The 72089-nt window shown below is 38.9% G+C and overlaps 1 protein-coding gene across 1 annotated transcript; it reads left to right on the forward strand.

The window, feature by feature from the left end:
• The first annotated feature begins 11484 nt into the window (after positions 1–11484).
• On the forward strand, positions 11485–44832 carry LOC138310164 (basement membrane-specific heparan sulfate proteoglycan core protein-like). Its single transcript, XM_069251287.1, has 19 exons — positions 11485–11539; positions 15993–16268; positions 16763–17059; positions 17205–17504; positions 18059–18355; positions 18503–18805; positions 19486–19782; positions 19920–20219; positions 20893–21235; positions 21336–21634; positions 22045–22344; positions 23122–23424; positions 28417–28719; positions 29914–30216; positions 31532–31834; positions 33009–33117; positions 33700–33770; positions 36329–36661; positions 44642–44832. Exons 1-19 carry the CDS (start codon positions 11485–11487, stop codon positions 44830–44832), a joined length of 4983 nt encoding a protein of 1660 aa, XP_069107388.1.
• Positions 44833–72089: the final 27257 nt, after the last annotated feature.

The following is a 72089-nucleotide window of genomic DNA, read 5'->3' on the forward strand; positions in this document are numbered from 1 at the left end:
ATCTGAACGACTCGCTAACTATGGTTTAAAATGCATATATATCGTAGAGAAAACGTTGATTGTCACAGAAATATCCAGTTATGTTGACATATGTTAATCATGTTTAAATGCTTTCATATACAGTTTTGTTCCTATCTGTACTTTCAGAAACAACAATAACCGTTCCGAAGTTGTCCTACAGCGCTGTTCCAGGTGGTAACATTACATTAGAATGCTCTGTTGTTCCTTCAGATGGAATAACGTATTTAACCTGGTTCCACCGGAATGTCGGGAATGCAGTTTATTACATAGGTTTACAGAACGGCAGCAAGTATTCATACTCGGTCGGTTCTCTGACCATTTCAAGCTTGTCTACAAAAGACACAGGAATTTACTTTATGAAAATGAAAACAGCTACAGGACGAACTCAATTTAGCAGTCCAATTCACCTCACAGTGGCTTTAATCAATGGTGAGTAATTAAATTAAGCAATATTCTCATTATCTGTTAATGCTCAGCGCTAAGCATAAGCAGAAATTACAACTTGTATAGTGTTACATTAACGAATAACAGAAAGGAGAAACCAGCAGCTAAATTCAAAACACAATTTAATTATATACAATATTATACAGAGATGGTTTACAATGTCTAAAGTAATTGGTGGTGGTACAAGAGTAGTACGATGATTTAAAGTGTTACTTATCTGTATGCGAATGTCCTGGTATAATCCTTGATCCTTCCGGGTTTCAAATTAACAATAATCACAAATCCACAAGGAAATTGAATGTCCACCGATGATTTGTAAAGTTCCAGGCAATATGAATAAATCCACACAAAGTGTTGTAATAATCCACAGATAAAGTACAATAGCTCTCCCAATAGAATCTTATATGGCGCTGTACAATTCTTGATATGTCTTATTACAGGTCTCATTACAGTTCTGATTAGCTTTGGGCAGCTGGAGTATATATAGCTTAACCCTAATTCAAGAATATTGGAGAACCTTCTACTTCTAGAAATATCTAACTAAAAGCAGTAAACAAATAAACACACATAACTTTCTGGAAATAGATCATTCTAGATCTCTACTTAAAATCAACATGTTTACAAACATATTTGTTTATACATGATTATATTCTAGAAAGTTCTATAACCTAAATCAATGATATGACCTTTATAGGATGTATTGATAAAAAAAAACTATAGGAGTTATCTCCCTTATCTCATAACTACATGTATTTAGTGTCATACATAACACACCCCTCCTTAAAGAAAAGAAAGTTTTCTTGAAAAGGAAACTTTCTTGACATATCAAGTAATATTTAAATCCTGGATAAAGCATCAGCTAGAATATTGTCTTTCCCTTTGATATGTTTGATGTCAAGATTGTACTCTTGCAAAGTCAAACTCCACCTGAGAATTTCTTTGGTTTTTGTTTTTCATTTTCCCAATGAATGTCAAAGGGGTTGTGGTCGGTGAAGACCAACACAGGCACAACTGTAGTGCAGAGATACACATCAAATTGGTTCAAGGCCAAAATCAACGCTAAACATTCTTTCTCAATGGTGGAATAATTTCCTCTGGTGTTTGTCAAACTTTTTCGAGAAATAACAAATTGGATGGTCAATTTGTTCCGTACCTTCTTGCATCAAAACAGCACCAACACCTACATCACTGGCGTCAACAAACAGTTTAAACTGTTTATTAAAATCTGGAGCAGTCAGAACTGGTGAGTTTGATAGTATGGCTTTCAATTTCTCAAAGGCAGACTTACAGTCGTCTGACCAGACAAATTTGACATTTTTCTTTAACAAAGCAGTAAGTGGAGCTGCTATAACAGAGAAATTTTGACAAAATTTTCTGTAGTATCCAGCCATACCAAGAAACCTCATCAGCTCTCTCTTGCCTCCAGGAGCTGGAAAATCTATAATTGATTCTACTTTGGCCTGAACAGGTTTAACCTGCCCCTGTCCTACAACATGGCCTAAAAATTCAACAGTTGCATGACAAAATTCACATTTCAATAAGTTTACAGTCAATTTCATGGTAGTGAGTCTTTCGAAGAATTCACGAATCCCGCGTAGATGGTCTTCCCACGTGTCGTGGTAGTTGATGACGTCATCAATGTATCCATCACAGCCTTCCAGGTCTGATATCACGCTGTTAAGAAGACGTTGAAATGTTGCCGGGGCATTCTTCATACCAAATGGCATAACTTTGTACTGGTACAAACCTTGCGAGGTTACAAATGCCGACACTTCTTTAGCTCTTTCTGTTAATGGCACCTGCCAATATCCTTTCAACAGGTCAAACTTGCTTACGTACTTGGCTTTGCCAACTTTGTCAATACACGAGTCAATCCTTGGAATTGGATAAGAGTCTGTTTTACTGACAGAGTTTACTTTTCTGAAGTCAGTACAGAACCGGTATGTCTTGTCTGGCTTTGGTACCAGAACACATGGAGAGCTCCATTCACTTTTGCTTGGTTCAATAATATCATTGTCCAACATGTATTGAATTTCTTTCTTTAAGTGTTCTTCTTTCAAAGGATTGACACGGTAAGGATGTTGCTTGACAGGTGGCGCATCGCCTACATCCACGTCGTGATAGATAGCATCTGTTTTGCCTGGTGTGTATCCGGAAACAAATGTTTTATACTCAAGTATCAAATCTTTAAGTTCATTGCGTTCCTTTTCCGATAGATGACATAGTTTCTTGTCCAAGTTCGCGAGCACATCTGAGTTCCGTAACTTAAGACCACAGTCTAAACCTACATCTTGTACACCACCATCTAAGTCTAATTTACAAATATCAGCTGTACTTTCACTTTGTGATGGTACAGAGGCCAAAGTAGCAATAGGTTGAGAGGTCTTGCTCTCTTCTCTATCTACATATTTCTTAAGCATATTAACTGACATAATTGAGTTTTCTTGCGCCCCTGGAGTTTGTACAAGTTAACATCATCGACCTTTTTCTCAACAACATAAGGTCCAAAATATCTAGCTTGCAAAGGCTGACCCGGTATTGGTAATAGGGCCAAAATTTGTCACCTGGATCAAAACTTCTTGCACGGGCATCTTTATCATACCATGTTTTCATTTTGGTTTGAGTAACGGCCAAATTTTCTTTTGCCAGTTCACATGCCCTTGTCAACCTTTGCTTAAAGTTAGACACATACTCTAAGATATTCACTTTAGAATCTTCGTCCAAAATTTTGTCTTTCAAAATTTTCAAAGGACCACGTACAGTATGTCCAAACACAAGTTCAAAGGGACTGAAGCCAAGAGATTCTTGTACAGATTCTCTAACGCCAAAACAACAACATGTGTATACCTTCGTCCCAATCTCTTTTGTTTTCAAAACAATAAGATCTCATCATATTCTTCAATGTCTGATGAAAACGTTCTAAAGCACCCTGAGACTCTGGATGATAAGCACTAGACTTATACTGCTTGATCTGGAGCTGGTACATGACTTGTTGAAAAATACCAGACATGAAATTCGAACCTTGGTCCGATTGGACAGCTTTTGGAAGACCAACCAATGTAAAGAATTTAACCAAAGCCTTGACTATGTTAGGGGCTTTAATATTCCTGAGTGGAATGGCTTCAGGAAAGCGTGTGGAAGCACACATAATAGTTAAAAGATACTCATTCCCAGACTTAGTTTTGGGTAGAGGACCTACACAGTCTATAATGACTCTACTAAATGGTTCCTCAAATGCTGGAATGGGGTGCAAAGGTGCAACAGGGATTTTCTGATTAGGTTTCCCTACCACCTGACAAGTATGACAAGACCTACAAAAATCAGCCACATCCCGTTTCAACTTGGGCCAAAAGAAGTGATCTAAGATCCTGTTATAAGTCTTGGTCACACCTAAATGCCCTGCCATAGGTACGTCATGAGACAAACTTAGAATATCTTGCCTATACCTCGGTGGGACAACTATTTGATTGACAACCTTCCAGTCTTCCTCGGGAGACACATCAGGGGGGCGCCACTTGCGCATCACACACCTGACTGACGGAAGTAACAAACCGGGACTTTCTCAGCCTCTTCCTCACTCAAAGCCCGATTACACAATAAGGAGATTTCAGGATCTTTTTCCTGTTCTACTATAAGCTCCTCTCTAGACAAAGATGATTTACTCATCATGTCAGACAAAGAAGTACCCTTGTTAGGAACAACTCTATCACTATCAAAGTCTACAGGATTGCTCAAAAGATCACACTTGCTCCCGACATCCTCTATATCATGAGCCAAGAAAGTGTCACCTAACCCTGGACTATAATGATCCTCAACTACTGCAACATCAGAAACCTTCTTACTCATTGAACGAGTTACAGCACAAGAAGGGAAAATACCAGGAAATTCCTGTTGAATAGTCTCAGCATCACCTGTTTTATCTGGAATACTGGACACTAAGGGATCTACCCTAACTTTCTCTCCAGCCAAGTCATTGCCTAAAATGAGCGACACGCCCTCTATGGGAAGTTCTGGTCTAACACCAATGGTGACAGGCCCAGTAACCAAGTCTGACTTTAAATAAACAGAATGGAGAGGCACATTAACAAAACCTAACTCTACACCTTGAAGCAAAACACTACTACCACATGAGGTCTCCTCAGACAAAGGCACTACGCCATCTAATATCAAAGAATGAGAAGCCCCAGTATCTCGCAAAATCTTCACAGGTTTCAAGTTGGTAATATCACTAGTAAGTGAAACAAAACCTTCAGAAATGAAGGGAGAGTACTTCTCCAAGACACTATCAGACTCTGAGCTCTTAATCTCAACAGACACTTTAGAATCTTCCACAATATCACTAAGTTTCTGACTAGGCTTTGACATAGCTAACACAGAAGGAACTGACTGTTTACGCCTTTGCTCCTTACGCTGGAGAGAATAACATTCAGACATAACATGTCCTACTTTCTTGCAGTAATTACAAACAGGACCAGAAGGAGACCCCACACCTGCCCTATGATCTGTTTTAGAATCAGACTTAGTCTTATCACCTAATTTAGGTTTGTCGTTAGAAGGGCCACTAAAGGTTGGGTTCCTAGGCTGACCAAATTTACTAGTACCTGTGGTACTGTTTTTGTCTTGAGAACTGTTTTTAACAAATGAGCCTTTGTGGGTGAGAGCGTAATCATCAGCCATTGTAGCTGCTTCACTAAGTGTTTCAACTTTTCTCTCATCTAAATGAGTTTTTATGTTTGTGTGGACACAACGTTTAAACTCCTCTATCAACAATAATTGCCTCAATTTACCGAAATCCTCATCAATTTCTTTAGAATCACACCACCTATTAAATAATTGTTCTTTTTCGCTGGCAAATTCTACATGAGTTTGTTCATCTCTCTTTCTCGAGTTTCGAAATTTCTGGCGGTAAGCCTCAGGAACTAACTCATAAGCTTTCAAAATAGCTTTCTTGACTACTTGGTAATTTGAAATCTCATCTACAGATAAAGAAGAATAAATGTCTCTAGCTTTACCAATCAGGACACTCTGGAGAAGCATTGTAAGCTTATCTTCAGGCCATTTCATACTGTCAGCTATTTTCTCAAAATGTAGAAAATACTTGTCAACTTCTTTCTCTTGAAAAGGAGGAACTAACCTAATATTTCTACTGACATCAAAACTCTGTTTCCTTGTAAACCCCTAAAAGTTAGATTACTTGAACTGTCTTGAGAAGCTAGCTCTAATTCTTTCATTCTAAGTTCTGTTTCAGCTTGAATTTTCTGCTTCTCTAGCTCTAACATCTGATCTCTCTCAATTTCTTTTTCTCTTAACTATCTTTCTTTGTCTATTTCTTTTTCTCTTAACTCCTTTTCTATTTCTCTTTCTCTCATTTCTTTCTCTATTTGTTTCATTTTCATTTCATGTTCAAGTTCCATTTGTCTAATTTGGATTTCTGAAGTGACTGTTTCCTCTATACTATCTAATGCACTAGAGTCAAATTTGCCATTGTCAACAAAATATCTTTAATTACATTCCTAATTTCAGCTTTCTCAAATTAGTTTTGATAGTAAGGCCTAAATGTTTACCCAATAACAGTAAATCCTTCTTACTAACTTGCAAAAGAACTTCCAGGGATGGCGCTTTAACAAACTGTTCTACCTGCATAGTAGTCATATTTATCTAGCTGTTGGTTTCAAATGTAAACTCAAAGTTTGTACACAAATTTTGAAAATTTCTTAATTAATTTTTCAAAGTTAGATTTCACAAATTGAATATCGATCCCGGACGAGCCCCCAATTCTGTTACATTAACGAATAACAGAAAGGAGAAACCAGCAGCTAAATTCAAAACACAATTTAATTATATATACAATATTATACAGAGATGGTTTACAATGTCTAAAGTAATTGGTGGTGGTACAAGAGTAGTACGATGATTTAAAGTGTTACTTATCTGTATGCGAATGTCCTGGTATAATCCTTGATCCTTCCGGGTTTCAAATTAACAATAATCACAAATCCACAAGGAAATTGAATGTCCACCGATGATTTGTAAAGTTCCAGGCAATATGAATAAATCCACACAAAGTGTTGTAATAATCCACAGATAAAGTACAATAGCTCTCCCAATAGAATCTTATATGGCGCTGTACAATTCTTGATATGTCTTATTACAGGTCTCATTACAGTTCTGATTAGCTTTGGGCAGCTGGAGTATATATAGCTTAACCCTAATTCAAGAATATTGGAGAACCTTCTACTTCTAGAAATATCTAACTAAAAGCAGTAAACAAATAAACACACATAACTTTCTGGAAATAGATCATTCTAGATCTCTACTTAAAATCAACATGTTTACAAACATATTTGTTTATACATGATTATATTCTAGAAAGTTCTATAACCTAAATCAATGATATGACCTTTATAGGATGTATTGATAAAAAAAACTATAGGAGTTATCTCCCTTATCTCATAACTACATGTATTTAGTGTCATACATAACAATAGACTTTGGTGTGTCTCGACCAGGGGACAGAACCCAGGGGCAAGCGCTCAACAAATGGCTCGAACTTAGGCGAGGTCACTGTTAACAGCAAGTATACTCACCAAGTAAGGTGTAGAATGTAATAACAATGCTAGGAACGTGTTCTTTTGGTTCAGTGTAGCTCTCTAGACTGCCTTGGTATCGTTTGCCAACCGGAAACGCGGTGACACCCGAGGTGTTACGAGTACTAGGTACCAAATGTTTGATCCCAGCCAACATAAGCCTGTTTCACAACACTCCTCCCCATTTTAAAATCATCCCTGTGCCGAACAAAAATAGTTGGGTCTCCTGGCTAACAATGGTCCAGACGAGTCCAACATATTTACAATATATATACAGCATAACTCTCCGTTCGTAAAATTAACAGTATGACCCTTGAGGATCCATCTGGAGAATATAGGGAGGTCCTCCCTACAGCATGAATCCCTTTGACTGGAAATGATGGAGTACTATAGGAACAAAAGTCCATACAGCTCACACAAAGCAGCAGCGTTCCGAGTTGTGTGTTATGCGATGTCCTTGGTGAGAATGTCGAGCTGTGGTGTCACTAAAGATGCTGTGTCCCCGAGACTGGAGTGCTCACCTTCGCCTTCCTCAGTGGGAAGTAGGGAGAAGCACGCAGCACATCCACCTCCCCCATGAAGCAGTGGAGATGGATGGGCTGTTCTTTGGAACACAAATTACAACATTGTTATGTGGGGCACTGATACACTTACCATGTTTATCATACTGGTTTATCAGTTCATCTATCCGTTCACCGTCCACGGTCACAGTTCAGGGCGTCCCGCGTTAATTGTTACATCTTGAACAATTCTCTATCGTAGATACCATCATCACACCATAACACGAAGCAGTCACTTTTTCCCACGCGTATACAGCACACTCAAATGTAGCTAGTGTCACGTCCACTGCTCCATTACACTGCCCCGCGTCCTTTTTCTCTGCTTCCCGCGTCGCGCTCAGGCTCGCCATACTCTTTCCGGTTTCATCTCGTTTTTCCACCAAGGGCGGTAACTCTCCCCAGTTATCACCTTACAGGAGCTACATCAAGTTTTTAGCAAGATCACAAGTATATAAAAGAAAATGTCTTTCACTAATATGGTGCCCACACACAAAAACATATCATTTTGAATTGTCTCTGGAAGAGCAGTGCCCACAAAATATATTATCTGTAAATCTAATCAAAATTATCTTTTTTGACACAATATACCAAATTTGGTTGAAAACCATGGATTTATCTGTTTTGACGATTTTAAAGTCCCATTATCGAACTCATCAGAGATCTCATTGGTATAAAACAATATACCAAATTTGGTTGAAATGAATTGAAAATGGCCATCTTATAAAGATGACAACATCTTATATAAGATGACGGTTTATTAAAACTAAACCATGTAAAAATCACATGAAAGTTATCAATTAACACATACAAAATAATGGAATGGTCATAACATCATAATAATTAGTACTCCATATTCAATTAACACATACATTGTAACTGGAGACTCTAAAATTGACCATTCCAATAACCATAGCCCTCTTTTCAAATAGAGAACAATAAAAATAAAAAAGCCAAAGATTACAAATTATTTTCCCTATTGTGGGGATTCGTCAGAATTACGCAAAAAAGGTCAGCTTCGTCAGAATTACGCCAAAATGACGTCACCCAATATGACGTAAAAGAAAAGCTTGAATTAAAGGGTGGGAAGTAGGATGGGTTTTAAACTTTCCGAAATTGTAAAAATTAATCGTAAAATGAGGTGAAAATGATGGCGCATGTGAAAATGTTTTGCGGAGATGAAGCTTAATATATCAACCAATCAGTAATATGTAGTATTAATATAACAGCCAATGAGAGAGCGCCTTATATCGGGCCTCTACACGGGGTAACTATTAGAGGCCACATAAAGGGTGTATATATATATACATAAATTATATATATATGTCTTAGAACAGAAAGATACTAACTTTAGTTATCAATAATAATGGTATGTGTCACTGCATAAAATTAGCTTTATGCATAGTTTGCATAAGTTATCGCATGGAAACAGTTTCTCGGACGCCGACATAGTGATACCTAAGTGTCACCCTTGCATTGCAATCGATACAAAAAATAATTGTTAGGTTATATTTATCACAAAACCTTTCATAAGTTAAAAAGTACATTGTTTTCATTCAAATTATTAATAAAAAAAAATATTTTCTTCACACCAATGTTAGTAGATAAAAGTTTTGTTATCAATCCTAATGAAATTATTCAACCATAATAGTTGTAAGGCAACCAAATCTGGGGTTGTGAGGAGTTCCTCTCCACTTAGCTCAGCCCATAAAAAAATCTTTCCAAAAAGTATTTAAAGATCTACTTCTTACCAAAATCCCATCTTTTCTTAGCCTTAGATATTGTCCCCTCCATAAGCTTCAATATCAATCTAAATGAAGTGGCTTCCATGAAGAACAATTTGATGGATCTATTGTTTTTTTATCCAACACATTTTCACGTTAAAGATGTATGGTCTGTGACTTGTATTTTTGGCATAGAAAAAGTATTTAGAATGTTCTACATATTTTTCTCCGCCTCTCTAAGTTTTAAAATTTCGATATTTACCGACTTTTGTAAAGTTTGCATTCGCAAAGTTGTTAAAGAATTAAATTAAAATATTAATTTTTAACGTGTACACGTTTAAAATAGCTCGGAAGTATCCGAACTGTTCCGATCTATTCTATTTTTCCAAATAACCAAAAGATCAAATAGTTCCTTTAATGCAAGAATTTCTTTTTAATTTGCCTCATTATTTCTATTAACATAATTTTTGTATCTACATCATAACTCTGCGGAACATTCCAATCTTCTTCTAAAATAAAAGAAGTATTCTGTCGCCATTAAAGTTAATGTGAAAGATAATGATAAAAAATAATATTGATATCATTTGGGCCATAAAGTGTCTCTAGAATTATGTTTTTATCAGAAGAAGCAAGTACAATGTCGAGAATAAGAATATTTCCAGTTTTTTCTCTGGTAACGGACAGTAATTTATAGTCGAAAGTGTTATTGAAAAGATTACCAACCCCACGACTATTTGAGGAATATGAATTAAACCATGCCTGGTAACCCCATTCATCTTTCCATTTTCTTTCCACTTCTTAAGTTTTCGAAAATGTCTCCTAGCTTCACAGGATCAGGAGATAAACCTCTACAATTAACACTAAATATTTTCAATTCATCCATAAGGAATTTTACACATACATTTATAATCTATATATATATATATAATTGACAGATAAAACGTATATACATAAAAGATACATACTGTAACTACAAAAGTGTAATCCAAGACCTAGCACATACATACAGCTTTGACTTGTACATGTATTTGACAAAACTTGGAAAACAAAATTAATGTAACTGATTTTTTACAATTGAAATATACCCCTTCCGTTTTCCCAGTCATAAAAAGAGCAAAGATTACCAGAGACAAAGAAAGCAATAACAAATTCCTGTCACATATCTTCTTAACATTCCCGGTCGTGAAGACATGACCTAGCTCCCCCACTCCGGCCCACTCCGGCTCAAACCAGAAAAACACAAGAGATCCAAGAGGGATCTTGGCGCCCACCAAATAATGTTCTACGTCTGACAATGGAAAGAGGGATCTTTTCTCTGCTTTTCAAACTTTAACTACATATTTTTTTATAATTGTTTTATTTTTATTTTTTTTTTACTACATATTACTCCATATGAAATTTGAGAAAGATCTTTTCAGTTCTTTCTGGATATATAACACTAACTAATTTAAATTATCAAAATCGAAGATGGCTACCTGTCGGCCATCTTGTAGACCGATCGGTCCTAAAATATAGAATCTCCCTCTTCCTAGAAATAGCAGATTAGTGACCTTGTCCCCTGTATTAGACTCTGATGGCTTGATTCGGCTTGGAGAACGTCTCAAAAAATCAACGCTTGAAACTGGAGAGAAAACACCTATTGTGATTCCCGGAAGACACCATGTGGCAAAATTACTAGCTAGACATTATCATGAGGATATTCAGCATCAAGGTCGACATTTGACAGAGGGCGCGGTCCGCTCTGCAGGTTACTGGGTGACATGGCGGGAAAGCGATTAATCAACTCTATCCTTCATGCATGTGTGAAGTGCAAGACACTCAGATGAACAGTTGAACACCAGAAGATGTCAGATCTGCAATTAGATAGACTCACTGCAAGTCTACCATTCACATATGTTGGAGTCGATACGTTTGGTCCCTGGTCCGTGACGACTCGTCGCACCCGTGGAGAGGCCGCTAATTCTAAACGGTAGGCCATGTTTTCTTGTCTCATCACACGTGGCATTCATATTGAAGGTGTGGAAGAACTCAGCTCATCGTCCTTCATAAATTCTCTGCGTAGGTTTATTTCTCCCAGCGGTCCAGTGAAAGAGTTTAGATCAGACCACAGTATACATTTTGTTGGAGCGGCAAGTGAACTAAGCTTGAAACATGGAGGACCAGGACATTGATGGATTTTCTGCTGAAAAAACAAGGCCGTTTGGAAGTTTAACCCACCCCATGCCTCCAATATGGGTGGTGCGTGGGAATGAATGATAGGTTTAGTAAGGAGGATTCTAGATTCCATGCTTTGTGAAGTCCAAGGGAAGCAACTCACTCACGAGGTCCTATTGCACTCTTATGGCAGAGGTCTGTGCCATAGTTTAATGCGGAGGCCCCTTACTTTCCGTTTCCTGGTGATCCAGATAATTCCCCAATTTTGAACCCAAGCACCCTCCATTACCCAAAGGTTGAATACAGAGGTGGAACTATATGAAGAACTGAATTTAAAGGAGATGTTACAAATCCCAATGGCGGCATACACAAGTTCCCGCTGATCAGTTCTGGAAGAGATGGAAGAACTCAGTACCTACAAATACCTTCAGACAAGAGATTAAGTGGCAGCAGGAACCCCTCCGTCCCAAATTTGGAAGTAGGAGAAATCGTTCTCTTGATGGATGCCAGTGTCCCTCGCCATCAATGGCCAATTAATGTCATCGACAGTTTTTATTCTTACCGGGCATGAAAGACAATTATTTATATAGTTGTAAAATAATGTAGTGAGTTTATAATTAAACTCAGGCGGGGAATGTCCCGTTTTCAGTCATCTGTTTTGTTTTGATATAGGTACTACGGACTTGAGTTTTTTTCAATGTTTTTTAGATAAATGATCTGATGTTCTACTTTCGAGTTTCCCAGAATGCTCTGGGAAGAAAAAAATTGGCGCATGTTCGCAATCAAGGGTGATTTTAGGCCCCCACAGAGTAAGTTTATTCCCCTCCATATGATGTTTTTATGTTGAAAATATATGTATAATTTATCTGTATACATTTTTAGTTAGGATTGTATAAGATGTCGCGTCAGTTTACTAGTTAGTATCGTAAAATAGATCATGATTATGCTAACATGTGGTTATTTACATATCGTATATTCGTGTGGCATTACATGAAGGATATTTCAGTTTATCATATCTACAGCAATAACTAGTTTGAGAGTTAAACTTATAGGTTATATTTTCAGCTTCCTACCTTCCCATGGAAGTTATGTACTTTGTATGAGGAAATAAATTGATTTTTTGGACAGTACACTCTACGTCACCCTGACGCTTCGAAAACACATCACATGTATATACACTATCAACACAAACTTATATGGTATTGTTATATCAGAAGACATCACACGCAGAACCGGGAGCTCCTCGGGAAAAGATTACCAGAGGTGCGCAATGACATACAAAGAACCTCATAAAAACCAGTTGCATATTTATACTGGCACAACATTTTGAAAAAACCACATCGAAGATTTCCAGATTAAAGAAAGTAAAGATAAGATCCTAAATTAAGTCGCCCTTTTACAATCATCGACAGGGCCAGCAGGTACAACTGTTATACTCTACCTGCATAGCACTTTACAATGACCTACAATGTATCACCAATGTGCAGTGACACGCGTACGTTGTGAATGTGAATGTAAACAAACGGGCATATGCCACGGATCACTTTTTGCATCTGCGCCGAGATGCAGTTAATACACTTCTAAGTAATAAAGTTTACTAAAAATCTACCATTATGCATTTACAAATTGTGAAATGAGCAAAGTATGTGTGTTGTGGTTCATTATAACAAAAAATATCTAAATTCTGGTGTTATATTACGCGTATCCTAGAATACAGTCAAAAAAAAAAGCATTATAGGCCTGTTAGGCTAGGAGGGCCCCCACATGCACCCGCTCCCCAAACCTCCTTAGCAATATTTTTTTTTCTGACCCCTTTATGACATTGTATATTCAAATGAACGTAAATTAATAGAGACATCACGGCAGAAAAAAGAAATTTATCACTAATTGTAAGGTACTTGACGATAAAAAAAGTCTGTTTGATTAATCAACGTCCTCTCTACAGCCAGGGTCATGCACCGTCGCCGTCCGTGCGGTGTGCAGCTCTTGTATGAGTGTTGCGTGTTTTTGAAGACTGCGGTATATTCTTGTTGTGTCTTGTTGTATAGTGAGACAAGGTGTGTCCTTGTTATAGTACTTATATCACAAAAGCATGTAGCAGAAGACACCAAGCAACACAAATCAACAAAATTTCAAATCAATCAAACAACTGTTTTTAGAAACACTTTTACTTAAAATTAGAGAGATAACAATAATCATTTTCATCTCACAAGACAAAAAGTATTGAAAAAGAAAAATCGTTAATTATACATAAACATAATTTAAAAAAAGAGAGACAATGGGGAAGTTCATTTCAAAACAAGAGATTATGGATGATTATTTTATGAGAATTTATTCTCCAGTAACAGTTATGTTATTGAATAAACTGTGGTATATTCGTGTTGTGTCTTCGTGTATAGTGGAACTGTTGCCCTTTTAGTGCTATATCACTGAACCATGCCGCCGAAGACACCAAGCAACACACCCCTCCCGGTCACATTCCCACGCACTTATAACACGCAATACACCGCATACATGTGTGTGCGTCTCTTACATGACCCTGGCCTGTTAATAGGACGTGACTTAATCAAACTAACAAACGAACACAATGTTATTGGGATTGATGACCATCCCTAATCAGAGAATTTAAAAAGATTCGTGTTATTTCAATTGAGTGAAACGGCTGATTACTTAAAAGAAAATGAAGAATGATAAAAGCCCTAGTTTCGACGGATACACAGCAGACTTGTATTATGTATCTTTGGAAAGTCAGGGCACTTTCATTATCAGGTGAAATATAATAGGGTTTTCATTTAAAAAGGTAATTAATCTATTACAGGTAATTAATTGTAACATGTAAACCAAATCGGTCAACTAATATGGTACTGACAGGGGCCGCCATCATGGGATTTCAATAAGTGTACCCAAGCTAGTTGAAATAGCATGAGCTCTTTCAATTGCTCTGACATAGATGCGATCTTGGATGGACCACTATGCGTTTCCCTGTTATCCTGGTTAAACCTCTATGGTGAATATCGCTATGTTATGATGCCAGTTTTTGTCGGTAGTTTTGTCACTAATCTTCAATATGAGATTGTCACCCCCTATTCGTAAATAAAGGCTGGAAGTGACCTATAGTATACAGGGTGGGAAAATAATGGCTCTTGAAATTGTTGCATTGTGTTAATTATGCCGACGCACATTATGTTTTTGTTCAGGAAAAATTTATTATCGCTTTGCTTTGTTTAATAACTACAAAATTGGCGTATGGTCACAACGCGTAGTTCGCCTTGGCGTAATTCTATACTCTATTTAGATTAGATAAATAGGTTAATAACACTCAGTACTAACATAAATTACGCACGGATAAATCGCCTCAATTTGACGAAATGTATGCAATGATACATTAAAAAATCCCGCCATTTTAGGCGCGCCATTTATGGCCGTAAAACAAATGACCGATTTCTAGTTTTGTCATATAGTATAACCATACCCTCTCACTTTTGAGTTCGGTTAAGCAATACTAAGATAAGCAGAGAAAAAAAAAAAAAAAAAAAAAAAAAAAAAAAAAAAAAAAAAAAAAAAGAAAAAAAAATATCGCAAGACGGAAATCACTATAAAAATTGCGTATTTCATGTCGCCTTAAAACTCGTTCTATTTAGATGTGGTCTTCCAATATTGGTGGGTATCTCATAATCTGTTATCACGGCAATTGAGAGAGGACCAAGCTTGGCTGTTCTCGTTCTTTTGCAGATGCTGCCCGTTCTCTCTACATAATCCTATAACACCGGTGTCTACTACGGTATCAAGGATTAATGCTCTTCTCGTATGCATAGTTTCTGCTAATCCTCTTGCATATTCAGTAGTTTGGGAAAAAAACGTTCTGGACCAAACACCGGCTATATTTCAATAGAATGGGATAAATACAAATATGGTGATTTCTCATCGCCATCTCTTGAGATCACTAACCTCTCCTTGACGGACACTGGGACATATTTTTTGTGAAGCAACCAATGCCTTCGGTTCAGGACAGTCGACTGGCGTAACGCTTACAGTTATAGATAGTAAGATTGATGATTTACGATTTTATCTATAAGTATTATGTAATTAGATATCGAAATTAACTAATTATTTTATTATAATCATTACAATAGCAACCATTTATGCAGCAGTATCCCGTAATTGCCCTAACGTAGTTGGTGATATCACGCAGTGAACGATTTGTTATTCTTATATATAACACAACCCGTACATGAGGATTCAAAAATGGAAAATGTCTTATATTGTTACATTTATTAATTACACTATTTATTATCTTATTTTATAAACTCATCGCCGGACAACTAAATGACACGGACTTTCACAGACCATCTAGAAATCTTGGCACAAAAAATGTGGACTGTAATAAAATTAGCTCTAGGTATTCATACAGATGACTTGTGATAAATACTCTCAGAAGAAAGATAATTAAACTTTCTTATATCTCTCTTATTGTAAATTAGGGCAGGCCAAAACGTAATCGGTAGGCTCCGCCTCCTATTACACTACCGTAGGAACAAACATCACCCTTCAGTGTACCGTGACGTCGTCAAGATCAATAACAAATGTCTTCTGGCAACGTGGCATTAATGGTGTCATCTCTGTTCTTACCATTGACAACGTTAAATATTCTGGAGGCAGCCTGGCTTTACCGTCTTTGACTATCATCTCGACTCAGACCTCAGACTCGGGTACTTACACCTGCTTTGGTTCGAATTTTAACGGAAGACAGAGCGCTATAACGCAGTTAACAGTAATCAGTGGTAGGTATTATAAACGTCTGTACCTTTTCCTTATTCTAGGTGTTACACAAAATAACATTTACTTGCATCCGTTTTCGATTCTTGTTACCGCTATTTCTTAGAAAGAACTGAAGGGTTCTTTTTTAAATTTAATATGTAGGTTTCCCTATGACCTTAGTTGTTTATATTGCATTTTGGGACCGATTGCCTACCAGATGACCGCCAGGCAGCCATTTTTGATTTTGACAGTTAACGATTGTTATCGCTATTTCTCAGAAAGTACGAACGGGATCTTTCTTAAATTTCATATGAAGGTTTTCCTAGAGCCTAAGTTTTACATCTTGAACTCGTTTGAGGACATCTTTGTATGCACATGTAAGATTAATCATCTAAAGTTATCTAATATACACAATTACTTATACACTTCAGTTTAACGTTGCTGAGGTGTTGCTGACTACTTTAACAAGTTTATATTCATTGAAGCATAACAACTTTTTCTTTCCTTTTCGGAATAGGCGTCCCAACTGTGACCATCTCCCAAGCTGCCTACACAGTTATCGCAGGACAGACAGTCACACTAGGATGTAAAGTGTCCGCCTCGCCTCCCCATACTTCTGTTTACTGGCAGCGTATAGACAGCGGCGTGACTACCACACTCAACATTGACGGGATCAAATATTCCGGATCTACGGTCACCAGTCCGTCCCTGACTATTACCAGTGCTGGTAGTAATGATGCCTCAGATTACACCTGTTCAGCTACAAATGTTGTAGGAACTGGAACCAGTGGTCAAACAACACTCACTGTGACAGGTAGTAAAGGCGATAATAACTTATTAAGGATTGTTATATCAAATCAGTGAGTAAAACTTTGAATTCAAGATCAAAGATCTAAAATAATCATTTAATTTTATTCCTTAATGTAAAAGTACTATTTTGTTGCCCCTTGACTTTTCAGATATCCCAGTGGTGACTGTAGACCAGGCCCAGTACTCTGTAATTACTGGACAAACTATTACTCTCGGCTGTACCGTCAAAGCCTCACCGGGCCACACAAGTGTGTTCTGGCAGAAACGTCTACATGGTACAACGATGAACGTCAATATTGATGGCAATAAGTATCAAGGTAGTTCTGTAGTCAACCCTGACCTCACGGTCACTAACACTGCTGTCAGTGATCAGGCGTCCTATACCTGTTCTGCCACCAACATCGTAGGAACCGGAACAAGTACACCAACAATACTCACTGTTACCGGAAGTAAGATATCCAAATCCTTAACTTAAGCTTGTACATGTAGCACTGTAGTTTATATTACTCAGCCTATAACAACATTAATGCTTTGTTGTCATGATACAATTCCTGCTAAGGCTATAAGCTTCCATTCCCTGTTAAATCTGTTGACGTTAGTGAATATGCCTACAGTTATTTTTTACCGTTAATGTTTAATTGGAAATTCTATGTTACGAGATCTTAACGAGTTATAAGTTCTTTGAAATCATTTAGCATTGATCGGTAAAAACTAAAACATATTTGGAAAATAAAACTTAAAAAATAGTCGCTGAAAAAGTATTTTGTAAAATGCCAATATTGTCACTCCTCAGTTACTTTGTCATTTCACAATTCATTTGAAGAAATAATTGTATGTACATGTACATCAATTAATTCTCCCGATTTGTTAAATGCTTTCATCATGAATATTAACATCAACAATTTATTCAACCGTGTGTTAAAATTGTAAAATAATCGTAAAGGAAAAATCAATTTACTGAAACATAGCGATATCTTTCTTTGTCTTTCTTTTTCCGGAATAGGCGTCCCATTTGTGACCATCTCCCAAGCTGCCTACACAGTTATCACAGGACAGACAGTCACACTAGGATGTACGGTGTCCGCCTCGCCTCCTCATACTTCTGTTTACTGGCAGCGTATAGAAAGCGGCGTGGCTACCACACTCAACATTGAACGGAACAAATATTTCGGATCTACGGTCACCAGTCCGTCCCTGACTATTACCAGTGCTGGTAGTAATGATGCCTCAGATTACACCTGTTTAGCTACAAATGTTGTAGGAACTGGAACCAGTGGTCAAACAGCACTCACTGTGACAGGTAATAAAGGCGTTGATACCTTAATTACCATTTATATATCAAATCAGTGAGTAAAGCTTTGAAATCAAGATCAAAGATCTTAAATAATCATTTTAAGGTATTCCTTATTGTAAACATTAAGTTTTGTTGCCCCTTGACCTTTTACAGATATCCCAGTGGTAACTGTAGACCAGGCCCAGTACTCTGTAATTACTGGACAGACTATTACTCTCGGCTGTACCGTGACAGCTTCACCGGGTCACACAAGTGTGTTCTGGCAGAAACGTCTACATGGTACAACGATGAACGTCAATATTGATGGCAATAAGTATCAAGGTAGTTCTGTAGTCAACCCTGACCTCACGGTCACTAACACTGCTGCTGCCAGTGATCAGGCGTCCTATACCTGTTCTGCCACCAACATCGTAGGAACCGGAACAAGTATACCAACAACACTCACTGTTACCGGAAGTAAGATATTGAAACACGTACATGTATATAAGCTAGTAACCTTACAGGTGATATCACTCAGTCTATCGCAAATACTTTGTTTTGTTGATAAAATCGTTTTTTTTTTTATTAAACAACGAAGTCAGAATCCGAGGGATAATTCAAGAGCTCAATATAGAAATCAAGTATTCTACATTTAAATGAATATTGGGTCTATCAATTGGCACATTATTTTTATATAGCTATCGAGAATGCATGCAAAATGTACAAAGCATGAATTCCCTTCCGTTTTCCTGAATGTTCTATTCAAAAGGTTAACTTGTGTAATCTATCATGGCCTTGTTGATAACAAAGAGAACCATATATGGCGAAAATTGGTGAGGGATCAGGGAACGTTAGTTGAATAGTCTTTCTGTCCCATCATTTTTTTTCTGGAGACGAAATTGGTTCAAAGTGTCCTTAGCATACTCCATTTATCATAAGATAATTTGAATGTGAAATTCATCTTCAGCATTTCTTTGATGACTTATCTGTTTTCACATGTACAAAGATTGGTATCGGATGTTTGCCAATAGTATCTAACATTCCATTCAATGGAACAATTTGATAATACGTTTCTTTTGTGTTGTAATCTATTTATGAAGAGAATCTATATTAAACCATAGTCGGCTTTTCAAATATTGTTTTCCTTTTCGGAATAGGCGTCCCAACTGTGACCATCTCCCAAGCTGCCTACACAGTTATCGCAGGACAGACAGTCACACTAGGATGTACAGTGTCCGCCTCGCCTCCCCATACTTCTGTTTACTGGCAGCGTATAGACAACGGCGTGACTACCACACTCAACATTGACGGGATCAAATATTCCGGATCTACGGTCACCAGTCCGTCCCTGACTATTACCAGTGCTGGTAGTAATGATGCCTCAGATTACACCTGTTCAGCTACAAATGTTGTAGGAACTGGAACCAGTGGTCAAACAGCACTCACTGTGACAGGTAGTAAAGGCGATAATAACATATTAAGGATTGTTATATCAAATTAGCGAGTAAAGCTTTGAAATCAAGATCAAAGATCTATATAATCATTTTATGTTATTCCTTATTGTGAACGTTAAGTCTTGACCTTTTTACAGATATCCCAGTGGTAACTGTAGACCAGGCCCATTACTCTGTAATTACTGGACAGACTATTACTCTCGGATGTACCGTGACAGCTTCACCGGACCACACAAGTGTGTTCTGGCAGAAACGTCTACATGGTACAACGATGAACGTCAATATTGATGGCAATAAGTATCAAGGTAGTTCTGTAGTCAACCCTGACCTCACGGTCACTAATACTGCCGTCAGTGATCAGGCATCCTATACCTGTTCTGCCACCAACATCATAGGAACCGGAACAAGTACACCAACAATACTCACTGTTACCGGAAGTAAGATATTGAAACATGTGCATCAGCTAGTAACCTTACAGGTGATATCACTCGGTCTATCACAAATGCTTCGTTTTGTTGATGAATAGTTTTTTTTTAGTTTAAACAATGAATCAGACGCCGAGGGATAAGTCTAGAGCTCAATATAGGAATCAAGTATTCTACATTTAAATGAATATGGGGTCTATCGTTTGCACATTAATTTTTATATAGCAATCGAGAATGCATGCAAAGGTTACAAAACATGAATTCCTTTCCGTTTTCCTGAATGTTCTGTTCACAAGGTTAGCTTGAGTAATCTTTCATGGCCTTGTTGATAAAAAAGAGAACCATTTATGGCGAAAATTGGTGAGGGATCAGTGAACGTTAGTTGAATAGTCTTTCTGTCCCATCATTTTTGTTCTGGAGACGAAATTGGTTCAAAGTGTCCTTAGCATACTCCATTTATCATAAAATAACTTGAAGGTAAAATTCGCCTTCAGCATGTCTTTGATGACTTATCTGTTTTCACATGTACAAAGATTGGTATCGGATGTTTGCCAATAGTATCTAACATTCCATTCACTTGAACAATTTGAGAATACGTTCCTGTTGTGTTGTAATCTATTTATGAAGGGATTTTTTATAAAACCATACTCGGTTTTCAAATATATTTTTTTCCTTTTCGGAATAGACGTCCCATTTGTGACAATTTCCAAAGCTGCCCACACAGTTATCACAGGACAGACAGTCACACTAGGATGTACAGTGTCCGCCTCGCCTCCACATACTTCTGTTTACTGGCAGCGTATAGACAGCGGCGTGACTACCACACTCAACATTGACAAGATCAAATATTCCGGATCTACGCCCACCAGTCCGGCACTGACTATTACCAGTTCTAGTAGTAATGATGCCTCAGATTACACCTGTTCAGCTACAAATGTTGTAGGAACTGGAACCAGTGGTCAAACAACACTCACTGTGACAGGTAATCAAGACGATGGTAACTTAATTACGATTTATATATCAAATCAGTGAGTAAAGCTTTGAAATCAAGATCAAAGATCTAAATAATCATTTTATGTTATTGCTTATTGTGAAAGTAAAGTTTTGTTGCCCCTTGACCTTTTACAGATATCCCAGTGGTAACTGTAGACCAGGCCGAGTACTCTGTAATTACTGGACAGACTATTACTCTCGGCTGTACCGTGACAGCTTCACCGGGTCACACAAGTGTGTTCTGGCGAAACGTCTGCATGGTACAACGATAAACGTCAATATTGATGGCAATAAGTACCAAGGTATTTCTGCTGTCAACCCTGACCTCACGGTCACTAACACATCTGTCAGTGATCAGGCGTCCTATACCTGTTCTGCCACCAACATCGTAGGAACCGGAACAAGTACACCAACAATACTCACTGTTACCGGAAGTAAGATATTGAAACACGTACATAAACTAGTAACCTTACAGGTGATATCACTCAGTCTATCGCTAATGCTTTGTTTTGTTGATAAAATCGTTTTATTCAGTTTGAACAACGAAGTCAGGAGCCGACGGATAATTCTAGAGCTCAATATAGGAATCAAGTAATCTACTATAAAATTAATACATCATTTACCATATAATGTGAAATTCGCCCTCAGCATTTCTTTGATGACTTATCTGTTTGTACATGTATATGTACAAAGAATGGTATCGGATGTTTTCCAATAATATCTAACATACCATTGACTTGAACAATTTGATAATAAGTTCATGTTGTGTTGTAATTTATTTATGAAGATATTTTTTATTAAACCATAGTCGGCTTTTCATTTTTTTTTTTCCTTTTCGGAATAGACGTCCCAACTGTGACCATCTCCCAAGCTGCGTACACAGTTATCACAGGACAGACAGTCACACTAGGATGTACAGTGTCCGCCTCGCCTCCCCATACTTCTGTTTACTGGCAGCGTATAGACAGCGGCGTGACTACGACACTCAACATTGACGGGATCAAATATTCCGGATCCACGGTCATCAGTCCGTCCCTGACTATTACCAGTGCTGGTAGTAATGATGCCTCAGATTACACCTGTTCAGCTACAAATGCTGTAGGAACTGGAACCAGTGGTCAAACAACACTCACTGTTACAGGAGGTAAGGACAATATCATCGTTTCAACGATTGACATTAAAAAAAATCATTATAAAAATAATTAATAATATCCTCATCATATTATATTCATAATTGTAAATACAGTTTCATAGCAAACAGGGAGTTGGACGCCTGGTTCGCCCGTTGTCAGTATAATGTGACCGGGTGGGGTGTGTTGCTTGGTGTCATCGGCGGAATGCTTCAGTGATATAGCACTATAAAAAGGGCAACAGTTTCACTATACAAGAAGACACAACACGAACATACCGCAGTCTCCCAGGACACGCACCACGCACTTCACACACGCTGCACACTGCATGCATTGGATACCGTCCTTACATGACCCTTGCTGTTAATAGGACATTAAAATAATCAAATAAACATAAAAAAATGTTTTGATGCAATTCCTGGAATCACATTACGCTCTACAACGGCAGTTTCTAACTTTATTTCTGATTATTCACGCTAACAAATTTTCAGCATCTATTTTCTATCAATAATAAGGGTACCCCCGCCGTTTTATGCACAATAAATTATCTAAATGATTTTTTGAATTTCGAAAAAAAGGGTTTAGGTAAAATGAATTATAAAGATTAGTTTGAGTAAACGTTTATGTTATGGAGACATAGAAAAATATCTGGGTGTACTCATACCATAATTCACCAAACGGTTTGTTTACAGTACACAGAGATCTTTGTGTTATATCTCCATAACATATACAATCTACTCAAGTTATTACTTAATTAGTCACACTTACAAATATATGTAATCCAATATAAGGTATCCCGGCTGTGTTGGTTCCCCAGACTACGTATGAAGTAACAACCGGTGCCGCTGTGACACTTATCTGTAATGTGAACGCTAATCCGACGGCACAAAGTGTCCTCTGGGAAAAACTTCATGAAATTTTGTTTATACAAGTGGTGATTACCACAAACAACAGATATGCTGGAGGAACTGTCAATGTTCCGAGTTTAACAATTACGGATTCACAGCCACCTGATAGCGGTACCTACAGATGTTCAGCGACAAATTCAGTTGGTACGGGAACGAGCGGAACTTTACAACTTACAGTAACAGGAGGTAATGATATTATACAAATACATTTTTGTATAGCATTTTGATGAGGTCAATACATGGTTATATCGACAAAAGAAAAAATATTGACCGTGGTCTATATTTTTTGTGGTCGATACAACCATGTACATGTATTGCCGAGATCAAAATGCTATAATTGTATTATTTTTTTACATTTTGAAATATGAGTGTGAATCTCAATAAACATCACATTGTATATTTTGCTTCATGATGATCTTACAATTTATTTAAAAACAACATGAAAACAGTATTGATCAATTTGTGCAGTTAACGTTTGTATTATATGCACCCGGTACATGCATGTTTGTAAATACATACATGTACGTGTACTCCATTTCACCTGTAGCTCCATGTTCAGGACACAGTCAATGAGATGTATAGTTTCTTCTCCTTTGAAATAATCCACTTTGACGTCAAAATTATATTAACAAATTCTGATTGACATTATGATACATTCTCTAATGCTTAGTACTTCATTTCGTAACACGAAAATCGTATACATACGGTATAATTAGCCTAGGCATATTGCTGTAATTATAACTACCCTAGGCGAGATTTCAAAATAAACATCAAACGTATTCATTATTCAATGGCTCCAGATACTTAACAAGAGGCCCAGAGGGCCTGTATTGCTCACCTGGTTTGTTATGCCAAGTAATGTTCGGAAAAACAGGTTTATTGGGGTTTTTTTTCTGAAGGAATGTGATTATTTACTTCTTATTCCCTATTGGGCCCCGCCCTTCCTGCCCCCCCCCCCCCCCCGTAGGAGGGTGGGATGTGTGTGTGTGTGTGTGTGTGGGACTCTAGTACAAGTAGCAATTTATAGGATTTACCTCTATTTCCCCTATTGGGCCCCGCCCCTCCTGCCCCGGAAGGTCAGAGCCAAAATTTATACAATTTCTGTTCCCCTTCCCCCAAGGATGTTTGTAGCCAAATTTGGTCACAACCCATGCAGAACTCTAGTACAAGTAGTGATTTATGGGATTTACCTCAAATTCCCCTATTGGGCTCCGCCCCTCCTGCCCCTGGGGTGTCAGAGCCAAAATTTATACAATTTCTGTTCCCCTTCCACCAAGGATGTTTGTGGCCAAATTTAGTCACAATCCATGCAGAACTCTAGAACAAGTAGTAATTTATAGGATTTACCTCTATTTCCTCTATCAGGCCCCGCCGCTCCTACCCCTGGGGGACAGAGCCAAAATTTATACAAGTTCTGTTCCCCTTCCCCCAAGGATGTTTGTGGCCAAATTTGGTTACAATCCATGCAGAACTCTAGGACAAGTAGCGATTTATAGGATTTACCTCAAATTCCCCTATTGGGCCCCGCCCCTCCTGCCCCTGGGGGGTCAGAGCCAAAATTTATACAAGTTCTGTTCCCCTTCCCCCAAGGATGTTTGTGGCCAAATTTGGTCACAATCCATGCAGAACTCTAGGACAAGTAGCGATTTATAGGATTTACCTCTATTTTCCCTATTGGGCCCCGCCTCTCCTTCCCCCGGGTTGTCAGAGCCAAAATTTATACAAGTTCTGTTCCCCTTCCCCCAAGGATGTTTGTGGCCAAATTTGGTTAAAATCCATGCAGAACTCTAGGACAAGTAGCGATTTATAGGATTTGCCTCTATTTCCCCTATTGGGCCCCGCCCCTCCTGCCACCGGGGGTCAGAGCCAAAATTTATACAAGTTCTGTTCCCCTTCCCCCAAGGATGTTTGTGGCCAAATTTGGTTACAATCCATGCAGAACTCTAGGACAAGTAGCGATTTATAGGATTTACCTCTATTTCCCCTATTGGGCCCCGCCCCTCCTTCCCCCGGGGGGTCAGAGCCAAAATTTATACAAGTTCTGTTCCCCTTCCCCCAAGGATGTTTGTGGCCAAATTTGGTCACAATCCATTGCAGAACTCTAGGACAAGTAGTGATTTATTGGATTTACCTCAAATTCCCCTATTGGGCCCCGCCCCTCCTGCCCCGGAAGGTCAGAGCCAAAATTTATACAATTTCTGTTCCCCTTCCCCCAAGGATGTTTGTAGCCAAATTTGGTCACAACCCATGCAGAACTCTAGGACAAGTAGCGATTTATAGGATTTACCTCAAATTCCCCTATTGGGCCCCGCCCCTCCTGCCCCTGGGGGTCAGAGCCAAAATTTATACAAGTTCTGTTCCCCTTCTCCCAAAGATGTTTGTGGCCAAATTTAGTCACAATCCATGCAGAACTCTAGGACAAGTAGCAATTTATAGGATTTACCTCTATTTCCCCTAATGGGCCCCGCCCCTCCTTCCCCCGGGGGAGTCAAAGCCAAAATTTATACAAGTTCTGTTCCCCTTCCCCCAAGGATGTTTGTGGCCAAATTTGGTTACAATCCATGCAGAACTCTAGGACAAGTAGCGATTTATAGGATTTACCTCTATTTCCCATATTGGGCCCCGCCCCTCCTGCCCCCGGGTTGTCAGAGCCAAAATTTATACAAGTTCTGTTCCCCTTCCCCCAAGGATGTTTGTGGCCAAATTTGGTTACAATCCATGCAGAACTCTAGGACAAGTAGCGATTTATAGGATTTACCTCTAATTCCCCTATTGGGCCCCGCCCCTCCTGCCCCCGGGGGTCAGAGCCAAAATTTATACAAGTTCTGTTCCCCTTCCCCCAAGGATGTTTGTGGCCAAATTTGGTCACAACCCATGCAGAACTCTAGGACAAGTAGTGATTTATTAGATTTACCTCAAATTCCCCTATTGGGCCCCGCCCCTCCTGCCCCCGGGGTGTCAGAGCCAAAATTTATACAATTTCTGTTCCCCTTCCCCCAAGGATGTTTGTGGCCAAATTTGGTCACAACCCATGCAGAACTCTAGGACAAGTAGTGATTTATTGGATTTACCTCAAATTCCCCTATTGGGCCCCGCTCCTCCTGCCACCGGGGGTCAGAGCCAAAATTTATACAATTTCTGTTCCCCTTCCCCCAAGGATGTTTGTGGCCAAATTTGGTCACAACCCATGCAGAACTCTAGGACAAGTAGTGATTTATTAGATTTACCTCAAATTCCCCTATTGGGCCCCGCTCCTCCTGCCCCCGGGGGGTCAGAGCCAAAATTTATACAAGTTCTGTTCCCCTTCCCCCAAGGATGTTTGTGGCCAAATTTGGTTACAATCCATGCAGAACTCTATAACTTGTAGCGATTTAAAGGAACTGTTGACGGACGGACGACGGACGGACGGACGGACGCCGCGCCATGACATAAGCTCACCGGCCCTTCGGGTCATTTGAGCTAAAATGTACTTATCGAATGTTATTCTATTTTTCCTACTCCTCTACCGTGTTTATGTTTTTAAAAGTTTAAACTGTAGTCATCAGCTGGAAGTCATTATCATATTTGATAGGAATCGAAACCGTTGACGTCGTCTGTCACATTTTGTAAAACGCTTCAAACTCAGGTCATAAAAGCCTTGTTTAAAAAAGCCAGGAGCACGAAGCGTTTTGGTAACGTAGACAATAACTTATCTAAAAATAACCGTGCAAAATTTTTATAAACTACTTCCGGAGAAATCGTGCAATATAGTTTTTATCGGTGATCACGTGGCATGTTTTTGTCCAATGAGAAGTGACAAAAAATCCAGAAAAAATGATAAATTATTGTACAATCATTGTAACTGATGACATAAACATTAGTCATGATACAGAATGGAATAATATGTTTATGTATTTATTTGCTCACGAACGAATCAATGTAAGCCTATGCGATATCAATGCGTCTGTCGTCCGCCGTGTGTCAACAATCGACTTCATAGACACTGGTCGGAATTTAACAAAACATGACTGGAAGCTCACTCATGAAGTTGTGACTTAAAATTGTACACGGAGCGGTCAGCAAAACCACAGGGATCTGAGAATTAGTTAACTGTTAATGTTAGAATCTGACATGTAATAGCACAGGCATCTGCTTCTGGTTTTGAAAAAAAAAATACAATAACCTATCCCTACTATATAGTAGGAAAGGCTATTTTTTTTAAACCAGAAGCAGACGCCTATGTATTTCCATAGCATGAGAGTCGACTGGCTTTGGTCAGCCGTGGGTTTTTTTATCGGACGTTATTTCGCTACACGACGTAATGTTCAAAAAGTGTCTCGTCGTGCTATACCTCTAACATTGTTGAGAGTAACGCCTATGGTAATAGCGATGTCATCAATGTAGCCTTGCACAAGTCCCCAAATGCCTCATAATTTTTGACTTGAACATTTCAAGAAGAATTCTAATGAAGGTCCGAAGTAAAAGTCAGTAATCTATTTTCTAGTTTACAAACTAAATACATCTAAATGCATTTTTTCCTTTACATATGCATAATGTAGCTACATGTATAATCCTTAGCTACATGTATAATGACAATTTTAGGACATATACTCATGATCTCGTAGATCAAACAGCATCCTCGATACTCCAGGGGTTCCGATCACTTACTATCTCTACACGTGTAGAGATCGTAAGAGATCGAAACCCCTGGAGTATTGAGAATGATCAAACAGCAGTTGTAGACCTACTACATTGTACATCATGAAGCGCTGGTCAGCTCAGCTGATATTGATCATATGTATTCAGAGCATTAGTCTTCAAAACTGTTAAAGATAAAATCTAAAAAGACGGAATCCACATATGACAACTTGTCGGTGCATAAAAATTTTGTAATTGAAAGAAATACAGAACGCTTGGCTTCTGTTTTCAACGGTGAAATTTAGATGTATAGTCGCATTTAACCAATGGATAACATTGATATTGAATCGATAACATCCTTATGGGGTTAAGGTTCCTAATTTAGCACAGTGTGTTGGGCACAAAGAAAGAGTCTATTCCTCGATTTAGATTTGTAAAGGTTTTGAACATTGTTAAATAAACCTGGAAAGGTATGCAGACCTTGTAAAAAACTGGCATTTCATTATGAAATCTGGTTTGCATTTCCTTCAATGTTTTCATGTTTTATTTTTAATCAACAAGGTATACCGACTGTGTCTGTCCCGGAGACACACTACACTGCGGTATCTGGTGGGACTCTCATCCTCGTCTGTAATATCATCTCCAATCCAATCCATACCAGCGTCATCTGGCAGAAACTTGTTAATCACATTTATCACCAAGTAGAAATCGCCACCAGCAGTAGACACAGTGGAGGGACAATCAGCTCCCCTTCCCTCCAAATCACAAACGTCCAGTCAGATGACAGTGGTACCTACAGGTGCTCAGCAGCCAATCAAGTCGGGACAGGAGTAAGCAGTTCGATCGAACTCCAAGTCAGTGGAAGTAAGATATACGATAAATCTGTTCAAACTCATATGTATCGTGGTTTAGGTTTTAAATCAGCTATTTGAACTTCACATAATTAATTTTTCTTTGTTTCTGGCTTCCTGATTGACCTATTCATTTTTCATCCCACGATGGAAAAAAAATCCTAGAATGGCGCGGAAACCCGACGTTATCGTGACGTCACAATAGAAACATTGACGTTGCGTATTGATTTGGAAAAGAATCGTACGTGTTAACGTATTTCATTTTATAAAGTATTTGGAAAATTGATTATGAGCATTAATTATGAACAAAATTTCTTTCATACCCTGATGAAATTAAAAAAAAAACCTGACTATTTATTATTACTTTTTGAATCAACATATTCAGTCTTAATTTTTAAGTCACCTGAGACGAAGTCTCAAGTTACCTTTTATAATCGTCTTTTGTCCGTCTTATGTCCATAAACAATTTACATTTTCGACTTCTTCTCCAAAACAATTTCAATGACATTTAGCACAAACATTCTAAGGCGTAACGCCAATCAAAATTGTGAATTATATTGTCCCCACCCGCAGGGGGCTGTGAAAGGGGCCTAAAGGGGTAAAATTGACTCAAATTTCAACAATCTTCTTCTCCACTCACAGATGTGGAGGAATCAAATACTCATGATAGATAGAAAGGTCGTAAGGCCCTTTACAAAAAAATGTGAATTAAATGACCCTGGGGTCTCATGTTTACCCCTGGGAAGGGGATCAATTTTACTATAATTTATATTGGAAAACGCATTTATGAGCATATTTTGCTAAATTTTCATAGGATATGAGTCAAACTTGGTTAGAATTATTAGCCAGAAATATAGCATTTTAACATCCATATCGGTCCCCGCTGACCCCCTGGAGGGGGGACCAGAGGGGCGTGTCCAAATAGGGTCAAAATGACTTAAAATTTCAAAAAACCTTCTTCTGAGTTCACAGGTTTGATGGAAGCATAATACTTTTCATAGATTAAAAAAAACAAATTTATTAAATCCCATGGGCCTCTTGTTTAAATTTAATCTATTATTATTATTTCCTTTTTTAATTATTCGTATGTTCAATTACATGTCATTTTAAACGGATTATAGATGGGATATGTTTCAGAAAGCTTGATTTAATACATACTACATACTGAAAAGTAAATTCACTGTCCAATACTTTCATACATCTACAGGCGTACCAAGTGTTGCTATCCCTCAGTCGACATACTCTACAACGTCTGGGTGGCCGATGACGGTGGTCTGTATAGTAGAATCCAGCCAGACTGAAACTGATGTTACGTGGGAGAAGCTTGTGAACGATTCATATCACAACGTCCAAATCACCAGTAACAGACGGTACAGCGGTGGAACAAGACATGTACCATCACTATTCATCAGTAGTGCTTTAACCTCTGATAGTGGAAGTTACAGATGTAAAGCCGAGAATATATTCGGGGCTGCAGTCAGTGGGTCAACCCAGCTGACAGTGTATGGGAGTAAGTTTAATTTAACAACATAAGCACATAAATTATAATGCTGAGAAAGTACATAAATGATCTGTGCAACCACTGTATAATAATTATAACCTTTTTAAAAGTCTACAGATGTAGAGATGATACATCTGTGCAACCACTGTATAATAATTATAACCTTTTTAAAAGTCTACAGATGTAGAGATGTAAGCACTACATATACATCGTACAACCACTGTATAATAATTATAACCTTTTTAAAAGTCTACAGACGTAGAGATGTAAGCACTACATATACATCAGTAAGAAATGCAAATACAACATTAAGACAGATTGGCAGATATTTATAATACATAGAGGTTCTCCTACAAGTGACTGGTTTATCATGTTCATCAAAATCGAGCTAGTTGACAAGACATGAGCTTTAGCGAATGACTTTTAAAAATTTGAAAATTAAGTAAAGAGAGTTTATATAAACATAATAAACAACAGTCACGCGTCGGGGAACTTATTTATCCCATAACTCTATATTTATACCGTGTTGACCATTTTTTCGTCTCCATTCAGGGAAACTTACCACCATACAATGCGTAGTGATATCTTTCCGCCATAAAATATAGTGTCTGAAAAGAAATCCAATATTCTATTGTTTACTATTTTGAAAAGCAACTATCTGTTAAACGGTAAATAAAATGCTATTTCCTTGAGAAGGTTCATTGGAGTTTCGTTTTTGATATATAAATGCGATTTTTTATGAAACATATCTTTCATTATATCATTGTGAACATTAACAGATGCAATAAACCATATTTAAGTACAGCTAGGTTACACTAATGTCATATTACAAGAAAAAAGGAAATAATCATAGGATATCAGGCGGTTTATGTGATCAAATATTTTAATAACTAATATTATTTTAAAAACCAATGATTCGTACTATTTCGTTTACTTAAAGATGCTCCACCGCCGACAGAGCATAAATGATATTCATCATTTGAACAATAATTGGTATTTAATCGTGTATATATATATGCCTAATTAACACACAAAATAACATAAACTAATTTATTTCGCCTTTGGTGCATGCGCAAACATTACTTCATTCTATATAAGATATAGTGCCACGGATTTTTTTCGGGATGCAATTAATTATTTTTCATATTTTTAACTTGAAGTAAAATTAGAAGCTCAAACTTTTCACTGGTGGTAATGGTGTAAAGTAAGTAACTTTTGTAACTGAAGAAAAATACTAAATCGTCTGCTCCTGTTTTTGATAGTGAAAAAATACTATTTGTCAGCGGTGGAGCATCTTTAACAATGTATAATCTTTCATTTTCAGTCGTGCCTCGTGTGTCAATCATTCAGACAGCCTACTCTACAACAACCGGTGGTTCTGTCACCCTTGTATGTGACGTCTCCGCAGATCCATTCCAGACCAGCGTGACCTGGGAGAAACTTGTCGGTAACTTGTATCAGCCAGTGTCAATAGGTGTCAACGACAGGTATAGTGCAGGCACTCCCGAGTTACCTCCCCTTGTCATCACAGACTCCGACACGTCCGACAGTGGGACATACAGATGTACTGTAACCAACCCTGTAGGGACTACAAGTAGTGAAACAACCCAGCTAACAGTTAATGAAAGTAAGCTCATATCTAGTTAATGTCGATTCTAGATTATCGGTGCCATACCGTGATTGGCATAAAATAACATGATTTCATGTGCACATTGGTCTAATCAGAAAGATATATTTGTAGAGATTGGCAACTCCGCAATTTTGACCATCGGTCATGTTATTCAGTATGTGCTTAGTTTTTTTAGAATTACTCGTACAATATACACATGTAAATAATTAAAAACATAAGACTAAATTCATTACAAAAGTTACAATAATTTTCAGATGGTTTCAGTACGTTTTAGGAAAGGAAAAATAACACTTTATAACAAATCACATTTTTGAATATCTGATTTTCGAAAAACCAGGTAAAATTACTTATTTTCATGATTTCAAAAATAGTATTAAATCACTTAAAGATGTTCCACCGCTGACAAATAGTATTTTTCCACTATCTAAAACAGGAGCAGACAATTTAGTATTTTTCTTCAGTTACAAAAGTTACTTACTTCACACCATTACCACCATTAAAAAGTTTGAGCTTCTAATTCTAATTCAAATTAAAAGTATGAAAAATATTTAATTGCATCCCGAAAAAAATCCTTGGCACTATATCCTTTATGGAATGAAGTATTGATTGCACATGCACCAAATGCAAAATTAATTATTTTATATTATTTTTTGAGTTAATTAGACATATATATACATAATTAAACACAAATTATTATTCGAATGATGAATATCATTTATGCTCTGTCGGCGGTGGAGCATCTTTAAATCGGGAAATGGAAAAACATCATGCAATACACTAGTTAGCCGAGGCAAAATGCCAATAAAACGGATGTCCCTCTGCCGTCGGCAGAGATAAGGGAGTTTCCAATCTCTATGTAGATATGTTGTTAGAAAAATATATAATTGTATTGTTTACAATTTGGTTAAAATAAAGATAATTATAACCCTTTGGTTCAAAAGAAGTATTAATAAGGATCTGTACTTTAATCAGATTTCATTGTTTATTACGTTCTTGTATATTTGAAGCATTTGAAGTATAATATCGTAGTTAAACAGAAGTTTCTTCAATATTCAGAGTAGTAATAGAGGCTTTTCTTATATCTTTTCTTTGGGCTTCGATGACTAGACAGGTATTTCCAGAAAGCCTTTATTTGTGCTGTTTACTAGCTGATAACTCTTGGTTTTTACAGATGAGACCATTGAATTAGTGGACAATAATTCCGTAACTTTGGCCATTGGAATTTCGGCTGCGCTAATTATGGTGCTAATGATAGCTCTTATTGTATTGTGTGCGTGCAAGTAAGTTTATATTAATTTCTTAATTACTCGCTTTAGTTACGCGTAGAATGTTTTTGTTTTTGTCTGCAAGGATATTTACCATACCCCATTGATCATAAATCAGGAATTCGATGTTTTCTATTGAAATTTTTGTATTATTTTTAAATTATCAGTCGTTGATAAATCTAAGTATTTGCATTACAGACAATACGTGTACATGAGGGTGTTTTATATATCATAACCGTCCCTGATTTTCACACAGTTAAAGACCAAAATTTAACATACTTACACTACAGTGAAGATGAATTTATACATTTTGAGTTTTGCCTTTTCGTGGTGTGTTTGTTCGGTGTCTTCGACTGCCTGCCTCCGTGAAATAGCACTACCAAGGTCAAGAGCTCAATTGTTACAAGGAGATACAACACGGACATACCACAACCTCCCAAATGATACAGATACTCACACACAGAAACACCACGAATATCGTTCTAAATGTTAATTAATTGGACGTTCAACTTATTTACTCATACCATAACTATTGTAACGCAAAACGCTTTCATCATTTTAATGATTTCTAACGTCGTCACGTTTTTCATTACCAAGGTGGAGAGTCCGGAAACAGAATGAATTGGTTGGACTATCTGACGGCACTACTTCCTCCACACCACCGGAAGGTACGTGTTGTCAAACATACACTCGATCATTTTCAGTATAATCCATTGATGACTTATTACATACATTACATTATCTTTGTTGAAAATCAAGTTTAACGTTTAATGAAGATAATCTATAGTTTTATTTGGCCATGGTATTCTATCAAAATACGTTTAAAGATGAAGTCAATTAAGTTTCTTATGAAAATAAAAGACTGGATGAATCATCACTTCTAAAAGGTGTCATGCAGGTGGTCCAACATTGATTTGAGTATATATAATGCTGTGTCATATTTAGTAATTGATAGTAATCTCATGAGCAGGTACGTTTAGGCTAAAATTATACATGTCTCACATACATCACAAGGGAATCCCATGGTTGCTAGGGAATAGATAACGTTTTGCTCTCATATTTGACAGGATTAGCCCGCGATTTCTAGGAAATATATAACGCCTTTCTCTCATATTTGACAGGATAAGCCCGCGGTTTCTAGAAAATATATAACGCCTTTCTCTCATATTTGACAGGGTTAGCCCGCGGTTTCGAGGGAATATATAACGCCTTTCTTTCATATTTCACATAATTAGCCCGCGGTTTCTAGGGAATATATAACGCCTTTCTCTCGTATTTGACAGGATTAGCCCGCGGTTGCTAGGGAATATATAACGCCTTTCTCTCATATTTGACAGGATTATCCCCCGGTTGCTAGGGAATAGATAACGCTTTTCTCTCTAATTTGACAGGATTAGCCCGCGGTTTCTAAGGAGTATATAACGCTTTTCTCTCATATTTGACAGGATTAGCCCGCGGTTTTTAGGGAATATATAACGCTTTTCTCTCATATTTGACAGGATAAGCCCGCGGTTTCTACGGAATATATAACGTTATATAACGTTTTCCTCTCATATTTGACAGTATTAGCTCGCGCTTTCTAGGGAATATATAACGCTTTTCTCTCAAATTTGACAGGATTAGCCCGTGGTTTGTAGGGAAAAGATTTATAGGATCTTTCCCTACCTGGAGTGTAAGACAGGGAAATCTCTACCCGAGGACGAGATTCTCGACTGTCTAAACCGAGGCTTGCCGATGGTAACACTCGTAAATATATCCTACGAGGATAGAGATTTCCCTTTCCTACTCTCTAGGTAGGAAATGATCCTTTTTCTGTCCTTGTAACTTACCCAAAAATGTTTTAACCTACAAATACGCGATAAGAAAAACTCGAGAATAATAAATAAATCAACTTGAAGATTTCCAGTTTACGTTGTCAACAACTAAGTTTAACTTGTTGCACTGTGATAAATAAGAATCTAAATCATATTTAAAATACGAAATAATATTGTATGAAAACCAGTTAAATGAGTCTTCTACCGGGTGAACATCAACGAAATATATAAAGGTATGTGGAATTCCGATTGCGATGATCATAAGGTCAAAGCTTAGCACGCGCGTGAAGGACGAGCTCGAGTTCGAATGTGATATTGATTGTCCAATGGACTGTATAGGTTAATTATTTTTGCTTATATGATGTTTTACATCTTCCGGTTTATAACGCAGATATGTTCAACGCATACAGGCTGTCTTACCCTGGGTAAGAGAGAAATCTTTCCCTCGCCGGAAGTGCAAACAGCTCTATCCGATGGGCAGAAAGAACTGTCTTTTACCGGGGTAGGGAAAAGACAGCTCACAGGCGTTAGATAATGACGTGAAGTCATCATTACATGCTTTGACTTTTGTCGACGACGTCATAAATTTATACGCAGTCCGACGTTCCTATAATCTACGATGTCGCCGCCTTGGAAATGTTTCTATATAACTGCATTTTCATAATGTCCCGTTAAAGTATGGGAGAAAAAGAATCAAACATGGGTTTGTCAGGTAGACAAGGATATCTCAATCCTCGTGAAGAATTTAGGCTGTAACTGTTATATCCCTGTCCACTTGACAAACCCATGTAAGATTCTATTAATCTTGCACAGGGGGGTGAAAGACAGCTCACACGTGCTAGACGATTACGTTACGTCATCAATACATTCGGCGTGCATTATCGTTGACGTCATCAAATTTGACGAATAACAACATTCCTGTGATAACACTAGAAAGGTGGAAAGCAATTATGAGAGAAAAGGAATCGAACTTGGATCTGTTAAGTGGACACTCGAGAATATTTTGGCCACCAAACATGCCAAAGTCTTTCACTTGGGTTGATACATCCCTGTCTACTTGACAAACACATTTTTTAAAGATTATATTAATGTATATGCATCGCGCTGTTACGAACGTGTTTGCTACTTTCCAATTTGGCGGAGGTCATTTCAAAGAGAACAACAAAGCGAAAACAACTTTATTTAAACAACAATCCATGCATTGCACTTATTACCTAGTGCTTTGTGATGTCATATTTACATTGCAATTAACAACTGACTGAAAACGGCGAAGTGTTAACGGTGCGAGTTTTGCTTTACAATTTTGTTATTATCTATAAAAAAACAAATAGTTTAACATTTTGTGGGGAAACAGCTTATTTAAACAATATTTCAATGTTTTTGTTATAAGAAATTTGTATAATTCATCGCAGGTACAGGCTTATCTAAAACCAACAACAAATCACGAGTAAGAGGAAACGACAACAGCAACTCGTCCGCGCCAACAGGTAGTAATTCTATATCTTCTAGAAGATCTACGGATTATTGCCGCATTGACAATATATCTTCTGTCATGTTGGACCACAGAGCGGCACACAACAGACCAAGGCGTGACCTTACTCCACACACGTATACCAATGCCACGTTCGACACTGGGGTATCGGATCCACAAGCCTACCTTACAGTCATCAACTCGACTCTATCCTCGACAACAAGGAAGCAGTCTTCGCCATTCCATCGTAACACAGATACCTATACTTGGAAAAGTTCGTCATCTACCTTAAGGTAGTCGACATTTAGCGGTGATATGTCATACAGAGACTTTAAAGACTTGGTCATATTTGCGCTATTAGCCTACAAAACCGTATATTAATGTACTTTTACTTCTCTGAACGTATAGACTAGCGCACTTCTACCCCTGATTTAAACCACGATTTAAATTTTTGAATATGCCAAAAATGTGGTACGCTAATCAAATTGGATATAAGCGTAACCTTTACTTGTCTGAACGTATTGATAAGCGTGCCGTAACGTACCGATTACGTAGCACTGCCGCCTGCTTCAACCCACGTCAACGATACGTTAAAGTACGCTTACACATTATAGAACGATGAGCTACGCTTAGACACATTATAGAACGATGAGCTATGTTATGTTAATTAGCTACATGCTACATTCCTATTCACGCAAAGATGCGCGATGTGAAACGCTAATATACGCTATGCCACGCTAGCTTCTAGTCTGAAATAGGTTTCGGTATGCTGGTGTACGCCAGCTCACGCTATGTTATAGATTAATGTAAATTGATGGATTTTATTCGGCGTAGTGCTAGGTTGAGGTATATTTTTCTACGTCAAAATTAATTTCGAAATGATTCTTAAGGTATCTGTTCTTGAGATTTTAAGAAAGGACTTGAAAGGATTTAAGAACCAACTTTAAAATCACAATTTAACTATCATACCCTTCAAACAAACAACCTCAACTCACCAGAAGTCAAATAATCTCTTTCTCTGAAGACAAAATACAGTTATGCTACATAATTAGCAAAAGCAAAAGTTAATTTTCAAATTGCATAATTAACTTGTCGAATATGTTAGGCACAAGAGGACATGTGGATATTTATTTAGATCCTTCACAGAATATCCAGGCCACCCACAGTATTAGGGGATCATTACTGTTAATCACATTCTTGAAAGTTGGCTTCCTCAAACTGCCGAAAACAAAGTCGAGCGTATTGCAAGTACGATGTTGTGAACCATGCAGCCAAATCCGTTCTACTCTCAAAAATAAGGTACCGGAACGTGCATCAGCGTACTACATCGCAGGACAACCTAGATCAATGTACATGTACAATGTAACGTGTCACTGCGTTTCAAAGTGTACCTCAATGTAGCTCTACCACTAACCTATCTCCTAAAATAAGCGTATCAAAGCGTAGGACAGCGGATGAGAATCTTCATTAGCGTATTTCTAGTACTACACACATCTTTACATCTTTAGCGTATTATAACTTATTATAACGTGTCACAGTGAACCAAACCGTACCTCCACGCCCTCATGTTTTATATACATGTACGCTACGGTACGCTGATAGCGCTAGTATGACCGAACCTTAAGTAGCGACGCATTGTCATATCTGTTAAGGCCCGGTCATACACTAAAAGGTACATTATTTTACGTTATGGTACCAGACTACGCTTATTTAAAATTTGATTTGAGTACCACAATTTTGTGCATGTTAAAGATTTAAAACCACGCTACGTTAAATCAGGGGTTAAATCAGAAGTAGAGGTACGCTAGTCTATACGCTATTCAAGTACGTCAATGTACGCTTTTGTAGACTAAGCTACGCAGAGATACGTTAGTCTCTCAATGTGTTATGGTACGTTATTAGCGCAAGCATGACCGGGCCTTTATAGACTGAAATATGAAACAGGCCATACGTTTGTCAGAGTGAGGTATATCAGCGATATACTTTCAATTCGGGATATGATTTTAAAATGTATCTTTTTGGTATATATATTCTGGTTTCATGTATTAATTTTTATATGTGGAAAATGATCTTATAAGTAAACTACTACCACTTAAGTTATACAAGCCAAGTGTAAGTTATACAAGCCAAGTGTAAGTTATACATGTAGTGTAAGTTATACATGCCAAGTGTAAGTTATACATGCCAAGTGTATGTTATACAAGCCAAGTGTAAGTTATACATGCCAAGTGTAAGTTATACAAGCCAAGTGTAAGTTATACATGCCAAGTGTAAGTTATACAAGCCAAGTGTAAGTTATAAAAGCCAAGTGTAAGTTATACATGCCAAGTGTAAGTTATACATGTAGTGTAAGTTATACATGCCAAGTGTAAGTTATACATGCCAAGTGTAAGTTATACAAGCCAAGTGTAAGTTATACATGTAGTGTAAGTTATACATGCCAAGTGTAAGTTATACATGCCATAACTAGGCGACAGCGTGTATGATGGTTTATAAACTTATACAATGACACAGAATTCATTCAATATTATTAGTTCTTGTTAAATGACTTTGCATGTTTAAATGAATGCATATCGGAATATTAAGACGTCAGTTTATCATTACTAATATACTGTAAACTATGAAATGAAATTATAGTCAACTACTTTGATTCTTCTTTGAACCGTGTGTTTCCTGCTCTGCGAACGTCATATTTTTGGCAGTACTACCTGATATTATCAACAATGTGATTGTTACCTATTAAAAACCGCCAATTGGGATAAATTAAACGGTTCAAATCATCAAAAGTGTGTAACCTACTAAAAACCGCCAATTATGATAAATTAAGCGTTCCAAATCATCAAAAGTGTGTAACCTACTAAAAACCATCTTTTGTGATAAATTAAGCGTTCCAAATCATCAAAAGTGTGTAACCTACTAAAAACCATCTTTTGTGATAAATTAAGCGTTCCAAATCATCAAAAGGCATGGACAAACGTGCATGATGAAGTATATAAATTTGGAATAACACAGAATGCCTGTAATCGTTCTTGTTTTCATGTCTTTGTTATATGATTACGTATCTACATATCAAGACGTCACTTTATTATTACTAACATTACTGTGAAATGACATTGTAGTCCACAACGTGGATTCCTCGTTCGACCAGGTGTTCTTATTTTACTGCTCTATTAACTTCACATATTTGTGCCATGCTACCAAAACTCATGTTCAGCTCATATAATACTTTATAACATTAAACCTTATGCATAACATACATTGTGATTTTTTTCAAATGTTGGTAACGATTGCTTTAGATATCACATTAAAACTTCTCTTGATTTGATATAACTTTAATATGTTCTTAAGCAAATATTGTAAGCGTAATTATTTGATATCAAATGAGACGTTTATTACGTGTATTGCTACGTACACATTCGTGTTTTATATATACAACTGTCATATGCCAGGTAAGGAATTACATGCTATATAATGTATATATTGGGCCTATTATATAATCGGTGGCTGGGTTCACGTTTGGGAGTTAAGTTTTGTAATCAATGTGGGTTTTCCTATTTGGAATATATATATTTGTAAATAATATGCATTGGAAAATATAACGTATCTGTATTGATAATTATTTTTCATGGTATTATGATTCAGTTCTTTGTAACGGGGTTCAAGATCTGACAAAATCCGATTCCATGGTCGTAACAATTACATGGAAAAATATTCAATATTATTCCGATTCTTTGGTCGTAACAATTACATGGAAAAATAATCAATATAATTATATAACTTTTGTATGAAATATTCAAGAGATTTATTGAAAAGTTGTTGCCGAGATATATGACTATTTATCGACTTTAAATTACTTGGTCTTATGTCAATTGGAAACAAGACACAGTTTTGCCAAAATTATTTACATTTAGCCAAATTGAACCGGATTTTGACTATCAATAATTAGTAAACGTGATACAGTATGAGGTAGTACAGGTCTTACGTGGTGTGTGCACATATTCTACACGCTGTAGATGTCCGGCAAAGAAATCTCCGCACAATTTAGATTGAAACTGTTGTATTTGTGCGATAGCGATCGTAATTTAGATATAACATATATCAGAAATCAATGTTTTTTTCTAATGAATACATATGGAATAATATCAATCAGATAATTAAATCATTGTGGTAGAGAACCATGATAAATGAGATGGAAGTTAATAACAAAATTAATTTGAAAACAGCCTTTTATTTAACCTGAGTCTCGGACTATTTTTATTATTTGACCAAACCTTGTTGATGACATCGATGAGTTTCCAATCCTGATCCTTATCAATCGACGAAACCTACTATTTTGAATTCGATTCTTATTTTTTTCTTTCATAAACGCTGTGATCTAAAACCATTTGTTTCAATATTAATATATTGCACACAATATTACGGAATTATTGTTTGCCTTTTTGAAATAAAAGTTCACTATTCGTATCGTCCTTCGCATTTTGATTTATCTTATTGGAATCATCTTAGACATGTCCTCCCTATAGTGATTCGGTTCGTCCTATTTACATTCGTTTCATCGTTTTATTTCAACATGCATGAATTTTAAAATAGGAAAATAAACCGGTTTATAGTTTATATAATAAATTGAGCGATTTACATTTGAAGGAAGTCGAACGATTTGCTTGTAAAGAAAGATCTGCTAACACGTAATAAATGCAGTATTGTTTGTGTAATCTATGCTAGCTGTGCATTGCGGTGTTTTGCCGTCTGATCCAGTGATATTCAAATAACGCGGGGTATTAGTACGACGGTGGACAACAGAAGGCGATCAGCGTTCTGTAAATGAACTTTGATTTTGTTGTAATCAAATTGTTCAGAATGCGATGAAAAGTGTAGCATATATAGTAAGCTAACCATGTATGCGTTTATCTCGGTATTTTACATTCCCACTTTAAAAGTCATTTCGGAGAGATAGTGGGACTTTGCAAACTACTGATTTTACTGAAAATAATTTCATAGTTTGATATTGCTGTTTCATGCATGTGGAGTGACGGAATAAATTAAGCCATATCCATTCAACTAAAGCATTTCTAGGTATTCCATTCTTCATGCATGTCTTAAAGTTATTTAAATGTATTGGATAATCTCAACGCAAAACCTGCAATGAAAGAAAGGATGTCACACGCGTAACAGTTAAGTACATAGATATATATAATTGAATGGACGATATATGTAGTAAAGCAGTGATAGTAATGGTTTTAAGGATTAAAGTATCTTTCTGGTGGTTCTATCGACGGACAAAGTTGAGTAGGGCATCGATGTTGAATGGACCCTACTCAATTTATTATTCGTTAGAACCACCAGAAAGATATTTACAGTCATAATTTGTTATTTGCATAGCTCAATATTTACCCTGACATTTATAATGTTGAAACTAAATTATGTCGTTTGGCTCAGACGGGCAAATGGAACAGCCGTTTTATCAATGAACATACAATTAAAATGAGTTCCGTCTGTTGAATAAAACTATAAAATCTTTTTATTAATCTGATTTCAAAAAACTCCACAGTGCAAATAATTTTAATATTATGCGTTTGCATAGTAGTATGGTTACACACGTGTACACATGATATAACTTGGCAGGATATTTTACTTGAGTTTCTACATTGATCAATTCACATGGATATTATAATGGTTCCGCACTGAAACATGACACTTTTAGGAGGTTTCCAAATGAAACGGGACGTCGATTGAGGAACATGTACAAACACAGGTAGACCTAGTGACAGTAGTGTACGTACAGATTCAACACGTTTACTGTCTCTAAGAATGTTAGCATAAAATTTCATCGCTGTTTCAATCACTACTGTTGTTTTCCTGTCATAATCTTTTCCATTTTACATGCAATGAAAATGTTACAAAACACATATAGGATGTACATCTTGTACTGAACAACACTAGCACAGCGTTGCTGACACATGGAAACATTGCGATGTCATCGGTATGTCAACAACTGTACATTGTACAACATTGTATATTTATCATATGCACCAAAGACAGACGATAGTAACATTAACTATGTATTTTTTTCTATATTTGTATTACACGCCTACATGTACATATGTAATAAGACATATTTTGATAGGTCTACAAGTTCCTCAATGGGGCCGCGGTGGCCGAGTGGTTAAGATGTCCCGACATATTACCACAAGCCCTCCACCTCTGGGATGCGGGTTCGAATCCCATGTGGGGCAGTTGCCAGGTACTGACCGCTGGCCGGTGGTTTTTCTCCGGGTACTCCGGCTTTCCTCCACCAACAAACCTGGCACGTCCTTACATGACCCTGGCTGTTAATAGGACGTAAAACTAAACAAACCAAACCAAACCAAACTACAAGTTCCTCGATCGTACGATCGGTACCGAAAATACTAACACTGTCTGATGCGGACCACCTTATATACATCCGCGTGGCTCCAAATTTCGCGTGACCTACTCAATATATCGAGAAATAAAGTTGAGTAGCCTTAGGTTGAAATTGACGGGGCATATACTATCAATTCACCACTGACTGTAAATATTAAACTATAAACTGTTCCGAATATCAGTTTGATATAAATCATGAAGCTTATGTCAGACACATTTTGTAATTCAAAATTTTATAAATTGTCACAATATCTAAACGAATAAATATCAAATGTCCTCAATGGCATCCTTGTGTCTGATATGTCCTGTACAATTTTCAATAATGTATATAATCTGAGTTATTTATACTAATGATATTCATAAATAAAGTTTCGATACTATGAGGAATGTTGATATCTAATGCAGCAATATTGTTACATAGGCGAATTGTTTAATGGTGTAGAGAGGAAACTGAAGAATATAATTAAATAATGTTAATGAACTTCCAGGTCCATATCTTTGATGATACGCACTAGTGGTTACAATCTTTTTATGCACAAAGTAAACACCCAAGCTCGGTATTTAAAAATAATATGTAGAGGCCCCACGAAAGAGACGTTGATTTTACGCATGCGTTGAGATTACAGCATGAATTTACATAATAGCTGCCCTGGAGAACAATTTATGATTCCTCAAATAAATATCAATTTCACGGCATTTAGGGCGATTTTCACGAATTGTTTTTGGTATACTTCATAACAAATTATACTAAATATCAAAGAAACACAATTTAACAAAGCATGACAATTTTTTACTCGTGTCCTATCTGGGCCTCGAACTCACGGTCTACGGCACCCAATCGCCTAGACGCGTCGCAAGATACTGGTGATACTAAGCGTAATCCGTACTTCGAGGTTTAGTATTAAACGTGATGCATGCATTTAGTCAAGTTTCTAAATATGAAGTATTATATACCAAACGAACCGGAAGGATTCACAGATTTCAAATATGTAACTATTTGACAGATATGAAGAAAATATTTAGGAAAAATTCGTAGAAACTTGTCAACATAACGTCATTTTCTCGTTGTCCCATGTTACATCGCGGTTGCACAAATACGTAAGGAAGTCACTTTACTCTCGTAATTTTTTCACTCAAAACTGTTAAAATTCGTCCATCTTAAGTACGATATATACTTATTTTGTAGATAACGGCATTTTGTAATTAAATTTTTTTGCAGTAGTAAAAGAGTAGAATAGAAAAAGAGCAAAAGTGTCCCATCTTATATCAAGATGTAGAACCGCGTTGTTTAGCTATGCTGAAATGTATTAATAAGACTATATAAGTGGACAATAAACAATCATTACAAAGTACAGGTTCATTAAAACTATCTGAGGTAGAAATCATATGCAGATATAAAACGGTATGTTAATTACATTGGTTTTGCCGTGTCCAAAGCAAATGTCCCAAATGCGAATATGCCCTACCTTAATCAACGGCATTACGTTTATGGCGTACTCATAGCAAAATCGCTTTGTGTTGTGTTGTTGGCTCTAAAAGCATATAAAAGTACATTTTGTGTTGTTCATTTTCATATATAACATGACCCAAGTCAGTTGCAAATTATAAAGGATATGTCCATTGCCGCATGTTACATAGAAATGTCCCAAGTTCACTTTTACGTCATACGTAAAAACTTGTTTCATCATGACGTCGCCGTTTATCCAACCATAAAACAACATTCACCCTCATACAACTATATATCGAAAATGTTCCCGTATGATAATACACTAAGTTTAATTAAATTGAGTCCTTCTAAAGACCAGTTCGAGCAGTAAATTAAAACAATTAAACTTTGTAACCCCCCATCCAGGCAACACTGATTCTCCGATAAGCCCTACGCGGGAGGAGGTGGGCGTTTGTGTGTTGGAACTGACGGCGGAGAGGGGGATTCGAAATAAAACAAAAAGAAGAAAACTAAACTCAGCTTCCGCTCAGGTCGGAGAAAAATGGTCGAATACTCCACCTCAGCACAGACTCCGCACCCCACAAAACTACACGTAAACTTCAAGTCAGAACCGTCTCCAAAACCCAGAGGAAACAGCGTTCATGAGACATTGAATTTGCACAATAGGTCACAGCAGATGCTGTGTGATCGGGTGCTGGAACTAGCAAATAAAGGGTTCTGAACAGATGCTCACGGCCAGTACCCTACTCTACCGCCGTGATCTTCGCGGTAAGACAGTGCGAGAGACACCAGGAAGGTTTTAAAATTTCGTCCCCCTTACCCCTCGATTCATTATATTTTAGATAACATTTCCAACACCCCTTTTTTAGTTTCCTTATTAAAGCCGCTCCCTCCTGCACTACAAACAGTTTCGTGTAAAACCCAACCCTCAACCAGTCGAGCAGAAAAAATATTTGTAATTATAACAACCTTAAAAACCTCCCACCCCCGCCAAACAAAATTGTACCCCCTCCCTAACCCTCCGCAACAATTGGAGAGATGATACTATAGATGAGTCAGAATTATGGATAGCAATACGATACCCAATCGTATCAAGTAATACTCAAAACTACTTATTTGCAATAAGTCATTATTGACCTTCTTTTGTTATAAATCGATACGGCTGGACAGTCGACCATCTGCAGGCGTAAGGTTTACAGCTCATAATTACATGAAAAATCTTGTTAAATTGTGGCTTTGTGACTTGCACTGAACACTAATGCAGCATACCAACAAACCAGTAGCGACTTTTTATCTGCCAAATAATGTCCCCAGATTATAGAATTAAATGTTCCAGACATCTGCGTAATAATATTTTAATCCAAGCGTGACGGTATCTGACGGGAACATTTTGGTTAAAAATTCAAGCTATAAACACCGAAAAAAAAAAGATTACACGCATAGGCTTCCGTATCTAACTTATGTGCATGTGTAAATGTATTTCCATTTAATGAATTCATAGACGACAAGATTACTATACATTGAGAAGTTCGCGAGATGTCATTAGAGAAGTCTCAACAAATGGGAACTACGATAAGTCTGTGACCTTTCACGATAACCTCTTCAAATGAATACTGGTACTGGTACATGTATACAATTTATGTGCGTATGCTTACATGAACATAATACATGTAGCCCAGTATTAAAATTATGCAATCTTAATTATACATTGACTTTTTGGTTTTTAGTCATTTTGTTCTTGATCTCGGGCGAACACCAGACATGTCCGGCCAGTGGCCGAGGCTTTCAGGCATAATCGGTGAGGTGCCCGAAGAGATTTTACTCGAAGTTAAAATCTCTCCGGTGTCCCGTAGATTTTCATAACCGGCAACATATCCTTCCCCCTCGTTTAATATCGTCCGATATTCGTCCGGGAATCGAGTGGCAATCACACTCCCCGACATTCGGCCGGACCTGGTACATACTGTACAACTAGCGTTCGTTATCCGTAAGATACTCGGGCAATATTCGTACGATGTCCGGTGAATAGACCGGTTATCGCCCGGATATCATATGATAATCGGCCGATCAGCATTATACGTTCGGTTGATATTCACTGTCTTACCGCGGCCGGTCCCCTAAATTTTTTCTTTCGAAACAAACGCCATACGATAACCGTACGTACGGCCTCCTTTTTATGTAAATGATGTGTGACAACTTTTGACCGTATTGTCCGATGTCGGAAAAATGGCAAAACCACCGGTGTACTCCCGATTACCCTCTAACCCCGGATACCGGTGACTTAAGCATAAGCGACATGTTTCGGACACTTTCATCAATTTCTGAACTTTTAAATATTTTTGTGATATAGACTGGGTTTAATTAATATGGCGTATTTAACGATAGGTTTCTAAGTTTTAGTCTATAAGAAAATCCATATAATTCCAAACTTGCATTGTTATGTTTAGTAAAAGAAACAGGTGGTCGTCAGCGGCACGGTACATGTACACGTACCTTGAAACTGTCAGGGAGTTGTTATTTTAATTAATTAACATCCTTATTATAACATATTAATTGGCAGCGCACAAAGCATATAAGGTGGAAAAGTAAAAGCATCAGAAGTAAAAAACATCGACCTGTGGTTACTACATGGTATATGTAGTTGTCCACATTGGTTTCCAACGCATGACCCAGAGATGGACGGTTAGTGATACTACGCCGGGTCATCTTTGCACCAACTGCCAATCAATCCCCTAACCCAACCAGAATAAGTTGAAAAGGTTGATACATGTATACTAGTAATCGTTGGTCTCTTATTGTGTTGTCATTGTCAGGAAGCATGTGGCTTCAAAATTGAGCGTTTCACGAATTAAGTATATCTAAATCACCTATACTTTTTGTTGATACATGTATGTATTATATTGTTCAGTAAAACCTTTGACCGTTTACGATGCTATCTTTAGTGTCCTTTTGCCGGGGTCGTAGAATTAGAGAACATTATGATCAAAAATTTGAGTCGAGCATTTTTTTGTTAAAATATCCATGTAGTGAGTTCAACTTAGTTTTTATCGATCTGTATTTATCATGGTTCTCTATTTTATTTACAGGAAATACTACTGTACTGATGCCTAATAATAATACCATCTTTTTCATTAAAACCTTACGTTAACGTTGCCTTATGAAAACACAATCGCCGTATTTGACTTCTAAACCGAGAACAGCTTAATTGCAGCTTTGTATACAAGATTAGCATTTCATACCGTTATCATACATATGCACATTTTGGAAGTAAAATAAAGATGAAATATGATTTTAGTCCTCAACATGAATATTGGAATCTTCATTCATGCACAAGAGAAACATTACAGGAATCTTTAATTCGATTAAAATCAAAGAAAAGTCAGATACAGACACAATATACAGATGTATATACATACATTTTATATACATGGTCTTATAGGTCATATTAAAAGGATTCGATATATATATAACTTTTGTATTTCTACATTGGAAATTTCTTCATATGCCATTTTTAATCCATGGCGTTGTCCGTATTTAACGCCGTTCGACGTCACGCTAGTGTAACGTTAAGTATCACCAGTATCTTGCGACGCGTCCTAGCCAAACATGTCTGTGCCTTCTGCCACTGCGCCACATCCACATCCCCAAAAAATGACCTTTCTATGACGAAGTGATAGTCGGTTCGATATCCTGACATCACCACTGTGGAAATTGTCAAATTAAATCTTTGGATCAACAACACATATATACGATATGATACATTGTGTTCAGTAAATATTAAGTATAAAAAATATACTTAATCATTTGACATATTTTTTTTTCCAAATTAAGCTTTCCTTTGCCTGATTATTCACTTTGAGTAAAGGCTTCAAAGCTTTTAAGTGCTGCACGTTTTAACCGAACAATTAATATGATTTTTATAATAATTTATTATCAACACTATCCCATTTATTGATTCAAATTGATTCCTGATCAGAAAAATAGGACTTTTATCAAACTACAGACATACCCCTAATCACAAAGTGAAAGTACGTTCGGTCCATTTCATTCAGAGGTGGTCATTCGATCATCAACAGTACTTACATATATTTCTTTATTTTCTGAAGCCTTAAATATGTTACCCTTTACTTACATTGTATATGTGTATATAGATACAGGAATACGTTACCCTTCTTGTCAAAACCAAAACAAACTCGAAAACATTAGATGATAACTCTGGAGCTGTCGATATATTTAACATGAGAAAAACTCGCTAATATCCAATGAATATTGTGAGAGACCAATGGATCGTCTTTGACGTCACATGATTATGTAAACTATACTTATTTCGTGTAGACAAATACCGATTGCGAGAAAAAAAAAATTAAGATTTAAACCCTAATCAAGATAAAGAAATCAAAATTATCGTCAAATGTTGGTAAAACTCTGTTAAACTTAGTCCGCTTAACCTGCGCTTATTATAGATATGTGTATCTGTTTTTGATAATATATAGTCAGCTCGCCTTACTTATAAAGACCATGGAACCGTATGATATGATTGACCTACGCTAGATGGGCGGCATATATGTTTAACGTATCGTGACGTTGTGCTAGGGAAACGTACACACACCTAAACATTGAGATCTGAGTGTACTGTACCAACTACGGAAAAGATTCCTGACATCGCTGCAATGGTTCACTAGGTCTGATTTTATTTATCCAGAACAACCAGTTCGACTGTTTGTTAAAGTAATATTAGTTCAAGTAGTTATAAATCCGACGGACCTGCAGTTTTTAATAGTCTTATGAGGGTTTTGTTAAGGCTCGTCTGAAAATAATATAAATATCACCAACTCCGTCTTCAATTTAAAAACGAACAAAGTTCCCTGTTTTTTTTTCTAGAAATATGTTGATGTACGTGACATAAAATCGATGTGCAGGCGCAAAAGCGAAAAGTAAGTGACAAGAAGTTTGGAAAATGTGCCTTTAATAGATAAACTACATGTAGGTATGCATGGAATGACCAATAAATTGAGGTTACAGAAATAAAGTATTATTTATTTAGGTGGTGGATCACGTTTGAACACTAAATAGTGAATAAAGGTGATGAGGTTAATGAAGCAGAATTGGATATTTGGGCAGACTCAAAACAAGTTTCAGTTTCTCCGTTTTCTTTATCGCGCTGATGCAGAGACAAAAACCCTAAAACAATAGAAATAACAAGCTATATAACTTGTACATATGTACATCATAATTAAATATCACGTTACGATGACTTTATATGAATTGTACAAAACTCCCTGACTATATAACAATGGAATATTATAAGACTCTTACAAGTTTGTGCAAATAGGATAGGGATATTCCACCCGAAGGGTCTCAAAATGTGGTAAAACCCGAGGTTTGCTGAGGGTGGAATATCTCTATCCAACATATACACTTATGTAAGAGTACTTTTCTCTCATTTCCGGTCTAATATACAGAAAAAACTGAGCACCACCCTTGAACAATACACAACGAAAGACGCCATATTGTTAAAATCTAATATTTTTATTTCATAATTTAACCAAAATCTGATATCAAAAATAAATTATCCGGTATTCAATTATACGAAAGTCGTTTGTCTCGCAAAATTAACCTAAAATATAATCAGTTTCTGGAAAGATTTACAAATTGAGATGTGTACACTTCATCAATCGAACGTTGTGACGTAGTTCTGAAATGGACAATCCATCGTTACTTGATAAGTGTAATTGTGTGCACATACGCGTCGAAATAAAGTGCGGTGGTAAATGGATTACGTCACCCTTATGACAAAGCAGGATTCGAAATTATAAAACAAATATATACAGTCAACAGTACATGTAACTATCAAAACATGTTTTGATCGTATGCGCAAAATACGGCAGTAGTAGTGAAATATGCATGCAATTTTGAACAGGAGTCTTTGTATCACGTACAGTGTACCGTGTGCTGTCACTTTCAATGGCATTTACACGTTGACGAGGTACACCGTTACTAGAAATATAAATGTTAATGGGGCAGTTTTGGATAAAAGATCCGGCATATAATGATTACAGACGAGAATAGAACTGTTAGATGTCCGGATGATGGCGGAAGGCAAAGATTGACGGATTGCAGGTGTTATGTCGGCCGACTGAACTTGATTATAGTTAGGGTTAGGACGGGTTGAGACGACCCTCGTTGATCTATATTCATTAGGAATTATAATTAATTGGTGTGTGTAGAACTTCGTCGTTGATCTATATTCATTAGGAATTATAATTAATTGGTGTGTGTAGAACTTCGTCGTTTGGTGTCGCTGTACATGTTACAGGAACAACCCCAGGAATCGCTACACAAAATTTGTTTGTCGAGTTGGATAGCAAGCTTGAAATTGCAAATTTATGCTGATCATTCAGTGATCTATAGTTATGTAGAGACTGTGGATTTTTGTGTCCTGTGACTTACGTCTAGAGATTGTCTGGCACATTATTATCAGTCATGTTCCGAACACTGGTGTTTGTCAGTTTTTTCCCGGTAGGTTCCTTTTTCGCCATAGTTTTCATTATAAATGATAGTTTATTTTTGACTATAGAAGATCGAAGGAAGCACCTGTCTTAAACACGAGGATTTTTGTCGTGTGTAACGGTAGCCAGTTAGAAAGGATCATCAGGGTTACAGTAACCCTCGGGGCGTTTGGTTTGGTAAAACAGACGCTCGAATTGACCTCAAATCCTCCTCGTTTCTTGTTTTGGTCAAACGTTCATGTTATTCAAGGTAGTCTATGTCGATATCGGCGTCATGTTTCAGAACAACATCGTCCCAACATATTGTGCTTTTTGTTCCATAGCCCCACCACTCATACCGAAGCGTAGAGTGTTGTTAAACCACAGAGTGTTTATAACAGATGTTGGATTTATGTTCCCTAGTTTTCTAGTTTTGCATTGTCTGAATCATACAAGGATCTGCCCTGTTTGGTTTGGAACCTTTACCCTCTCAAGTCGTGTTGTTTGGCTTTCAAAGCATCTCGTATTTTTGAAAACTCCACACTGTAACAGATTATACTATACCGTATCAACGTTTCCGTAAATGTCTGTTGAAACTGATAATCATGTCGCGCAACGTACTAGGTTCATACTTTTTGTTGTCTTTGGTTCTTACAGACGCCACAAAGCTAGATAAATAGCTATCGTACCAGATAAATAGCTATCGTACCAGGTTCATACTCTTTGTTGTCTTTGGTTCTTACAGACGCCACAAAGCTAGATAAATAGTTATTGTACTAGGTTCATACTCTTTGTTGTGTTATGACCCAGAATAACAGAAATGAGAAACCAGCAGCTAAATTCAAAACACAATTTAATTATATATACAGTATTATACAGAGATGGTTTACAATATCTAAAGTAATTGGTGGTGGTACAAGAGTAATACGATGATTTAAAGTGTTACTTATCTGTATGCGAATGTCCTGGTATAATCCTTGATCCTTCCAGGTTTCAAATTAACAATACTCAAAAATCCACGAGGAAAATGAATGTCCACAGATAATTTGTAAAGTTCCAGGCAATATGACTAAATCCACACAAGGTGTTGTAATACTCCACAGATAAAGTCACAATAGCTCTCCCAATAGAATCTTATATGGCGCTGTACAATTCTTGATATGTCTAATTACAGGTCTCATTACAGTTCTGATTAGCTTTGGACAGTTGGAGTATATATAGCTAAACCCTAATTCAAGAATATTGGAGAACCTTCTACTTCTAGAAATATCTAGGTCAAAAATTTGTTTGTTTGTTTGTTTGATTAATTAACGTCCTATTAACAGCCAGGGTCATGTAAGGACGGCCTCCCATGTATGCTGTGTGTTGCGTGTATGTTGTGTGAGGTGCGTGTTTTGGGAGACTGCGGTATATTCATGTAGTGTCTTCTTGTATAGTGGAACTTTTGCCCTTTTTATAGTGCTATATCACTGAAGCATGCCGCCGAAGACACCAAGCAACACACCCCACCCGGTCACATTATACTGACAACGGGCGAACCAGTCGTCCCACTCCCTGTATGCTGAACGCTAAGCGGGAGCAGAAACTACCACTTTTATAGACTTTGGTGTGTCTCGGCCAGGGGACAGAACCCAGAGCCTTCCTCACAGGGGCGAACGCTCAACTCTAGGCCAAATGTGAGGCGGTGCCAAGGGAGGCATTAGGAAAGATAAAGTCGGTTAGGAAGAATTGAAAAGATAAGGTCCTAAATTTAGTCGCCTTTTACGATCATGCAATAGGGGCAGCAGGTACAATTCTTACGCCCTATCTAACTAAAACAGTAAACAAATAAACACACAGAACTTTCTGGAAATAGATCATTCTAGATCTCTACTTATAATCAACATGTTTACAAACATATTTGTTTATACATGATAATATTCTAGTAAGTTATATAACCTAAATCAATTATATGACCTTTATAGGATTTATTGATAATAAAGCTATATGAGTTATCTCCCTTATCTCATAACTACATGTATTTAGTGTCATACATTACAGTTGGCTTTGGTTGCCACAGATACCACAAAGCTAGATAAATAGTTAACGTACTAGGTTCATACCCTTTGTTGTCTTTGGTTCTTGCAGATACCACAAAGCTAGATAAATAGTTATCCAATTCATTTGTAGGTGTACAATGGATTGGTCGCTGATCATCATATTTTGCTGCCATAAACTCACCAAGAAGTTTCATGTTACCCAACGTTTTTGCCAAAGTGTTTTCGTTTTCATTTCCATCACTGAATTTCTGAACATTGACTGCTTTAAATCTCTTGTTTGCCATTTCTAATTTCCCTCACTCGATACTTTTACACAATGCAAAAATGCAAACGACTGTGCGAGTTGTTTCCCTTGTAAACAAATGCTAATAACAGTACAAGTTGTCTCCCCTTTACCAGAAATTACTGTACGCGGATTGCTTTGTTGTATGGGTAGATATGCAATACAAACATAGCAGAGATGAGTATATTACCCTGGAATGCCCAGTATTACACACATAGAAATGAGAGAAAACAATGTATATGATAATTTATATAGCGTCATAATGACATTTCACATCCATGTTAAGATATATAATAAAGAAAATAACGCTAGCGCTTAATTAAACTATACAATTCAAACTTTCTATATTATTGACATGGGTTCACTCGAGAGATAATATATATGCTTTCTTCGGGTAATACTGTCTGTAGGTAAGCATATAGAGAGATAGGTAAATCTACTGAATAAAACAAGTTTCAGATACATAGGAAATGATACATAGGAAATGCACGTCATTTCCTACTATAGGAAATGCACGTCATTCCCTACTATAGGAAATGCACGTCATTCCCTACTATAGGAAATGCACGTCATTCCCTACTATAGGAAATGCACGTCATTCCCTACTATAGGAAATGCACGTCATTTCCTACTATGGTTATAAAATTATAAAATATGTTAAACGTTTAACAATATGGTAGACAGGATAACTACGTGTCACCTCTTGATGTTCTACCATTAGACATCTCCCATTTTGCCCGACACGGAGTACGGACACCGACAACGACACGAACTTCCGAAATTTGGGGGCCATCACGAAATGTAAAATAGGCAAAATTGTAACAAATACGTTATAAATAGAATATACTTGTCGTGTCGTATCTTTTAAAGTTAGACATTATTGCTGGAAGTAGTTTTAAGTTTAAATGGCATCATTTTCTTTCATTTCATTTCAGGTTACACTGAAAATCAATCAAATGTAAACTCAATTTATGTAGGCGGTACTAATTATACTTATTCATTTACAACATCTGGTCATACAACATCATTTGGTCATTTGATTTGCTCTGCATAAAATCAGGGGATACCATCAAATTTCGTATCTTTAAAACATAATATACATACATTTTTTGATACGATATGCTCAGTTTTCGCACCTCAAAATAGTCGTCTGCTACAACACTGTCCTGTCTCTATGCACACGAAAGCTGACCTACCTGTGTCATGCTTGAGTGCATATCCAGACCGATATCGTATAGTTTTCATTTGATACACAGGCTTTTGACTATTGGTATACGGACGACCTCTATGTGTGTACCCAGTATTACACATATAGCGGTGTCCGTATATCTAAAGAGTCGAAAGCCTGTGTATCAATAGTGACAGTGCTTAGCAGGTAACAATTTCTGATATATCTTATTTGTTTGGTTTAAGTACATAAATGTTTCCAAGTGAAATTGATCAGTGGCTTAGGAAGATAAAACGTAATAAGCGGCAAATGTCCGAGATTTTTGACATTCTTGATTATAATTTTATAATTAATTATCTAATGACTTATCCTAAATCAAAAGAAATAATTGAACACATAACACGTGCTTTCACATAGTAAATACATATTAAAGGTTACCATGTGCGCACATTTCATTTAGACAATTGAACGAATTACGCAATGCATAATAGATATTAATGCCATATGTTAAACTCATTTCTATTGGTTAAATCGTGGAGAATATTTTTCCATCGACCGACAGAATTGCACGTTAAGTATTACGACTTCCTAATACAGAACATTTTTCGCGGGGAACTTTAAAAACGGCGCAGTCATTGGCCAAACTGAATTATTGGATAAGATAACGAAGCGCCATAACTCGATTTTTTAATAATAAAATCAAGTAAAATCACGGAAATTTATGCTAAATTGGTACCTGATTGAGTTATCTGAATTGAATTATGATTAATATTCTATTCTATATACATATATGTTCGGATGAACATGGAAACGACATGAAAGAGTAGGGCGAGTTTAATTTGTTGAATTTGTTTTTTGAGACAACCCCCGAATTTTGGAAGTCCGTACTCCGTGTCGAGCAAAATGGAAGATGTCTGTTTGATTAATTAACGTCCTATTAACAGCTATGGTCATGTAAGGACGGCCTCCCATGTATGCGGTGTGTTGCGTGTATGTTGTGCGAGGTGCGTGTTTTGGGAGACTGCGGTATGTTCATGTTGTGTCTTCTTGTATAGTGGAACTGTTGCCCTTTTTATAGTGCTATATCACTGAAGCATGCCGCCGAAGACACCAAGCAACACACCCCACCCGGTCACATTATACTGACAACGGGCGAACCAGTCGTCCCACTCCCTGTATGCTGAGCGCTAAGCAGGAGAAGAAACTACCACTTTTATAGACTTTGGTGTGTCTCGGCCAGGGGACAGAACCCAGAGCCTTCCTCACAGGGGCGAACGCTCAACTCAAGGCCAAAAGTGAGGCGGTGCCAAGGGAGGCATTAGGAAGGATAAAGTTAGTTAGGAAGAAGAGAAAATATAAGATCCTAAATTTAGTCGCCTTTTACGATCATGCAATAGGGGCAGCAGGTACAATTCTTACGCCCTACCTGCAGGGCCGTGTCGAGCAAAATGGAAGATGTCTATTACTACGTATTCTTAAAAATATGCATTTTATAAGAAGTGATATCTAGCTATTGCATGTTACATGTACAATTTATATTTATAGGGAAACTATACTAATTAATCATGTTAAAATACAAACACCTTGCTCAGTTCTGGTATACGTGAGTGATGTTAGAGTTGGGTCACATGACATGGTGGAGAGGTTAAATATACAAAAAACAGGTCAAGGGTCACGAGCACAGACATACACATAATGATATGCACAAAAAATGAAACACGAAATACCACACGTAGTGTCGAAAGAAAAACCAATGAACTAATCAAACGCTTTTCGTTTGTTTGTTTGTTTGATTAATTAATGTCCTATGAACAGCCATGGTCATGCAAGGACGGCCTACCATGTATGCGGTGTGTTGCGTGTATGTTTTGCGAAGTGCTTTTCAGAAATGAATTTCATAATATAAAGCTACAGAATGGCGAAACCTGGATCAGACAGACTGCCCCTGCCAAAACGCGCAACATCTGCGAGATCGTAAACTTCGCTTTCCTGTCCTCATTCTTCTCCTAGCTACCTGACTTCTGAAAACGAGTTAGTCTTTCCAACCGAAATAACATCTACCAGTATAGACACGTAATATTCGTCCTCCTCAACTTTCTCGGTGTTATCCATTTCCCCGTCTTCTTTCTTTACTTGATTTGGTGTCTGTCTCTTCCGTGGTCTGGGCTTCGGCTTGGCTGGGGTTGTTTCAGGTTCCGTCAATCTTAGTACTTCTAGCTCCGATAGGTTACCTATTGGTATCATGTTGTTATAGTGGTGTGTCCTCAGGGGACCATCAGATTCATTTTCGACGGTGAAAATAGGGATATCTTCTTTTGACAGAATGAACGCAGAAACAGATGTGTATAGTCCTACCAAATCTACAGGAAACAAACAAGAACCACTGATGGAAACTACTATATTGTTTCCTGTAGTTTTGGTAGGACTATCCATATCTGTTACTGCGCTCATTGCGTCTGCAGTAGTAGTTTCTATCAGTGGTTCTTGTTTATTCCCTGTAGAACGCTAGTTTGCGCACCAGGACCCGATCTCCCTCTTTAATAGTTGCGCATCTAGTACATAGGTTGTATAGTCCTTTCTAACGACTTTGTTTATAGTGGGATGCCGCAGCTGCTTTCTCGAAGGGTTGTTTCAAGCGATCACTTAAGTCTTTTGACAACTAGGGTGCAAATACGTCTTTACTTCTTACCTCAAGGCAAAAGAGCGATATCGATTGGCAGCTTTGGATCGCTACCGTACATTAAGAAGTAAGACTTAAATCCTGCGTTTGCTTATCGATTCGCTCCATCAAGGTCTGAACATAGCCCTCCTCGTCTGATCAGATGGGGGTCGATACAGTAAATCAACAGGCTGGTTAACCTCGCGCCCGAGCACGAGCTTATTTGCAGTGAATCTTGTTTATTTGTTGACTGCGCATAGGATAGCACCTGCTATCTGAGCCAAGTTATATCCCATTCCTCACGTGAGCGTATGACGCCGAATCTTGAAAAGAACTGGTTAATTGTGATGCCAGTTATTGTATTACGAGCACTTACCCTCAAGGTATACTTCTAAACCAGTGGTGCCCTTATGCTCCACAATCTATTCCAAGTCACAATTACTGCTATTGTGGTTCAGTCTATATTTTTCTAGAACTTTGTAAATCTCCAATCTTCCATAACGAGGCCCGTCACAAGTCACATTGTCCGGTATACCCAGACGCTTCGAAAACACAACACTACATATATACACTATATACAACACAGGCATACAAAGTCAGCACCTCATGGTCGACTACGCCGTCTTTTTATGCATCTGTTGAAGGTGATGAAATATTGTCAAATAACTATCACTGATTCACAATATTTCAACAGCTAGTACATAAAATTTGTTTTTATTCCATTTTAAGTATAAGTATGAACGCATAATTAAAAAAAACTTTTAAAAAAATTAGTGTGCTAAGTGAGATGACCCAAACAGCACAACAAAGGTTATTATATAGGTATAGTGGGACGAAATTGATGTAGTAATATGTAGAAAATGCATTTTTGTTTGCTAGATTATTTCATGTAAGGACGGCCTCCCATGTATGCAGTGTGTGTGTGTGAAGTGCGAGGTGCGTATTTTTGGATACTGCGGTATATTCGTGTTGTGTCTTCTTGTACAGTGGAACTATTGCCCTTTTTATAGTGCTATATCACTGAAGTATGCCGCAGAAGACACTAAAGTGTTGTGCAAACTCACTTAGTTTAAACCTTGTACAAACATACACTGATACAGCACAAACAACGACGATACCTTCCAGCCAAAACACAGCTTCGCACTTCGCGCTCCTTGTATCGTCTGCACACACATAACACACAATCTTCAATTACAGACACCCCCTCTCGAGACCAATCACACTGCGCATGCGCCAACTCTCACACACCGGATGTAGAACCGGTTGACTAATTACCGACAACCCCCAATACAACCTGCATGTAGCCGACAGTCACCACATCCCTCCCAACTTTATGATGAAAAGGCTGGTCCCTGGGGTTGACTTTAGATCTTCTTGGCTTCGCTGCATACATATTATGAGTAACCAACAGCATGGCCTTCTGGTCTTTTGGCTTAAACCTAGAATAAATATTCCAGTTACCTGTTAGCCTGGGTCTGTGTCTTCGGTTGTCCTGGCTGACCGCTCGGCAAAAAGTCTCACTCCATCAGCCAGGGTTCCTCCCTCATCTCCCGTCAGTCAGATAAGAAATCTGGCTGGCACCCGTCAACATCCCGTCTCTAGTCCCTCAGAAACAGCCTGGAGGCATTGGCTGCGGTCAGCTCAAGAAGAGCTTCCCGGATGGGAGCCACAATCTCTGCCACATAATAAAGATGATTCGGGGAAGACCACTTCTTTCCCCTTCGCTGGAAGTATGGGGCATCTGTCTCCAGAAGCAGTCGTCAATCATCCACACTCTGCAGAGCTTTACGCTGGTCCTCGCTAAAAGAGCCCACCATCCGTGTGAAACCAAGGTAGAGGTTCTGAAATGCTGCCTTCCACAGATTAAGGACGTACTGGTCCGCAGAGAAACACTGGAGGTACCCTTTGTTTGTTTGTTTGTTTGATCAATTAACGTCCTATTAACAGCTATGGTCATGTAAGGACGGCCTCCCATGTATGCGGTGTGTTGCGTGTATATCGTGCGAGTTGCGTGTTTTGGGAGACTGCGGTAAATTCATGTTATGTCTTCTTGTATAGTGGAACGATTGCCCTTTTTATAGTGCTATATCACTGAAGCATGCCGCCGAAGATACCAAGCAACACACCCCACCCGGTCACATTATACTGACAACGGGCGAACCAGTCGTCCCACTCCCCGTTTGCTGAGCGCTAAGCAGGAGCAGAAACTACCACTTTTATAGACTTTGGTGTGTTTCGGCCAGGGGACAGAACCCAGAGCCTTCCTCACAGGGGCGAACGCTCGACGCAAGGCCAAAAGTGAGGCGTCTCCCGTCATCCCTCGACAGTGGAGGACCAGCACATGACGCCGGCGAACCAAAGGTAGGATCTGCTCTATCACCGCCATCTGCTCATGCCAATATATGCTTGGCACAGTGTGATCGAGCCCGACCTCCCCAACTGCAACAACCCTCTCTGGTGTGAGCAGGCGCTTCAGGTCTCCGAGAGCTTCCTCTTCCTTGGCACGGCTACTAAATCGGTTCTTGGGATTCAGTCCGATTACTACTGCCATATTCCCAGGAAAGTCAAGAAGACTTTTTCTACTTGGGTAGGTTGCCGGGTCGCAGAAGGATGCATAGGTTCCCACCAGCTGGACCTTCTTCTCGGATTCCACCGTTGATCCGGCGAGGACATCATCCAGTGTCGATCCACGCCGTAGTCCCATGGCGTGCGCGAAACTGTCTAGATGGAAATGCGCATCGAATGCGGAGGGAAGGTTCTCAACTGGAATTAAACCTTCTGGGGCGGGAAAAGTCTCGCACCAGTACTCCTGCTCCCTTGGTTCCATCCTAGAATACATGAGTAAGTCAGCCTTCCAATGGATCAGTATAGCCGGGGAGTTGATGGGGTCTAGCTGATAAGAATCCGGCTCCACCACATCCAAAGCTTGGCACATCCCCCTCATGGCCTCCGATTGGCTTGCAGTGATCTGTGTGAGATCCATGCCGGTCAACACCCCCTGCATTTCGACGAACCTAAGGATATCCTCCCAAGATCCCGGTCTGGCAAGAAGCCAAGTCCTGGCCTGTGTCAGGGCTTTCCGCCGGAGCTCCAATACTTTCCCGTCTGTTGGAGGTAGCCGTTCATCGAAAATGCCTGTCAAGTCGTGCTTAAAGGCATGGACTTTCACGTATGTGTTGAGGTGTTGACATCCCGGTACCCAGCAAGATTTCACCTTAGCCTTTCCGTAAGACTCCGCTGAGGTCCAGGAGTCACGCTTGCCACCTATTTGTCCGACTGATGTGGACTTCCTCTTGCGAACAGCGGGGCGACCCTGGTTCCTGCTAGGACGATCCTTCTCCGACTGACGCTGCCTATGACTAGAAGTTTTAGGCCTGTCTCTCCGCTTCTGGGATGTTTGAATTCCCAAGCCTTCCTTGGCAGAACGTCGCTCCCCAGAGCAAGAAGCCTGGGGTCCAGGGCGTCTGACCTTGGGTGTCAGAACGCAAACAGGTTCCGTTCCCTGCTCATCAATGGTCTGAGCCTCCTGGGACTGGCCCTTCTTCACAGGGGATTCCAGGATAAAAGGAGAGGGCGTGTCCACTTCCATGTAGTCGGCATCCTCAACCAGTGGCACCGGAAGGGGTTGACTCTCCTTAACAACAGAAATTTCTTGCCCTGTCCTGGTTTCCTTCTCCTCTGGGCACTGCTCCACCACAGGGGTCTCGACTGCCACAGCTGCATCCCCATCAGTAGGCGTACAGGTGACCTCTTCCACCTTCTTCTCTAGGTTGGGGTTAACCTCAAGGCGGATGTCACTGGTCGTTGGCCTGTACTCTGCCTTGCTACCTGATGGTCGCACTGGAGGTACAGAACGAACATTGGCACTTATCCAGTCCCGTCCAACTAACTGAAGCTCAAGAAGAGCATGGGCTGCCTCCTTCAGCCATTTGGTTTGGTCATTACGGCGTGACTCCCCGTCATACCGTTCCTTTACCACGCTGACCATCTGTAATATCAGGCGGCACAACTCCTGAGGTTCGCAGTACATTCCCAAGTCACACACAAAGTCGGAGGCTGGTCGATATACCTTCCGCTTCACAATGAACTCCTCCACACGCCTGATGAAATTTTTTTGCTTTTTCCGAAGCCATACCTGGAAGTATACAAACATAATACCATCCTAATAGCCTCACTTACCTCCACAAGCCCGACACTTATACTTGTCAATGTCCAAAGCGTCGGTGGCGGTGATATTTATGCAGGAACCATGGTACCACTCTTGGCAGTAGTCACACTGGACCACTGTAAGGCCTCCTGCAGACACAATACAGCTCCTCCTTTTTGGGGTCGCTTTGAACTGTCTCATTTTTCTTACCTTGAAGCTGCTGATCCATGCAGGAACTTTCCTGTTTCTGCAGGGCATCATCCGATCATGGTTTGCCACAAACACAGAGTTCCGCAGCTTTACCTGATACAGGTAAGATGACATTTTTTTGGTAATGACTGCTGGGCCCTTCCATGGTGAGCATAGTTTCTTACACTTACCTTTGGTAACTGCAGTATCAAGAAGATACACAACATCACTTTCCTGATATGGCCTTAGAAGTACCCTTAAATTATAATACCGCTTCATGCGCTTGAGAGAAGTCTTAAATGTCTCCCTTGTTGTGGCATGAGCCTTCTTGATATTCTGTACCAACTCCACCACATACCCCTCTGTATCATTTCCTCCTGGGGTCTGGGAAACATCAAATGTGCTGGAGTATTCACCTCTCTCCCCAACATTAACATGTAAGGAGTGAATCCCGTAGATATGTTAACCGAAGAACGGATAGCTCCAGCAATCTGTTGCAGATACTCATTCCACTCGTTCTGGGATTTGCTAAGAAAGCAACGCACTGCATCCATCAAAGTCCGGTTGTAGCGCTCCACCTGACCATTTGATGACGGCCTGTAAGGTGTAGTCCTTGCTTTGTGAATCTGCAAAGCCTCACAGAGAACTTCAAACAACTTACTTTCAAAGTTCCGACCTTGATCCGAAAACAGATGCAGGGGACAGCCAAATCTCTAGAAAAAACTCATCAATCGCTGCCTTGGCTGTAACATCAGCTTTCTGAGAAGGGAGCGGTACACACTCCACCCACTTGGTGAACTGGTCCACCATCATCAAACAGTGTTCATTGCCTCTTGCAGTCTTTGGCAAAGGCCCCAGGAAGTCAATGTGGACTCGTTCCATTGGCGCTCCTGCATGATACTCTGTGAGAGGAACCTTTCCATAGCATTTGTTCTTCTTATTCCTGCCACAGACACCACAGGATAACACATAGGCCTCCACATCTCTGAAAAACCCACCCAGAAAAACTTCTCCTTCAGCTTGGCTTTTGTTCTAGTCACACCTTGGTGAGCTGCTGACGGGATGTCATGATGAAGTTGTATAACTTTCTCTCGAAGACTTTCAGGAACAACAAGTTCCAAGTCCTCTACATCCAGTTTTTGTCTGAATAAGACTCCATCAACCAGCGTGAAGATGTCCTTATTGACCCAGTAATGCTCACCTTCGGGTGATGCCAAGAGCAGTTCGTTCTCTAAAGGCTCTGCGCCATTTCAGAATGAACTCCAAGTTTCTGTCCTTCTCTTGTTCCTCTTGAAGTTCCTTGTATGTAAACCCCCAACAAGCTGGTTTTTTCTTGGTTGCCTCTGAAACCAGGGACACCGGACAGGTTTGAATCCTATGCTCGGTTCCCTCTGCCTCAATGATAAAACTTGATCCATCCTCACTCAATCCCAAACAACAAGTTCCCCGGAAATGGGATCAGACAACTTTTCAAGTTCTGTGTTTCTTAGCTCCAGAGGGTTGGGGAAACCGACCAAGTCCCCATGAGTTTGGTGGTCATGGAGACCAGGATCCCTGACAGCATTGAGTGAGATGAAAAAGCTCTGGTCCCCTCCTGGATCCCAAGACAGCTGACCTCAAGCTGGTGTCTTCATCAATATTTGGTCAAGAAGACCAGAACTATCCTTACGCACTGCTGGTTCCTTTGTGGCTTCTTTGGGTCCATATCCTTGGCCGCTTTGACGTCCCAAGCCTTGATCCCTAGTACATCCACACCTTCCTAACTGCACTTCCCCCAACTCCTGTGTTGTACAGCTCCTAGCTGACCCCATCTGGCTCGACTGCCTCCGTTAACCGCGAGTCCCACTCACAACAGTTGACAAGATGTCCTCCCGCACATTCATGTGCGTTATCCTTTACCGTCTGCCTCCGCATGGACAATCCGACCGCATCATCCACCGACATGGTGAATTCACCCAACTGACGGTCTGCCCTTTCACAGTATTTACATCCTCCACATGGCAGCTTATCCGGCATAATGCCTGCTATGTAGGATGGACACGGGGTAAGCTCCTCTGGTACTCGTGAGAGTGCATCCGCATTACCATGCTTAGCCCCTGGTCTGTGCTTCACAATCATGTTATATTGTGACAGCTCCTCCATCCACCTTTCCAATTGACCTTGAGGATCCTTGAACCGTAAAAGCTACGTCAGACTGGAATGGTCTATCCGGACGGTGAACTGCCGTCCAAGTAAGTAATACTTGAATTGGCGTGTGAATCTAACTATACTCAGAAGTTCCTTTCGGGTTGTACAGTACTTCTTTTGTTCCGGCGTAAGAGAAAAACTGCTGTAAGCAATCACCCTCTCTTCACCTTCCTGTACTTGAATCAGTTCTCGACCAATTGCTGTATCCGTAGCATTTGAGTCTAGAATGAACGGATCAGTGTAATTTGGTAAAGTCAAAATTGGTGGTTCCGTCAAAACTCTTTTAAGCCTATCGAAAGACTCCTGTTGCAGCGTTGCCCACTGGAATTCATTTTTTCCAGTTAACACATAAAGAGGTTGCGCAAGTTCTGCGAAGTCCTTTATAAATGTCCTGTGATAGTTCACGAAACCAAGAAACCGTTCCACGTCCTTGGAGCTCTTAGGGACTGGCCAATCACTGACAGCCTGAATGTCTTTATCCCTCATAGCAATTCCACTGGAGCTTACTATCCTGCCCAGAAATTCCACTTCCGGTTTGATAAACAGACATTTTCTCGGTTTCAAGTTCATCCCATGTTTACGGAATCTATCTAGAGCTTCAGCAAGATTCTTCGCATCATCTTCAAAGCTCTTCCCCATCACAAGGATATCGTCTAGGAATGCCAACACTGTTTTCCACGTAAGCCCTCTCAAGATAAGATTGACCACTCTTGAGAAGGTGGCAGGCACATTGGTCAAACCGAATTCCATCCGTACATGTTCAAATACAGTAAAAACCCTATAACTCTTTCAGCATTTTGGATTTCTTTATTTAAGTGTTGTATTGATAGCAATATCAAGTTGAAAAAATGTATAACATAAATTTAGCGTTTGGAAAAGCTAATGAGAAAGCCCTAAATCAAATGTCATTCACATCAGAGTAAGCGCTCGTCATCTAGGTTAATGTACAATATCCATATTGGTCAACAAGGAGTACATTTTCTATTATTTAATTATCACAAATTATTTAAAACATTTACAAAATACATACTCACAATAAAGTTATTAACCAGCATATTTACGGACATAAGGAATGATATCAATAGATGTCTATTTAGTATTTACGAGTAAAGTTACAAAATACAATTTACATGAAAAGATACGGAACGAAGATAAAATTATTACGAGAGAAACATCAATAACTTAATGCCTTTTCTGAAATATTTAAATAAAGTTAGCATTAAACAACGACTTGCGATCGTGTAGGTAGGTAATAATGACACCGTTAATCCCTTAATTACCTAAAGGCTTGACACGCCAATTGTATAAACACAAGATCGTGAGCAATTATCCATGTTGGTCGGTGCAGTCAGGTGTGACACAGGTAAAAAAATCTCAAGGGCCGAACACCTGTTCGACGAATACATGGGTAAATACTATGTATTTGATGCAACGGGGACATATTTCTGTTCGAGGAATAAGGGGTATTCGACGAATAGCTGTTCGAGCTATCCGGGGTTTTGTTACTTAGATTATATAGAGAGACGGTCGGGACCGTACGACCAATTCGACGAATAGGGGGTATTCGAGGAATCCGGGTTCGAGTTAGAGGGATTTTACTGTAGTCCATATTTCGTTTAGAAAGCGGTCTTCTTCCTATCGGATTCTTTGATCTTCACCTGCCAATATGCTGAATTGGCGTCGTGTTTAGAAAACCACAAACTGCCAGATAATGTGTCCAGACAATCCTCCACAAGCGGTAACGGGAAAGTGTCCTTCACTGTAACATCATTCAGGGCTCTATAGTCCACACGCCAACGCACCGATCCATCCCGTTTTCGTATTAGGATGGCCGCTGAGGCCCATTCAGATACAGATTCTTGTATCACTTTGGCATTCAACATCTTCTTTAAGTATGTCTCCTCTTCCTCCACAAAACTTGCAGGTGTCCTCCGCATCCTTTGCTTAACGGGTTTGGCTGTGCCAGTGTCGATCTCATGTTCAATGGCAGTGAAGTTTCCCAGGTCAAACTCATCTTTGGCGAATACATCTTGATATTCACAGAGGATTTCCCTCAATTTTTCAGCCTGGTTTGCATCAAGATTTGTAGATGAGTCTTCAAAGACTTGTTTTAAATGTTCAGGCACTTCCTTCATGACTGCTTCAACATTCTCCGTTACCGTGTATGTATTTGGGTTTTCTGATAGGCCAAAAGTCTCACTGTCAGATTGCTTATCCTGTCCTCTGTCTGACTTAGCCTCCTTGGGACAAGAAGTCCCTCCATCGTCATCCACAAACGAGACAAACTCAAAGGCGTTGGCCACCACTGTCCCCTTCTTTATAGTCTGAAAGGAGTCACTTGGGTTGACCAGACAGACTACCGGAACTGTCTTGGACTTACAAAGTGTCCTGGGCATCGCGAGACCAATATCATCCATAGGTTCGAGGTAGTAGTCATGCTGTAGATCTATGTCCATCTTCCCAGCAACTCTTACTACTGATTAGGGTGGTACTACTATCCTTTTGGTGACAGTCATTCGAGCAATCACTGGCTTGTCATCTTTAAACTTTGTAAAGAGATGTATCCTTTCGTTCCCCAAGACCAATGTATCTGTCTTCATGTCGTGGACTGCTCCCCAATGATGCAATAAATCATGACCAAGTAGCATTTCGTCACTAATTGGCGCGACGTAAACACGTTCCTGGAATACACTGGTGCCTAGTTTTAGACTAATCGACTCCGTGATAAATCCTTGTAATGCTGCATCTTTCTTCGCCATATACATAATGGCGACCCGGACCTTCTTAGGTTTCTTTGGAACTCGGTTAAAAACCTCCATAGAAAGGATAGTGATCTCGGCACCGGAATCCATGCGAGCTTTAATGGACACACCTCCAACCGTCATTGGTACTGACGACGATCCAGCAGAAACCCGGTATATGTTGATACCGTCCACATTATGAATGTCTGATTCTAAGCTAGAGCAAAAAGCCCCAACATCAGAACAATCCTTTAACAGCTCCTCTTCAGATCCTGCTGAGGAAGGCTGATTAGAAATCAGAGCTCCCATATTTACTTCTACCTCCGGGGGGTTAGAAACCACCCTGGCCTCCTGGACAATTGCTGGCTCCTCCAGTATAGGACTATCTCATATATCATTCTGACAAATTAATCTTTCTGGCCCCTTAACTGTTTCTTGCCCAGGGATTTAGCCGACGCACCTGGGCTTTTGTCGTTTAAAGCCTTGTCACCGCTTTCTGCCTTCTTCTGCTTGGCCTCCTTTTCCTTGAGGTGCTTTCTACACTTCTCGCAATTCCTCTGAAAGTGACCTCGCGCATTGCAGAAAAAACAAGCAAGACCCGACGATTTTGATGTTTTATCTTTGAGCTTTGATTGCAATGACTGACGGTCGAGTTTCTTTGCAATCTCCATTACGGCCACCTGTAAGGACTCTAGACTGTGTCCAGATGCCGAAGATGGTGAATCTACGACATTTACCGATGCATCCTCACGCCGCTGTTTCTTCTTTCCATCCACAGCCTGAGAGATATATTGGAAATGCTTAACGCGATTCAATGCTTCCTCCATGGAACGAGGCTCCTCCAGACAGACATGTTTGCCAGCCTCTTTATCGAGACATCCCTGACAAAACTTGGTGACGGCCTCCCTCCTGCTGTAGCGTTCCGGTAAATCCCTGAATGCTGGTGTTGCCAGAGTCAACACACGATCAGCCCAATCATCCAAGGTCTCGTCGGTCCTCTGCTGGAATTGGTGGAACTGAGCCTTGGAGGTCTCCGTCAATTCCTCTCCGCTGTACTTTAGATTTTTTGGCAGCTTTTTAGGGTCCCCTCGATTACGATGTGAGCTCTGGTGATGGTAATGATATTCATCTGCTGAACTCTCTGACAAATCGAATTTTGATTTACCTCTTGACTTTTTGTGCCCTGAGTATGATCTAGAAGATCTTGAACTCTGTCTTCGTCTTTTAGTCTTACGACCGTGTTTTCTGGACCGTGACCTACTTGTCCTGGAATCGGAAGTACCAGACTGGCTTGACCTTGATAATGACCTATCCCGCCGTGACCTTGAATCTCTACGTTGGTGACGGTGTGACCTAGATCGCGATCTTGAATGGCGATGTCAATGTTTTCGTGATCGTTATCTAGAAGATCGATGCCGGCGTGTTCGTGAGCGTGATCTAGAAGATCGATGCCCTTTCCTAGACTTAGGAGTTTTATCTCCCTTATCTTGTGACCTTGTCGAAGACCTTGACCCTGATCTCCTGGGCGACGAGAGGGATTTTTTAGATGCGGTTTTCTGATTAACCCATAATTTTTTTTAATCGCCTCTTCAAATCAGCCATAGCCTCTGGTTGGCCCTCGCTGTTTAAAGGCTTCCACTCAGTTGGTTCCTGCTCGTCACATACACTTTCATCAGTATCATACCCCTCAATGCTGGTTTTACTTTTGGGTAAGAAACCCATATTTGACTTACCTAATGTTGGTAGCCCCTGTAGACTTGGCAACAACTCAGAAAACAGGCCTGGTTCCCTCATCTCTGACTTGACCCTTATGTTGCCCTTACCATCAGCTGCAGGGTTGAGTCCTCCAACAGCCCCATTGGTACTGGTAGGTGTCAAACTAACACCCAACTGGAGCTTACCAGGATTAGGGGTATCTAAAAGGCCTGAGGCCTTTTCAAAACCAGATATTTTGTCCCCAAAGTCTCCCTCGCCAAGGCTTGCCAAATTATTGTAAGTTTCTGGTCTAGAGAAATCCACCATGCGCAGGAAGGTTTTATCCAAGGGCCTGTTCAGTATTAAGCTGAGCATATCTGGGGTAATTGCCCCATATTTTGACTTACACGCTATCAGTAGGTGTGCTTTCTTAAGCCCAATCCCAGGCAGACTCTCTACCATCTCCGAGTTGAGGCTACATTGATCGGTAACATTGTCAGGTCGTTTAAAAATAACACATATAATACAAACAAACACCAAAAATTTACAACTGTATACTGATATAGATTGTACAGAATAATTAAAATAATTCAATAAAATACAAGTATACAAATCAAACGGCAATATGACAACAACAACTTGGAAAGGATACAGTTCGATGAAAACTTACCCTCCAATTGACAGAACAGAAAATATCCCGGCCACGCTAAGCTTAACTTTCCACTCCCCACGTGTTCCCGCCGATCTGTCAACTGTCAGTGTCAAAAAGTGTCTCCGGAAAGAAGAATCACTTTAAAACACAGTTTTCCCTTCGTGAGTCCGTGTACAACCACTTCTGACACCAATAAAGTGTTCTGCAAACTCACTTAGTTTAAACCTTGTGGCTTTGTTTGTTTGTTTGTTTGTTTGATTTATTAACGTCCTATTAACAGCTATGGTCATGTAAGGACGGCCTCCCATGTATGCGGTGTGTTGCGTGTATGTTGTGCGAGGTGAGTGTACTGGGAGACTGCGGTATGTTCGTGTTGTGTCTTCTTGTATAGTGGAACTGTTGCCCTTTTTATAGTGCTATATCACTGAAGCATGCCGCCGAAGACACCAAGCAACACACCCCACCCGGTCACATTATACTGACCTTGTACAAACATACACTGATACAGCGCAAACAACGGCGATACTTTTCAGCCAAAACACAGCTTCGCACTTCGCGCTCCTCGTATCGTCTGCACACACATAACACACAATCTTCAATTACAGACACCCCCCTCTCGAGACCAATCACACTGCGCATGCGCCAACTCTCACACACCGGATGTAGAACCGGTTGACTAATTACCGACAACCCCCAATACAACCTGCATGTAGCCGACAGTCACTACAACACCAAGCAACACATTCCATCCGGTCATACTGACAACGGGCGAACCAGTCGTCCCAGTCCCTGAATGCTGAGCGCTAAGCAGGAACAGACACTTCCTCTTTTATAGACTTTGGTGTGTCTCAACTAGGGGACAGAACCCAGAGCCGTCCTCACAGGGGCGAACGCTCAACTCAAGGCCAAAAGTGAGGCGGTGCCAAAGGAAGGCATTAAGAAAGATAAAGTCGGTTAGAAAGAAAATGTTTGTTTGTTTGTTTGTTTGATTTATTAACGTCCTATTAACAGCTATGGTCATGTAAGGACGGCCTCCCATGTATGCGGTGTGTTGCGTGTATGTTGTGCGAGGTGAGTGTACTGGGAGACTGCGGTATGTTCGTGTTGTGTCTTCGTGTATAGTGGAACTGTTGCCCTTTTTATAGTGCTATATCACTGAAGCATGCCGCCGAAGACACCAAGCAACACACCCCACCCGGTCACATTATACTGACAACGGGCGAACCAGTCGTCCCACTCCCTGTATGCTGAACGCTAAGCAGGAGCAGAAACTACCACTTTTATAGACTTTGGTGTGTCTCGGCCAGGGGACAGAACCCAGAGCCTTCCTCACAGGGGCGAACGCTTAACTCAAGGCCAAAAGTGAGGCGGTGCCAAGGGAGGCATTAGGAAAGATAAAGTCAGTTAGGAAGAAGAGAAAAGATAAGATCCTAAATTTAGTCGCCTTTTACGATCATGCAATAGGGGCAGCAGGTACAATTCTAACGCCCTACCTGTCGGAAAATGCAGTGGTGCTGCGTGCATGAAATGCTTTTACGTATTCCAGGAGAGATCAATCTGATTGATAGTCTGCTAGGAAATCCCTGAACTTTTCCATTCTACATTGAAACATTTTACACCATATTCCAAATAACATGTGAATGTAACGTCATATTTTTGACAGGTTAGCTCACTAAATGATAACTTCACGATCTCAAATTTACGCAAAAGAGATAAGTGTAATATGCCAGACGGAATAAAAAATTGAATCGGATTAAAATTTAACATTTTTGCTGAGGGAAAATGTGCTTATTTGTATTAAGATTATATATTCAATTAAAACACGTTTTAACTTAGAATTTACATTGTCAGTATCTCAAATTATCACTGATTGGTGTATTTATTTACCAATATACCTGAAAGATCGCCTCAAAGTTTGGTAACATAACCAGTTCGGCACCGTATCGAAATCGCCGTACTTAATTTGGTTTGGAGAAGCGAGTTTATCAAAAAGGTATAATAGAAGCAGTCTACCAGGGCAAACAAAACACATTATATCATACAAAATAACCAACATATATGTTTTTAAAACGAAACCTGTCAATACTATTACGTGCTATGTCCGCATACATTGTGAAAACGATGTTTTAAATGAGATGGTATGCAGTCACCCATGTGATATAAGATTTCATTACGGAGAAACCATGAGTTTTAATACCATTAATTACGGAATTGAATGGAGAATTAGGAAGTTATCGCATCTGTCATATGTCTCTCATATGTTTCTACTTCGTCAGTGAGGATATAACCGGGGTATTGCTGTGGTCTTCGTATCCATCATATTATCAAATACTCGTGTCATTGTAATCTGTTACACCAGCCTGAAGAGTGGTGTAGCCAGTCTCATAATTATCAGACAGAACAAGGACTTATGTTCTTCTGATAGTACGATAATCTGATATTGATGGAGACCTTTATTTAAAAAACAAGAGGCCCAAGGGCCTTAACGGTCATCTGACTATCTTGGCAATAGCTGTATAGGAAAATAATTAGATATGGTGTCATGGTAGCCATCTTCAATCTGGGATCAACCAGAGATACAACAACACTTTGACAAGATCATATCAGTCGCATTTCATGTTTCAAGTTTCAGTTAAATTGCACTGGTAGAACTTGAGAAGAAGTTCAAATGTGTTTTCAAGATTGCATCTGTGGCAGCCATCTTGGATTTTGGATCGACATAAAATATAACAACACTGACTTGGTCGGGACCATGTCAGGATCATTTCATGCAGGTTTCAGCTTAATCACACTGGTAGAACTTGAGAAGAAGTTCAAAATTCAAGATTTTGGAATATTTGACTCTCGTGACCTTGAAAGTAGGTCAAGGTCATCAATTTTCACAACTTTGGTAGCCCTTCATCCCAGCATGCTACAGGCCAAATATGAGTACCCTGAACCTTTCGGTTAGTTAGAAAAAGTCATTCAAAGATTTTAGCTTAATTGACCCCTGTGACCTTGAAAGAAGGTCAAGGTCATTCATTTTTATAACTATGGTAACCCTTCATCCCAGCATGCCACAAGCAAAATATGAGTATCCTGGACTTTTGGGTTAGTTAACAAAAATCGTTCAAAGAATTTAGCCTATTTGACCCCTGTGACCTTGAAAGAACGTCAAGGTCATCAATTTTCACAACTTTGGTAGCCCTTCATCCCAGCATGCTACAGGCCAAATATGAGTACCCTGAACCTTTCAGTTAGTTAGAAAAAGTCATTCAAAGATTTTAGTCTATTTGACTCCTATGACCTTGAAAGTAGGTCAAGGTCATTCATTTTCACAACTTTGGTAGCCCTTCATCCCAGCATGCTACAGGCCAAATATGAGTACCCTGGACCTTTTGGTTAGTTAGAAGAAGTCGTTCAAAGATTTTAGCCTATTTGACCCCCGGTGACCTTGACAATACGTCAAGGTCATTAAGTTTCACAACTTTTGTAGCCCTTCATCCCAGCATGCTACAGTTCAAATATGAGTACCCTGGACCTTTTGGTTAGTTAGAAGAAGTCGTTCAAAGATTTTAGCCTATTTGACCCCCGGTGACCTTGACAATACGTCAAGGTCATTAATT

This window comes from Argopecten irradians, chromosome 16, assembly GCF_041381155.1.
Source record: "Argopecten irradians isolate NY chromosome 16, Ai_NY, whole genome shotgun sequence".
In the NCBI taxonomy this organism is placed as follows: domain Eukaryota; kingdom Metazoa; phylum Mollusca; class Bivalvia; order Pectinida; family Pectinidae; genus Argopecten; species Argopecten irradians.

Coding starts and splice junctions, on each gene's coding strand:
- LOC138310164 (XM_069251287.1), top strand. CDS start 11,485: ATGGAGGACCAGGACATTGATGGATTTTCTGCTGAAAAAACAAGGCCG. Junction 11,540..15,992: donor AAAAACAAGGCCGTTTGGAA/GTTTAACCCACC, acceptor CGTAATCGGTAG/GCTCCGCCTCCTATTACACT. Junction 33,118..33,699: donor ATTGTATTGTGTGCGTGCAA/GTAAGTTTATAT, acceptor TTCATTACCAAG/GTGGAGAGTCCGGAAACAGA.